Source organism: Podarcis raffonei, chromosome 4 (assembly GCF_027172205.1).
Source record: "Podarcis raffonei isolate rPodRaf1 chromosome 4, rPodRaf1.pri, whole genome shotgun sequence".
NCBI classification, from domain to species: Eukaryota; Metazoa; Chordata; class Lepidosauria; order Squamata; family Lacertidae; genus Podarcis; species Podarcis raffonei.
In genome coordinates, this window is record NC_070605.1 from 101716076 (window position 1) to 101788164 (window position 72089).

The window sequence follows — 72089 nt, forward strand, 5'->3', positions numbered from 1 at the left end:
TGAGCACAAGACCAAAAAAACCCAGCATATTATGGTTGGACCTGCTATTGGTCTTGTCCACTCTATCTGCTGGAGCCTGTCTTCATATGTAAGGGAAGTCCCTAACTCACTGAGGGTTTGAGACCCATCAGCTATCCTCACCTGGTTTAACCGGCTAGTTGAAACTGTTCCTGGGGTGTGGCTGCTGCCGCATGCTGACAGCATCTAGGAGCCACAGGCGAGGGCTGAGTGCATGATGAGCACCAAAGGTGGACAAATTACTCCTCCTCTAATACCCCCCACACCCCTTGAGCATTCAAGTGAGAGGGAAATGGCATAGCTGGGAGCAGTAATGGCTCAGGTCAGGCGCTGGCCAAGGGTCCAGGACCTCAGGACTGCTGCATCTCAGGACAGACATTACTGCACCACCACCACCTGGATGTGCAGAGGGGTAGGGCCACTGAGAGATGAGCCAGCCCAAAAGGTTCAAGGATGCCCTTTTGTGGTGCTCTAGTTGCTGGGAAAGACAGAAGGAACAAGGCACTATATCCTTTCGCCTCTGGCCACATTACGCCTACCTGGGGCTCTCTTGCTCCACCTGGGAGAAGCTGCTTTGCATAATAATTAGCTGCAAAGCTGTCAGCACAGGATACAGGGCACAAGGTCATGCCAAGATGTAGGCACACATGTGGCACAGAGGCAGTCAGATGCTGGGGAGTAAGCAGCAAAAGCAGCAGGTGCAAGAAGGAAACCAGCATTCAGCTGCTTGACATTTGGGGCCAAGTTAGTTCCTACATGCAGGTTCATTACTTGATGACTGTAGCGTGAAGCAATGACTTGCTTAGGTGAATGATCCATCATGAATGGAACAGCACAGACAGAACATTCAATTCACTTCAAACACCAGTTCTTGCATGCATCTGCCCACTGATGATCAAGTATAACCAGTAAGAGCATAGTCTTGTTGGGGGTCTTGTCATCTGGGCAGCCCAGGACCTCCATACACACTGCCAAGGCTTGTGCCCCAGGGAGGTCACTTTGGTGCTGCTAGTGCAGAAATGTGACTTCACCCCTGGAGTAGCACTCCATTGTCCCTTGAGCTAGATGGATGCCAACAGAATGTTCACAAGGGATCTGAGTTTCCACCCAACAAGGAGCTCCAGCCCGTCTCTCTGTGGTTGTGACTACACACTGACCTTGCATTTTCATGTATACACTAAAACATCTTAAATGCACACCTGAAACTGTAGTGACTTATGTGGTACACATAGGTGACCCAAAGACAATGTCAAAAAAATAATATTTTGGTGTGCAAATAGGTAAATTGCATAGTAACTGCATAGCTTATCTTACAGGTAAATTGGGATATTACATACACATTCAGACTAATTACACATGATTACACCAGTATTCCTATTATTCATCTAGGCATGACTTAATTGCCTCTGTACAATTTCTATAGACTTTCATTGCTCTTGCCCCAAACATTCACAATAAGCCTGTCATTCGGAGGATTTATCTAAATCCATGCCACATATTTAATGAGCCTTGCAGTTTCTTTTGTTATTCTTTGAAACCTTCTGATTATCATACATTGTGTGGCTGTGGCAAGTGGGAGCTAGATGTATTTTTAAAGGGAGATTAATTAAAATAAGTAACTGCTTGGACACTTGTTCACACAAACATCTATGAGCACTGTTGCTGTTTCATTGTGGTACAATCCAGTACTGCTACAGCAGTGTGAATACCAGAACCACTGGGGCAGGGCCAGTAATATGGGTCTTTCCTCTACATATTATTTCCTGTGTCAGCACTCAAGCCCATGTGTAGACTTTAACTGGTAACTTGTAGGGAGGGATTGAGCCTGCACACCAACACTCAATGGACAGAAGTGCAACAAAAGCAGGCATGGCAACGAATAAGTTGCTCTACAGTAATAGCCCAGAGTTTCCTGAGAAGAGAGTTTGATTGTTAAACCACTCTGGGAATTATTGCTCTCTGAGAGGAACGGGGTCTTCTCAGGACACTCAACACTCTTAAACTCCGGTTCTCAGGATTCTTTGGGGGAAACCATGGCTGTTTAAAGTGATATGATGCTCCTTTAAATGGACAGTGCATTGGGGGAGAGACACAATCACACAACATACACACATTCTCACACAGTGCACACATGCACACAATTGACACAGACAAAATGTACACCATAGCTGTCAACGTTTCCCCCTTTTTAAGGGAAATTCCCTTATTCCGAATAGGATTCCTTGCAAGAAAAGGGAAAAGTTGACAGCACACATATACACACACATACTAGTTAGCCCCATTTTAGGGGGCGCAGGTGGCACTGTGGTCTAAACCACTGAGCCTCTTGGGCTTGTCGATCGTAAGGTCAGCAGTTCGAGTTCACACAATGGGGTGAGCTCCCGTTGCTCTGTCCCAGCTCCTGCCAACCTAGCAGTTCAAAAGCTTACCAGTGCAAGTAGATAAATAGGTACCACTGCAGTGGGAAGCTAAACGGTGTTTCCATGCGCTCTGGCACTCATCGTGGTGTTATGTGCACCAGAAGCGGTTTAGTGAGCATGACTACCACCATCCACCAACAGTCCCACCTTCTACGAATAGGTCTAATCCAGCACACCAGGGGCCTTCTAGATGTTCTAGGCTACAATTCCTATCATCCTTGAACTGTGGGTGGTCTAAAGAATCTGGAAGATGTCAGGTTGGGGAAAGCTGGTCTAATATTTAGACTCTAATCTAATACTTCTCAGGCAGCAGCACTCAGGCCACCTGCCACCTGATTCTGTAAAGTACCAGAGGTTGAAAAAACATTAAGCCTTTGTAACCATCACTACATCTTGTAATAGCAAACTCTCCTTGTATGAAGAAGTGAGTGCTTGCTTTTGAGTCTCTACCTATGATCAGTTTCATTGAGTGACCTACAAATAAGATTATTTGGAAAAGAGTCCAAGTACTAAACTGCTTTCTTACCAAATCTCACGGACGCCTGAAAGCCAGCTATAGTGTCAAAAGCATCCTGCAAAATCTTGATTGAAACAAATCCATTTTCCCCCTCCTGCATAGTATTTGCTGTGAATAAATGCAGCCCACAGTGAGGACACTAATAAAACTCAAGGTGAGGGGAAAATTCAATCCCAGGGTGAGACCAAGGTCAAAAACATGGCTCAGCATCCTTCCATTTATTTAGGGAGAGATGATTCAACGTAGACAGGCTTTTTTAAAAAAACCAAACACATTGAAAACCTGGGAGATTTTATACCTACCTTCCTATCTATTACTTCCAGGCATTTTCTTAAGAATTTGCACACACACACACACACACACACACACACACACACACCACTAAATGTTCAATACTTTTTAAATCTCATATGATGTTCTGCAACACTATATTAAATAAAAAAGAAGCCCTGTGTTGTTACATAACAATGCTTTGTATTGTTTAGTTGTATTTTTCATAAAAACAAAAAATGTTCCACATTACTGCAGTCAGCATACGAAAGCCTTGCAAAACATTTCAATAGTATGACATCCAGTAATACCTCCGCCAGTGATTACATCCATGCTGTGCACTGCAGGAAAGAGATTCCTTACTAAAGAAAGTTACAGCACAATCCTAAGTATGTCTACTCAGAAGGACACTCCCTACCTCAACAGGCTGCCCACGTCATTCCTTACTGCATTGCTCTCACCCAAAAAGGAGATGCATCACACAAAAAGATTATACAGATGTGCATAAAATTTGCATGTGATAATTTATTTCTACAGATTTAATTTATAAATAATTGTAACAATTAAAATGGGGAAAAAACCAATATATTTCACCATAGTGGGGATCAGGCATTACTGGCTGACCTACCGTATGTCCTGCTGCATCTACTGTCCTACTGGTGCTTCTCAGGATTGATGGGCAAAGTCAAGGTCTCTGATGCCCCTTCTTCTAATTATTTAAATTTAGACTGAACTTAAGACTGGGTAGCCCTTCCAATAGCGGATGCCCTCAAATATTTTATTCTTCAAAGAGGGGATTCACCTCTGAAAAGTAACAAACATGGCCACCCCACCAACAGGGGAAACAATGTTCCCCATCTTAAATTTGTGCAGCTAGTTATTCTTGCCTAAGTGTAGAACCTTGCATTTGCCCCTATTGAAATTCATTTTCTTGGTTTGGGCCCAGTTCTCCCAATTATCTGTTGAGGTAATTTTGAATCACCATCTTGTGGTGGAGGAGTCTCTTGAGAAAACCCAAAACTGAACTGAAATACCTCAAGTTACTTAGTCTTCATAATTGAGGGTGATTTGCACATCTGAAAAGGGTGTGTGATTAAATGTGAATTCAACCTTTATTCAGGTACACAGCACCCTGGGTTTGTTTCATTTAATTTGCACAAGGGTGTAGGATGCTTCTCAATATCAGTTGCTGGAAACCACAGGAGGGGAGTGCTGTAATAATAATAATAATAATAATAATAATAATAATAATAACAATAACAACAACAACAACAACAACAACAACAACAACAACTAATACCCTGCCCTTCCCAGTTTAAAAACTGGGCTCAGGGCGGCTAACAGCAAATATAAAACATTGATTAAAATGTGACTTAAAAACAGCATAAAATACAACATAAAATGCAGCATCAATATCAATAAAATTCAAAAATTCAGGGGTCTTTTTTTTGGGGGGGAACCCAGTCATTAGATCTCGAATGATGACCAGGGCTAACTGGCCAAGTTGGTCCTACTGGGGCCAGCAAGGAGACCAGGGAAGAATTTAAATGTGGGGTCCCAGAAAGGGTTTCTTCATAGAAGAGGAAAGGGAGAAGGGAATAGAGGATCAGGCTAATTCAAATTGAAGGTCAGGCGGAATAGCTCTGTCTTACAGGTTCCGTGGAAGGAGATCAAGTCCTGCAGGGCCCTAGTCTCATGGGACAGAGCATTCCACCAGGTTGGAGCCGTCACTGAAAAAGCCTTGGACCTGGTGGAGGATAGTCTGGCTTCCTTAGGGCCTGGGACTTTTAAGCTATTATTATTCATGGACCTTAGGGTCTCTGCGGGACATACCAGATAGGCATCTGGTTGACCACTGTGAGAACAGGAGACTAGACTAGATGGGTCACTGTCCTGTTTGAGGAAGCTCTTCCCATTTTCTTATGCATGTGCTCTGATACTGAGCCACTGCCCTTCCCTTAAAACATTGAAGGCCTCTCTCATCCCTATGGACAGGAGCTCCAAAGGGATTCGAACTAGCAAGCACAAGACTAGGAGCACAAAGCAGCTGACCACACGCCACTAAGGAAGCTAAATTAAATGCCATTTAAAATCAATGATGAACATACACAGTTGAATTGGCTATCTGTAAAATTAAAAGAGAAAAAGAGAAACCTCTTCTCCCTTTCACTCCCAGTTTCTCATATTTTCCTTCAAAATGAGGGATGTGAGTAGGAGTTCTTGGATCACAATATATCCACAGAATCTCAAGGGACATAGTCCTACTCCTAAAGTTATTATTATCAACAAAGCTTTGTACAGTCAGCAACTGTTCAAATGTATATTTCCATGTTGCTGTTATGACTTATGTTAAATAATATATGCATAAAAACTGACGGAATCTAATTATCTATCCATGTACTAAACATGCATAAAGGCACGTGCTTCTTCACCCCCAATGAATTATGTATAACTTTTTTTCTTTAAATATACTGGAAAAACAAGCTAGATGTGTTGAATTCTAGTGTATATAGGTTGATCCTATCCAATACAAATCAGTTTTCAGAAATAACACACTATCTATAAAAATAACCAGTCAGCAGCCCCTTGCTGTGAAAGTTATAGGTGATGCATTGTTAAAAGATAACCTATCAAGAAGAGACCGTATCCTATTATTCCAACATACACAAGGTTTAGTATTACTATTGCGGTTTGCAGGTATGAGGGGAGGGGTAGATACAAGGAAAATAATTGCAAATTACATTATTTCACTAGCAAAATAAGGAATGGATGATAAGATACTGCAAACATAAAAATGTAACATAACACCCAATTGTGTGTGCTTTGCAGTGTTAATTTCTCTCCCCTCCCCATATTGAATATAGTCACAACATTACAGACAGCATCCTGTTTTCAATCTCAAAATGTATGAAATGTCTTTATCCCTAAGACAGGCTCGTCAACCAACCAACAACCATGGATACCGAGGCTTCAGGTACTGCTGGTTCAAAACAATTATTGTAAGGTTCAAAGGAGTGGGATAAAAATTACCCATGAATACTGGAGGGTGGTCTTCAAGATGAGGTGGCTGAAAACCTACCTCCTTCCACCCCCATTTTGCCAATAAAAGCAGAGCCTTGCTAGTCCACAGCAACATGGCTGCCTTTCTGGAACAAGCATTGCAAATACTTTGGGGGCAAGGGAGATGAATGTCCTCTTGGCAGCAAGGGGTTTTTTTGGTTTGTATGTAAAGAAGCCTCATTCCGTGCCCAGTAATGAGCTGATGCTGGCCCCAATGCCGTGCCAACCCTTGCCCTGCCCGCTGCAGTCAAGAAATATTCAGCCTGATTTTATCCCATCAGCATTGTACAGTCTGGTTATTTGCTACTTTCATGGGTCACATAATGTGCCTGCCTGGGCAAAGAAAGAACCATTGGCTACCCCATCCCAAATCTTAGTCTTTGTTTGCCCCCCAGCTTGCTGGATATACACTTGACGTACCAGGTCACTGTTTGCACAGGCCTGCTTAAATTGAATACAAATCTCTCTGCCCTTCACAACCTATTTACTTGGGCCTAGCTCTTGCAAAAAGCAGGTGAAAAGGTAAACCTCTTTCTGGACTTTAGAACTTCAGGCTGCAAGGAGGTGAGGGGCTAGGATCCCCTTCCACATGCAAAACCCCACACAAATGAGAAAACAAGCATATGAAGTGCCCTCTTCTGGTATTACCATCAAGCGTGAGGGAAACGAGATGTGGGTGGCACTAAACCACAGAGCCTAGGGCTTGCCGATCGGAAGGTCAGCAGTTCAAATCCCCGTGATGGGGCGAGCTCCCATTGCTTGGTCCCTGCTCCTGCCAACCTAGCAGTTCAAAAGCACGTCAAAGTGCAAGTAGATTAATAGGTACCACTCCGGTGGGAAGGTAAACGGCGTTTCCGTGCACTGCTCTGGCTTTGCCAGAAGCGGCTTAGTCATGCTGGCCACATGACTCGGAAAAACTGTCTGTGGACAAACGCTGGCTCCCTCGGCCAGTAAAGTGAAATGAACACTACAACCCCAGAGTTATTCATGACTGGACTTAACTGTCAGGGGTGCTTTACCTTTTTACCTTTACCTGTGAGGGAAACACATGAGGGGAGGAAGCAGGGGTGAGCATGCTAGCACCATCTCCTTTGTCTTGTTTTCTATGATTCACAACTCACTGAGGGCAATTGTGTGAAGCCGGGAGCTTTCACAGATCCAAAAGGTTCCCCCACCTCACACAATTTCGCTCCATGAGTTAAGGGTGATGGGAATGATGGTGGAAGGCAGCAGAGACAATAGGGTGCTCATCCTCGCCCCCCACCATATTTTCCTTACACTTGATGATAATGGCTGGATAGGGCGGGGTGGGGGAAGCCAAGCTAGAACCCTCCTCCATGACATGCCAGTTTTCTTTGTGCAAAGATTTATTTAAAGAGGAATGTTCAGCCACATGAACTTCCGTCTGAATCTGGAGCACTGACGTTCAGGAACAGTTGTTTTTGTGTGTGAGAGAGAAAGGGAAAACTTGGCTTTTAACATAAAGCTGAAATAGGGGGTTTTGAAAGCTACAAGTTAGCATTCAGAGTTTCAAGTTTGCTCCCGTAGTATCTAATTAAATATTTGTACTTTTTCCTCAACCAAAATTAGTTTGTTATGTGGGCACACACATCTTATCCCCTCCCTTTCTTATTCTTCTAATTCTGTAATTAGTTATAATCCTCTTTGCCCACCTAATTTGTCCAAATTTTACTTTCAGGCTTCCTGTAGAGAAGTTACATTTGTATCTAATTGTCATTTGAAGGGCAATACTAACTCCCACACATTCTCTTTCCAGCCTTTTCAGAGGAGGCAAATAATTAGTGAAGGATCACACCAGGAGGAGGTGGGAAATATCAAATCATGGAGAAAACCAAAAGCAGGGCCAGCCAATGTGCTGCTCTCCAGATGCTATTGGATTTCACCAGGCAGCATGGCCAATGGTCAGGAATGATGGGACTTGTTCACATCAATGGTAGGGAAGCTGATAAAAGTGATAAAACCCCTTCAAGGTCAGAATGGCTACAGAAACTAGTTGAATATGCAGAATTAGCCAAGTTAACTGAAAGAATGGAAGATAAGTTCAAACAAGTATTTATTACAAAATGGGAACTTCTTAAAGCCTATCTTAAAAACAACTGTGGAAGTCTAAACTCGGTTGCTGCTTTTGAATAACCTCTGTAGTTGTACCAAGTAAGAAATAAAGATACAGGAGAAATGATATTTTACTGTAAAATGAATAGATAGGTTTATGCAAAAAGTTAGTAAACTAGAAATGAAGATGGAGAAGACGGGAAGTCAATGAATTACAAGAAGATTTACTGTCAGTTATATAAATTTATCTTTTTTGGTTAATGGTGTAATTTGTAACAAATGACGTAAATACCTTCTTTTTTTGCATTTTGTTGGTGCGTAAGCACAAATAAAGCAAACAACAACAACAACTGTAGGGAAGCAACTTGTCTATCCCAAGTAACTGTGCATTTCTACAACCTCTGCAAATGGAGGGCATGTAGTGAGAAAGCAAAGTGCCAAGCCTTGGATTTTGAGTGTTCTTGGCTAGCTTTTTAGCTTGAGAGATGTGTAAATCCTGCCCCTTCATATATATATAGCTATAGCTATAAATATAAATATTTACACCTTTCAACACTGGGACATTGTACCTTTTGGATAGCTGCCTAGAAAAAAAATGGTTATGAAATTTTCAGAAAGTGGACCTGAGTCATGCACATCACATGCATAATCTTCCAAACTCCATGTTGTACTTTCTATTCAAAAGCATATTTAGTCTTTACATGTCACTGCATCTTGGTACTGGTGGCTAGGAAAAATAGGTATATAAAAGGAGATTTCCTGGATGCCAAGATCCAGGTTTGGGGCAAGTACTCTTTGGTGAGAGAACTCCAGCAGAGATTTAAAATCACAAAATATGCAGCAAAGTAAAGCATGGAAATATAGGCTCTTAGACTTTTAAAATGATCCCTTCTAAGTTCCTTCCAAAACTCCCCACTTACTGCAGCATAGAAAAAGACCACATCTTTGGTAAATTAAAAATTGATTTACTTATAGAATCTCCAAAGGTCAGATTCATGCACTTTCCCATACAGCAGTCAGGGAAGGTCGCACAGGCATTAAAACTTGGCTTAGTTACAATGGTGAAATTTCCTCAATTATTGTTATGGGAACATAGTAATGGCTTGTAAGAGCCATGCAGTCTGAGCTTGGAGCAACCAGCTCAAACCTCTTTGCATGCTAAACTTCTCAGATAGGAGAACAAAAGGCTTGACCACCTTCTTCCCAGGGTGACTATTTAGCTGAGCCTGGCAGGTCAGCTTACTCTATAGCAATAACCCCTTCGTGCACTAATTAGACTTCAGCATGTTGGTTATATGAGGCTGATTCTCCCGCAGGTTGCAAAATCATTGGTTTCAATTGTGCATCACAGCCCTCATGCTAAAAGGTGGAGAGAAGTGTAAATTAACATACATCTGAATCAATATTGCACATCAGATATTGGACAACTGGCTTCATTCTGTACTGTTTGTACACTGACCCTGCAAACCCAGGAAGGTGTTCCAGGAGCCATAGGAAGTTTCATATCACTCTACCCACCTTGCTCCTGAGTGTGGAGAGAAAAGCCTGACCTTGGATGAGGAGATCTGACCTCTGCAGCTTTTGCCCACTGATGTCAGAGCTTATATCAATTACGGCACAAAAGAGGCATGTTGGGCAGCAGGTCTCTAACACTCATGCCTAGAATTGGGGGAAACGGACAACAGCCCTGGAGCTGATATATGTGATTTTCCTGCCATCAGAAACAGCAAGAGGGAAAGGAAACATTTTCCTTTTTTAAAAAACAAAATGAAAACCTGAGCAGCTCCTTTATTCTCACTGATCAGACAATAGCATCTACAAGCTTGCAGCCTGTGCAGGACACACACCTGTTTAGTTTTAAAAGTGGGCATTGAAAGATATGGCTATCTGTGAGATTGCTACATTACCTATACAACTATCTATCTCCCTTTTTAATTGTAGCTACTTGTCATTAAAGCTGCCTTAACTTTATGATGTCCCACCAAAGGCAAAACATCCAAGGTATTTCAAGGAAAGCCTAACCATTTTTTTCTATAGTACTAGTTGTCACTGTATTTAATTGAAAGCAAAATGAGGTGTACATTTAGGGGGTCCCTTCCTAGGTGAAACATGTAAGGAAATTCTGAACGAAGCACAAAGAGTTTTAATTAGAGATGCTGCGATAATCCAACATGTTTGATTTCCAAAGCAAATATTAGAAGTCCACTGGTGGGACAATTATCCCAACCCCACATTCTATTTGAATTTCTGTGTAAATGTAAATATGCACTAATTGCAATCTTGTTTAATCTTCCCAGTTTCTGATGCATTTGAGATTTGTTTCATTGCTGCTTCTAATTCAGAGGCAGAGATTCTGAGCTGTTCCAGAAGTCATGTTTTATAATCCTTCCAATCTTTCTAGAGAAGGGGGGGGGAGAATCCTGTCATGCTGTTATGTATTTATTCATAATATTATTTATCTCCAAATGTCTTAGACTACTTTGTCACTTTATAAAGTAACAACATGAGTCTGGAAATGATACCAAGGAATGACATTAATGGAATAATACTGAGAATTAGACAGACGGTAAATAATAGAGTCTTTATCTTTACACACACACACACACACACACACACACGTGTTGACTGATTGCTTCAGATTGGAAAGCAAAGCAGAAGTATTTGAATTTCTCACCCTGACAGAAGCTGCAGCAGGCAGAATTAACATTTTACACTGTTCCCACCCCTCAAAAAAATAGATAGTACAGTTAAGAAGAACAACACAATGTGTTATGAAGCCCTGGAACATCTTACATGCAGTTTGAACACAAAATATTCTTACATCATTTAAAGTTTGATTACACTCTAAGTGCTGACAAGGTACTGCATTTATGAATAATGCAAAGGAGCTGAAAGAATGCGCTTTTTATATTCCATTCTAGCCTCTGGTTTTTTTTCCCCCCAAGCCAAAATGATTTAACAATCTAAAATGCATGTCATTGATGGAATATGATTAGAAATACATTGTGCTCTTGACAGATAACAATTATTCCTGGGTGAATATGGAGCTGAAGTCACTGCAGCTACAAAAGCTAAATGTCAGGTAGCTCAGAAGATGAAGACGGTAATCGTTTTGGTAATATATGTAATCACAGCTCTTGGAGAACAATGTTTTGCTATTAATACAAATAATTAGACAGGGACATTAAAATATAGCACTGTAACATTTCTGTTGATCAGTTTAGTAAGCATCAGTATGAAAGAAGAATCTACTTTAGATATTTAAGGGAAAATGGGGAAAAGAAAGATGCATGAAGTTAAATTAATTCAGAAGGCAATGTTTCTAGAACATTTGAACCTTCTCCCCCAATCACAATAGCTCTGGATTAAAGTTTCGTGACAACTCTGATATTTGTCTGAAATCCTTTCAACGGTGAATCTTGACTTATGAAGAGCCTAACATCTAACCCTTGGGTTGAAAATCTTTTAATCATTTTAAATCATTTGAAAGTCTGCATTGTGGGCAGTTACTTTAGAATTATGGAGCTGAGCTCCAGAGAATACACAAATCTCATACTGACAAGTTACCACATGTTGGGTTCATTGCAAACAATTAAGCCTTTTCATTGCAAAATATTTATGTGCTAAGGGATTATTTGTTTCAAGTAACTTCAACAGTTCCATTAGCTCAGTGTATAATACCACTTTGCTTTTTAAGTGTTTGAAAATCAAATGGTGTTTAAACCTAAGTACTGTGAGGCTACTAAAATACTACTTTTTGAAGTCAACAGAATTTTGGAGAGCCTAAGGGCTGGTGGAGACATCCATGTGCCTTTCTAGTTGTCTACAGTGGTGACTTGCATGTGCAAATTCCACCAGAGTTCTAACATGCAGCAAACATTCCATATTGTCATGAGCCCTGTGGAGATGTTATGGAGAGGATGGTCAGATCCTGAGGAGAATTGGGAGGAGTTCAATGAGCTGGATGACACTGGAGAAAGTCCTAGCAGGTTGGGGAAAGTGTCTGCAGAGCCCCAAGAAGTGTCTGGGCCTGGGAAAGGGGGCAGTAACCTGAGTAATGAAGTGCTGGACCTTATTGAGGGACCAAGCAGAGTGGCCAGATGGGCGGGATATAAATAATAACATTATTATTAGTGGCAGAGAAGTGTTCCACCCCTGTGACATCAGACACCTCTAGTCAGAGTTGCCTCTGGTGCCTCCTCTTGCTAGTGCAGAGTCCTCTCCTTTGGGAAAAGTGACAGAGAATAAATAGGAGGCTGGGTTGGTACCTCTGTCTCCCAGAGCATGGAGATGCCAACATTGGCAAACACAGACCTCACAAGCCCCACCTGCTGCTTGCTGAGCTAAGTACTGTGCCCTCCCTATCCTTCAAACAGAAAGGACAAGGGGTATGTCGTTTCTTGTGCCTAGCAATGTACCTAATCCTCTTGCACACCTGTTGTGTGCTGTAACCTGTGCCTTGCCTATGTGCCTCTCTGCTTTACACATGAAATACTTTGGCCAAAACTGAGCTGTGAGGGCCAGGATACATATCTTTTAATGTCAATATAAATACAATGTCTGTGGGGTCAAGTCAGTTCCACATTCAACATGCAGTTGCAAATACTCAACCGATGTTGTTGTTGTTTAGTCAATTAGTCGTGTCTGACTCTTTGTGACCCCATGGACCAGAGCACGCCAGGCACTCCAGCCTTTCACTACCTCCTGGAATTTCATCAAATTCATGTTGGTCGCTTCTATAACACTGTCCAATCATCTCGTCCTCTGTTGTCCCTTCTCCTTGTGCCCTCAATCTTACCCAACATTAGAGGTTTTTTCCAGAGAGTCTTCTCTTCTCATGAGGTGGCCAAAGGATTGGAGCCTCAGCTTCAGGATCTGTCCTTCCAGTGAGCACTCAGGGTTGATTTCCTTCAGAATGGATAGGTTTGATCTTTTTGCAGTCCATGGGACTCTCAAGAGTCTCCTCCAGCACCAGAATTCAAAAGCATCAATTCTCCGGCGATCAGCCTTCTTTGTGGTCCAGCTCTCACTTCCATACCGATGCGCTTGTACAAACAAGCATATACATATGAATGGTGTGTATACAGTACTTATGGTGTATATACCTGTTGCAGGTGGGCCTTAAACCCTCAGAGAGTTAGGGACTTCACCTGCATGCAAAGACAGGCGCCAGTGGATTGAGTGTTTCTGCACATGCTGTAAAGGGAACTGAGGAGCACATGAGGCTTGTCAACCTGGGAAGGTAGCCCATCTAGGAGCAGCAGTACCCCCAGAGGCATACTCCATTGTCTCTCGAGAAAGACAGGTGCCAACAATGCAGCACCTGCTACTTGCATGACCATGATGACCATTTTAGTCCTATGGATTGCTTCTCATGAAAAGAAGCATAATGATAGATCTGAGCACTTTTTTAATATGGATCAGAAGAGGAAGAAACCAACAGGTCTCTCTAAAACAAAAATGTCATGCAGCCTTTACATTGCAAGCCAACCGGACTATTTAGGTAAATTCTAAAGAAACCTTGGACTATGAAATTATTGCTCGTTATGTGAACATGGAAAATCCATCCGTACTGTAATTTTTATAAAAAAAAATTTTTCCTTCCAGTAGCACCTTAAAGACCAACTAAGTTAGTTCTTGGTATGAGCTTTCGTGTGCATGCACACTTCTTCAGATACACTGTGCCTCTGAAGTATCTGAAGAAGTGTGCATGCACACGAAAGTTCATACCAAGAACTAACTTAGTTGGTCTTTAAGGTGCTACTGGAAGGAAAAAAAAATTTTTGTTTTGACTATGGCAGACCAACACGGCTACCTATCTGTAACTGTAATTTTTATGTAAATGGCAATGATAAAGTATCATTTCGCCCTCTCTAAGCCTATTCATTGTCCTTGCTTGATTACCTTTGTAAGATTGTTCTCTTTTCGGATAAAACTGAAGTGCCAGGAGCCCTGAATTCATCGCTTTGTCATCAACATTTTATTAATCATAGAATCATAGAATCATAGAATCATAGAGTTGGAAGAGACCACAAGGGCCATCGAGTCCAACCCCCTGCCAAGCAGGAAACACCATCAGAGCACTCCTGACATATGGTTGTCAAGCCTCTGCTTAAAGACCTCCAAAGAAGGAGACTCCACCACACTCCTTGCCAGCAAATTCCACTGTCGAACAGCTCTTACTGTCAGGAAGTTCTTCCTAATGTTTAGGTGGAATCTTCTTTCTTGTAGTTTGGATCCATTGCTCCGTGTCCGCTTCTCTGGAGCAGCAGAAAATAACCTTTCTCCCTCCTCTATGTGACATCCTTTTATATATTTGAACATGGCTATCATATCACCCCTAATGATTGCTTTATTAATTTATATTCAGATACTCCCACATATATCACTCCAGAGACAATAAGATTATCTGATTTATCCATGGAAGTAAAAAGAGGTGTCTGTAGATGGAGGAAGTGTGCATTCTACTAAGAACATACAAACAGGGGCAAGTGGAAGAAGAGATGGATGTTGCTGGCCGCCTTCTTAGAAACATACTATTCTGTAATTTACAGGTGGCCACCATTTCATGGGGGGGGGGTTCTGTTCCCGGACCCCATGTGTGTCAGCACAGCAGGTTTAAGCATCCCCCTCCCCTCTATGTCCCTCCACCCTCTTCCAGGTCCAAAAGGACTCATGAGTCTGTGGGCCTGGACAGTCTTGTTTTTTAATTATTATTTTATTAGTAGTAGTATATTATGCAGTGCTTAGAAAATTGTAGCTGCTTTATAGGCAGCAGTCGTAGTAAATACCACCACTGCAGAGTGCTAACACACAGCTGCAACTGCATGAAGGAGGTGTATATTTGCACACTTCCTTCCATCAAGCAAGTCATGGCTCACAGCGGAAAACAAACCAATGTTATGACCTGTCAGTCACTCACTGACAAGGCTTGTCATAATAAATAAAAGTTTACAAAAGCAGCAGTCTAAATTTGATACAAGAAGGAAGAGACAGTGGCATTATATCAAGCCAAACTTCTTCTTTTTTTTAATCATTGTAGGAGTCAACTCTATGTGAATAAACAAATGATTAACTTTCCACCTTGTAATGTTTTCCATCATTTGGATGCTTCATCATTTGCATTACCGCAAACATGTAATTTTTTCCTGTTTTTTCTTTGCATATGTGAAGCTTAGGTTTCCGGTAGAGTTCCAGGACCCAGGAGAGTTGATTAGCCCAGGTCCATTAGAAGCAGGCATGTGATCTAAAACAGATGGAGGCTGAAGCCCATAGCAGAAGGGTCAGAGGCAGGTGCATATTCAAAACCAGGCAGAGATCAAGGGCCTCTCCACCCTTACCTTCTATGGTGGTATAGTTGCTGCTTGATCTGATGTCTTCAAGAGTGAATTTGTAGCTGCTTGTCTGCATCTTTTCTCACATGTTGCTCTTATTAGAGAGTGAGTGTAGGGTTTTCCTATCCTCACTAATAGTGGGTTGTGTCCAAACTGAGAAAAGTTGCAGGGCTGTAGTCATACCCCTAATGTTTCTCCAGCCAGGAAACATTGCAGTTATGAGCATTCACACGAGGATTGTCCTCTTGATTCTTTTTAGTTATTTATGTAATGTCTAGTATTGTGGAATATTGATCTTGTGCAAGCATAGGAGATTAGAAGATGAACTACATGTTGGCCCGATATATGGTGAACCTGGTTACCGTGATGAAATTTTGTCTGCAGTTAATGATGTTGGAGAGAGAGGTTTGGAAGAGAGATATTTACTCTTTCATAGCAGAGTTAAGCACAATGGAGATGGCTCAAAGTGCATTAAATCATGGTTAGATTTACATCTGCCCTCATCTACCTTTAAACAAACATTCTCCACAAAAATACTTAGGTTAGAATAAATCACAGAGACTTAGTTTTGTAAATAAGTGAATGTATTACTCATAGTTTCCAGAAGTTAAAACAAACAAGTATCCATCTGCTGGCAGTAAAACAAAGATGAAAAAAGGTTCCAAATGACTTAAAAAGAAAAGTACTTAGGTTCTTTACAAAAAGGATTGTGCAATATTTAGGTAAGCAAATATGCAAGCTTTCCTTTTGGAGAGATTCAGATCACTTGGTTTTTCTTGCAGCTGGGAGATTATTCCACATTGAGCTGGCAAACTGACAGCTCACACTGGTCCCATCTCCAATCTGGAAGCCGCGTTCTGCAGCTTATTCATTAAGTGACACTGAGCATATACCAGGGTCAACATCTGGATTTTGCTCAAGACAAACATGGCCTGCAATTCAACAACGTTTGTTCACTTTTGCAAAACTTCACTTTTATTGGACAAATCCCTCCACCAAAAAAATCCTATGACACTGCAGAATATCTAATTAAATATTTGATTATAAAACTTTGACTGAAGCTCATTCTTCTCTTTAAAAATAATTACCTCCCTCTGAGTAATGCATTATCGCCTCAGGCCACTGCTCTGATGAAATTAATCAGATAAGCCACCTGTGTGACACTGAAATTGACACTGGGGTGATTCATCATTACTGGTCATCATTAAGCTTGATGCTCTTTTCATAGATTGCTCAAAAAATGACAGAATTCAGAAATAACGAAGCATCTTCTTAAGGGACAGGAATGTGCAACAAAAGCCCATAGTGTCTAGATCAGAGGCAACTTCACAGGAAAGGCAATCTGTGACTATGACCATACTATTCACACACTTTGAGCAAGGTATTATGAGTCACTGTCCATTCTGAAACAGTTTCATCTCACCTTTCTTTCCATTGACACCTGTTTTTGTCCTCTGTTCATGCATACTGATCTCCATCTCCTTAGCTGTGTTGTTCAGGCATTTGCCGCAACATGCAAAAGGTTAAATTGGAGTGGGATAAGATCCCCGAGGTGCTCTTCAGAACTTTGCATGATTAGCATGAAGGTCTAAAAAGTGGGGGGTCAATGCATTCAACTGAACATGCTTAGAAAACTTGTCAGAAACAAGAATTCTAGTTTATCAGGATTTCCAATGGCAGGGAAATTGCTTTAAAACACTCTTCTGGTGTGAGCAGAAGTGATGGCGCTTGTGTGCACACACTTGTTCCCAATTTAACCCTCCGTGTGTTCAGGCAAACTCCTGAAAACAACTCTTGTCTCTTGCACCTCTTCCCTTCATTCCTATTCTGCTGTATCTGATTACTAGGCCAGTGGTATTTAGCAGAAATGCAGTGGTTCTGTGACATCAGTAACTTTGATTAATCCCACCATTGGCTCAGTATTTTTGTACATGGAAATACATCAAACACAGGTGATGATTGGTCTACTGGCTGCTGCTGTTGCAGCTGCTATTAGCCGCCCTGAGCCCAGCTTCGGCTGGGGAGGGCAGGATATAAATAAAATTTATTATTATTATTATTATTATTCATGCTTCTTATTGGACAGGGCATTTGGAGGGTGTGTCTCCCAGGTGAAAGGTTCCAGGTTCCCCAATTAAAACTCATAGCTGTAATTGGTTTATTTATATACCACATTTTCCATAGAGACATTTGTACTCAAAACAGTTAACCCAGTCGTTCTCAAAGGCTGTAGCACGCCATCCTGGTGTGGAAGGAGAGGATGACAATTGTGATGGGAAAATTTAAGGGCAATCAAAGAAACATTTAAAAATAGTATAGTACTATTTTTATTTTTATTTTTTAGCTAGAGCATTGGCTGATCTTCTAGTTAGCCCCAACATATTGTTGTGAACAGGGATTTTCAACTTTGACAAATATGGAAGATCAGAAAAGAGAGAGGCTTCTTTGTGTTGATGAGATTAGAGTTTGTTTGTCTCAAATTAGACCCAGTATAAATGAAATTACATAGCAAAAGTAAGCTCACACCTCTCATTGAATGTGTGTACATATTTAAGGTACATACGTAAGAGGCTTATTATAATTATATTTTGCGAATGATTCATGTTCTTAGTTAACTGCATTGTTGTGTAGTTTCTGGATGTCTCATGACCATATTATAAAGTAGTTGTGTTCTATGTTATAAATCAAGCAGTGCTAGTTGTTGTTGTTGTTGTTGTTGTTTTGCTTTCCAGTGTATTTCTTAACAACAAAAAAGTCGGTATGGCACAAGCAAATTTTTGTTCTGAGAGTGGGACTCAGAGAAATAAGTTTGAGAACCACTGAGTTAACCGAAAATAAACAAAATAGTTCAATAACCATTATGCATAATAGAAATTATCACTATGACGTAGTCCTAACAATTCAATAATTAACTATTCATTTAAAGTTCATCAAAGGAAGACTAAGTGAGGCTAAAACTCTTTTAAAATTGCTATGTCAGCAGTTGCCTCATGGTGGCTCATTGGGGAGGAAAGCAGGCTATGAAAGGTGGGAGCAGCCACCCCCAAATTTCAAGCATAATCTCTCTCTCTCTTTCCTTAGTAGATCACTTCCTCCCCCTCTCCAGTTTTCTAGCAGAATCTCTCTTCCTTACCCAACCTTGCACAGGTAAAGCAGATCAGGAAGAGTAGGATGGGAAGGTAGCTGGCCGGCAGGCGGGTGGAACTGTGTGCAAACAGCTAGAACATTATTATAAAAGTTGAATCACACTGTGATGCCTAGTGCCTTGCATTTTAACCCTGTAGTGCCGATTTATTGTTTTGTGCTTTCTGTTATTGCATTTCACGCCACAAAAGATATGACCTTCAATAGTCCTATGGCAAAGCAATCTTCCTGGTTCACCTCCAGAGTGATTCATTATATAGGTTCCAGTGTGAAGGAGCAGGGCGGGACTTACAAAGCCTTACAGTCTCAAAAATAAATAAATATGTGATGATGGGCATATACAGTGAAAGAAGTAGATAAGAAATCAATACGCTTGTGTTCTACGTACACATCACAGTCTCAAGGTGGTGTAATAATTATTCCCCTCCCAGGGGAACTCTAGAAACTCCAGGTATCTGTGAGGGGTTCAAGAGATGTGCAACTGAAAGTTCTTCGGATTCTCATCCTGGGAGATGAGGAAGTGTAGCCATGCAAGATGAATCAAACCTTTAGTGAAGTTTGTGGACTTGATATGCCCCAAGGTCAAGGCTGTGTGGCCTGCATAAATCATGTGAATTGAATAGATTGCATAATTTGTACTGTTGTAAATAATTTATTCAAAAGTTTTTACTATTTTTCATATTTGATTCTGACTTAATCATAGAGTAGGTCAAGGAGTGAAGCAAAGTTATTCCAGTTTCAGTCGCTGAAAATGGCTTCTGAGATTTCATTGCATGAGTACTTTCAATCACAAGCATTAAAAACCTTTTTTAAAACAAAAAACCCAAAAAAACTGAGATGCATAAGAAGTTCAACCCTGCGCTCAATGTTATTCTAAACGTTCCCTTGCCTTTATTTCTGCAGAACTGCAACAGTCCTGACTTTAGGGCAGTCTACGCTTTTCAAAAGAAACTTTGAGGGCAAATTTATGGTCAAGAAGATAAAAAGTTTATGTATTTCACTTCCGTTGTCCTAACCACTATCTCACGCCAATGATTAAACATGGTATCTCATTTGAATATACTGTTATCTACTTTCTCATAATGCTAACTTGGGCATACTATGATTCTTTCTCCTCTTTAAGTCACAGCCACATTTCATATTCTCTTATGGTATGAATCATTTGGCTATTATCCAACTTACAGGGCTGCATGTGGCTCTGTAAACAATGTTTATTGGACTCTTTGGGTGAAGAAAAGCCTCCAGTAGCACTAGTATAAAATAATAAGTAATCAAATGGGATGCCTGAGTCATAAGTCATACTGTATCATCTCTTAAAATAACCGTGTGGTAAAAGATAATTGCTAAGGTGTTCTGGAGCTACTGAGCTCAACTCTGACATACGGATAGGGTCATGTTGGCAGCAGGAACACCTTTAGATACAGCAGTTACAGAGTGCATAATTATTTCTGATTTCCATTGCTTGTTAACTGCACTTTTCTCTCTATGGCACTCCTTTTAAAATTAGCAATACAGAGAAGAAGCGGAGAGACATCGTATTATGTAATAAACCCAGAGGACTAAAGATGATCCTAAAAGCCAACTCTGCAGATATTCTTTAAAATACCCAGGAGTCAAAACTCTGTAGGAGGGTTTTCTCCCCTCTAATATTTCCCTATTTTTTTAAAAAAAAGGTCATAAAAGGTCATGTGCAAAGTATTTGGGAGCAGTACGGCAGAGTAATAATAAGCCTAATAAATGCACTGTGTAAAAGAAGAAGAAGAAAACAGGCTTTTGTTTGAATAGGGGAAGAAGTTTACGATCAAGTTAAAAATTATTCTCTCTTGCAGGAATATTTGGCATTGTCAAAAATGATATTTGCAACAACAATAAAAAGTGCATTCATTTACATTAACTCCCTTGCTCTTAATTTCACTTGGCATCCTTTGCCCCAAGTGGCATCCTTTATTCAAAATCAGATGGGCCATATAATATAGTAGTGTCATCCTCCTTACTGCATGATCCATGGTAGGCAGGATCTGACCTAGGAAGAATAAAGAAGTAGTAACCAAAAGCACCAAGCAGGATTAAAATAAGTTGAATGTTCTTGGAAGTACAAGAGTTAGGGAAAAATATTTGTTTCTCCGAATGACTATTTTCCACACCAAAGTATAAAATATGCAGTGCAGACCTAAAATACAGGGTTCTAAATCTAAATTGACTCATTTTGTTATCTTCTCCAGGTTATATCTCATTGTGCTTTATGTTGAACCTTGAGAATAATCATGATGATAGTCTATTACAGTGAAGTTGAAAGAGATCCACTGGTTCAAATAAGAAAAGCCTTGCTGGATGAGACCAAGGTCTGATGGGTGAGGTATAAATAATAAATAATAAAATCCTCCTCCTCATCGTCTAGCACAGCATTCTGTTTCTGACACTGGTCAAGCAGATATCTGCAAATGCTCACAAGCAGCAGAAGGCAACAACCCTCTTGAATTTGCCCTCTGTGGATTTTGATTGCATTTTGCAAAAAGAAAAAAGAAGAAGATACCAGTATTGATAAGGAAATTCAAGAACAAGTTTGGGATTAGATATTTTGAACAACATGGAATATGGGACCAGAGTGCAGAAGAGTACACAGAGCATGACTTCAGCAAAACTGGAAGGGTAGAAGCTTTCTTGTGGCAGAGGACGTAGCAAACTGCAGTAAAGCCCGAAGTACTGAAGGTAAAGTCCACATTCATCTGTCCATGTTTATCTGTAAGATCATTCTTTCTTGCCTCATGCCCTTGTGGGTAAAATTTTGGGGGCTGTGGGGTCAGAGGTGGCCAGAGGGCAAATGGATGTGGCCAGAGTCAAAAGTGGGCAGAGTGACAGACTTAACAGTAGTCTACAACCAGTCATGCAAAAATCACATATTACTGCACAGCCATGCTCAAGAGATGTTCACAGTTCAAAGGCACTTTCCAGTCAGGTAAAAGCACTTGAGGACAATGTGAAGCAGAACTGGTGCATGGCACTGGCGCCAACTCCAGGGGGCCCTGACTGCCTGGGCACGCACAAAAAAATTGTTGTGGGTGCTTAGCACCCACTCTGTGGGGCCTTGGCCATGACGTCTGCGTCCCATCCAAGGCCATGGGGGGCCTTGGAAGTGGCGCCCTAGGCCTCACAGAGCCTCCAATGCCGCTTTTATGTGTCTATTATTGCTCTAGGTGACATTAAAGGGTGGGGAGCCAACCAGAACTGTATATTGTATCCTAATAACATGGTCAAAAGTAGAGCAGCTGAGCTTTCCAAAGGTTTTTAATTTCACCAACCAGTTTTTTGGTGGGAAAACTGTCAGAGGGGTTGAGCACACTTCCTACCACTGACCTGACATTATCCATAAGCTTTGTATCCCAACCACAATATCTTTTGTGGCTTGATACAGCTACTTCATGGGACGTGAGTGGCACTGTGGTCTAAACCACAGAGCCTAGGGCTTGCCAGCAGAAGCTCAGCGGTTCGAATCCCCACAACGCGGTGACCTCCCGTTGCTCGATCCCTGCTCCTGCCAACCTAGCAGTTCGAAAGCACATCAAAGTGCAAGTAGATAAATAGGTACCACTCTGGCGGGAAGGTAAACGGCGTTTCCGTGCGCTGCTCTGGTTCACCAGAAGAGGCTTAGTCATGCTGGCCACATGACCCGGAAGCTGTCTGCAGACAAACACTGGCTCCCTCGGCCTATAGAGTGAGAAGAGTGCACAATCCCAGAGTCGTCCGTGACTGGACGTTACGGTCAGGGGTATATTTCCCTTACAGCTACTTCAGACCCACGGGCTTGTTCTTTTACCCCAGTGTGATTTTCAGCTTAAAAAACAACAAGCAAACTTATAAACAGACCACTCAATCACATAATGAACAAATTTTACTGCTCCCTTCATTTTCAAATGTATTTGTCTGTGCACCCTGGGAAGAGCGCTATCCTTCTCAAAAGCTACGTCCATCTTGGGTTCATGGAATGATTTGGACACTTCTGTAGACATTGGCCTCATTACCAGAAAATAAATAATATGCCTGCAAGTCTCCTTTGAAAAGACCAATTTACTGTTCACTCCTAGAATAGCTTTGCTCTTCCAATATGCCATTTTGCTCATTAAATGTGTTATCATTCATACAATATTTCTTTTACTACCCTGATTAAAAGCACAGTCATTTCTCATGTAAGTCACCATAAATTTCTCCCCCTACCATTTGGTGGGATTTTGGGTTTTCCCGTGTTCCCTTTACATGTTTTTTTTTAAAGAAAAGAATGCAGACTAGTTAATTTATCCCCTCCCCTGTTCTTTTTATTCTCCTGCCTTGCATTTTTATTCATTTTGACCAGTCTCCCTCCAGACACAGGTTCCAGTTTTACATTTTTATTACTGGATTAAAAAAATTCTTAGGCACTCATCCTCTTTCATTCATGTGCGTTGCTTCTGCAGTACAACCCTCCTTGCTAAAAGCACAGGGCCAGAAGATGATCAGCTCAACAAAGCTTAATTGAATAACTGAAGAATGAAATTTACCACAAACTTTCCTAGACCTTTTTGAAGTTTTGGGATTGCATTCAGAGATGCCCCTCTCCACTCGCTCTCAGACTTATGCTATCTAGGCACGAGACATGTGGAAGTGTGGATGAGGCCTCATTTCATAAGGACAAGATCACTTTAAAAAAAATGAACTAGAGCACAATCCAGACAAAGTTAAGATTCTAACAATATCTATACCTATATACCGGTATGTTTCCTCACTGGGCAGCAATGATCTGGGTCTGCAGAAAGGAAAGGCTCTGAGTGTGCAAGCCATGTTGGATTTTCAAGTTATCTGGCAATGTTGGCCGGCAGTTTCTTTAGTTTGGTCTGAAATATTGCTGAGAAGAGCTCAGCAGGTTTCTTGGGATACCAGGGGGATATAAATAGGGCAAGGAAAAGTGTCAACTGGGAAGTTTGGCTTGCAGTTCAGAGCAAGTGAGCTCAAGTAATCCGCCATGAAGGTATTTTGGTGGATGGGGTTGAATGGTATAGACCAGATGGAATCCATGTGACGAATGTCAGCAACGACATCTTCCTCCCAACCTGCAGAGGGGGCTGCAAGAGTACCTTGTGGGGGTGGAGAAACAGGCCTAAACAAAGGTTTGCCCCCTTTTAGTGGCAGTTTAGGTGCAGGAAAAGAAATAGTTTGGTTTAGCTTGGTGATGCTCTTTAGGCACCTTTCAGGAGATGGGTCAGCCCCGAGGCTCACATCTCAGACTCTGTGGTTCAGGGGTGAGATAGGGGTCTTCTTGAGGCTAAACTCCCTCTTCCACCTGAGGTTCTGCGGTCCTGGGGGGTAGTGAAGAGGCAAGGCCTCCCTTCTCACCTTCACGGTGTGGTCCAGGAATTGGGGCAGGCTAGGGAGCCATGCCGCAATTCCTTAGGCAAGGGCAGGTCGCCAAGTGGCTACAGTTATCCAGTTAAATTAGTTCCTGCCCCATAGTCATCCCCCTCTGCTGGTTTTAAGGTGGGGTCTAAATAAAAGTGGCCCAGTTCAGCCCCAGCTTATGTGTCTGCCTCTTTATTTGCCTATCAGGGTGCAACAGGATGAAAATAACTTATTCTATATCTCTATTTTAGTTTCTAAAAGTTAATAAAAGGGGATCAAGACCTTTCAAAGCATACACTATGTTACTTATCTTCTCTCATTTGTGTGTGCTATTTTTAAAGTAAACACCATTTTTAGAAGTTGTACTGTATCTCTTTTTAATTCCAATCTTATTGAGTGAAAAACAATTCACCACAACAAACAGAAGCATGCTAAAGAAGAAATCTGACCTGGTTGATCTGGAACAAACAGTATAAATATTAAATGTCTACTAAAAATCAGATTTTGGAATTGTATAAGCATGTCTCATGTTAGCCAGCTTCCTGTAGAATAATGCAAAATGATGAGTCATTGCATTTAAGTTCATTTAATTATTTGCATTTTTAAAACATATGTAGAGAAATATCCAAAGATATCTTTTATAATTAAAAGTACAGCAGTACATGAGTTGCACATGGCCCTTCCTCCATTTTCTGTTCACTTTTATGAACACACAAAAGAAGTCCTGGCTTCATCCCTTCATGTCAGTTCCAGTGGGATTTAATTTAGCTAATTATAACCAACTGCTGACAACGATATACTTAGAGTTGCCACTAAAATTTCTCCTAAACCAAATTGGATATTCCTTATTCCTGTGGTGAAACACCTGAGAAACATTAAGGGAATCCAAAATTATATTTTTGTTAAACATTTAAAATAATGTACAGTGGTACCTCGGGTTAAGTACTTAATTCGTTCCATAATGCTTGTTTACAAAGCCATTGTACTACCAACCTTACTATATGCTTGTGAAACATGGACCACTTATAAATGCCATCTCCAACTCCTCAGAAGAATCCATCAACAGTGTCTCCCAAAATTTTTGCACATCACTTGTGAAGACAGGTGAACTAATACCAGTGTATTAGTTCCACTAGATCACCAGTGCTGAAGCAATGATTCTTCAAAATCAACTTCGTTGGACTGGCCATGTTGTGAGGATGCCTGATGATCGTCTTCCAAAGCAACTACTCTATTCCCAACTTAAAAATGGAAAGCGTAATTGCTGGTGGTCAACAAAAGAGGTTTAAAGACTCTCTCAAGGCAAATCTAAAAAAATGTTGTATAAACACTGGCCTCCGAGCGCTCCAGTTGGAGAACAGCCTTTACCAAAGGTGTCATGGGCTTTGAAGACACTCAAACTCAGGACACAAGGGAGAAACGTGTGAAGAGGAAGGCATGCTTGACAAATCTGCACCGTGATCAACTCCCGCCTGGAAACCAATGTCCCCACTGTGGAAGGACATGTGGATCCAGAATTGGCCTCCACAGTCACTTACGGACTCATTGTTAAAACCGTGTTTATGGAAGACAATCTTACTTGGTTATGAGTGATCGCAAAAGAAGAAGAAGAAGAAGAAGAAGAAGAAGAAGAAGAAGAAGAAGAAGAAGAAGAATCCAAAGACTTTTTCTTATTATGCAATGCCTCATTACAATGGGGGACACGGGTGGCGCTGTGGGTAAAAGCCTCAGCGCCTAGGGCTTGCCAATCGAAAGGTCGGCGGTTCGAATCCCCGTGGCGGGGTGCGCTCCCATTGCTCGGTCCCAGCGCCTGCCAACCTAGCAGTTCGAAAGCACCCCCGGGTGCAAGTAGATAAATAGGGACCGCTTACTAGTGGGAAGGTAAACGGCGTTGCTGCTCACCAAAGCAGCAATGTCACGCTGGCCACGTGACCCGGAAGTGTCTCCGGACAGCGCTGGCCCTCGGCCTCTTAAGTGAGATGGGCGCACAACCCCAGAGTCTGTCAAGACTGGCCCGTACGGGCAGGGGTACCTTTACCTTTACCTTTACATTACAATGGACTCATTTAATGAAGCAGTTACGAAGGCAGGCAGGCAGGAACTTTCAACTGGGAAGCTACTCTTTAATGGGGAGTTTTTTCCCCAGCAGCAACAAATGCAGCATCTCTGAACTCTTAATCTCTCACGTTCATTCAGTGGCTTTTAATGGTTGTTTGGGATTTTCATTCTGACTGCCTTGATGGTACATAATGCTAGCAAATTACAGCCAACACTAAAAATTCCGGATGGCGGACAAGTCATTTGAATCTTTCTTTACAATCAAGAAGGCGAGAAGAATTCAACACCAGAAATGGGGGGATAAAACAAAATGTCGTTTTACAATTATCATATAGAACAAGTGTATATTCAGGAGTATTTGTAGATTTAGAAAAAATAGTTAACTTTTTTCTCTCATGTTTGTTAAAAAGAAATTTTTATTCTCTCTGTACTACTCATGTGCCATCAGGATTGGCCCCACAGTAAGACATTGGGCTTCTTGTACCATGTAGCAGACTGGGAAGAGTGACAAAATGAGTGTCATAGAATCATAGAATTATAGAGATGGAAGGGATCTTGAGGGTCATCTAGTCCAACCCCCTTTATCAAAAAGATAAAGAGACCAGAAGTTATATGAAAAACCATGTAAATAATGCATGTATACACACAAAACTGCAGGTTGTGTGCTGTTGTGTAGTAGTAGTAGTAGTAATAATAATAATAGTAGTAATAATAATAATAATAATAATAATAATAATAATAATAATAATATATTATTTATACCCCGCCCATCTGGCTGGGTTTCCCCAGCCATTCTGGGCGGCTTCCAACAGAATATTAAAATACAATAGTCTATTAAACATTAAAAGCTTCCCTAAACAGGGCTGCCTTCAAATGTCTTCTAAAAGTCTGGTAGTTGTTTTTCTCTGACATCTGGTGGGAGAGCGTTCCACAGGGCGGGTGCCACTACCGAAAAGGCCCTCTGCCTGGCTCCCTGTAACTTGGCTTCTCGCAGAGAGGGAACCGCCAGAAGACCCTCGGCACTGGACCTCAGTGTCTGGGCAGAACTATGGGGGTGGAGGCGCTCCTTCAGGTATACTGGACCGAGGCCATTTAGGGCTTTAAAGGTCAGCACCAACACTTTGAATTGCGCTCAGAAACGTACTGGGAGCCAGTGTAGGTCTTTCAAGACCGGTGTTATGTGGTCTCGGCGGCCGCCCCCAGTCACCAGTCTAGCTGCCGCATTCTGAATTAGTTGTAGTTTCCAGGTCACTTTCAAAGGTAGCCCCATATGGAGCGCATTGCAGTAGTCCAAGCGGGATATAACTAGAGCATGCACCATTCTGGCGAGGCAGTCCGCAGGCAGGTAGGGTCTCAGCCTGCGTACCAGGTGGAGCTGGTAGACAGCTGCCCTGGACACAGAACTGACCTGCACCTCCATGGACAGCTGTGAGTCCAAAATGACTCCCAGGGTGGGCACCTGGTCCTTCAGGGGCACAGTTACCCCATTCAGGACCAGGGAGTCCTTCACACCTGCCCGCCTCCTGTCCCTCAAAAACAGTACTTCTGTCTTGTCAGGATTCAACCTCAATCTGTTAGCCGTCATCCATCCTCCAGCCACCTCCAGACACTCACACAGGGCCTTCACCACCTTCACTGGTTCTGATTTGAAAGAGAGGTAGAGCTGGGTGTCATCTGCATACTGATGGACACCCAGCCCAAACCCCCGATGATCTCTCACAGCGGCTGCATTGGTAATGCAATGAATGGAGAAACAGGGGGCTTTTAAAAGGGTCACACCAGTTTCACAGAGAAGTAAATAAACAAAGATGCCCCCCCCCAATGCCAAGCATTGTTTTGCATAACTACAGGGTTGAGCCAGGTAGGTGTCTGGGTAGATGTAGTTCCAGACTGCAACTTGGGAGTTCCTTGAAGCTGCCTACATGTTGCTCCTAGAACAGGCAGAAATTCTGAACAATCAAATGACTGGAGACATATTTCTCCATAATAACTCAATGACAATGTTAACAGCATACTGATAAAAGAAGTCACTAGGTAGTTTTTGACAAGTCCACCCCCCAAAAAAAGTACCCTAGACCTCAAAGACATGCTAATTTGGAAATCAAAGAGATAAGTGAATAGCTTTAGTAAGAGGCCAGAATTTAATGGGAACTGGTGCACAACAGGTGAAAATCATGAATTCAATTACTTTGATGGAGAGGCTGCTTTCTTCAATGGGTCCTGCTTTATTCGTAACAGCCTGGTGCTGATCTGTTAACACGACAGATAAAGAAGCCAGCTTTCCTGATATATTACCCTTCCAGAGGTTCATATCGAAATGGGTTGTTAAAAGGTACTTGAATATCATTAAATCGACATCACTTTGGCAAAATATTGTTTTGCTGCCCTATACCAAAACAACTCTTCTGTATCAAAACGTTCCTTTCTAATGAAAAGTGTGGCTGTTTCCCCACATTTTTATGGCCACTGGATCATAACTTGATATAATCCGTCTTGGTGTAAATCCACTCTGCCTCTCAAATAAGAGTGTTACACTGAATAAAAAATTGCATTGGGTCAGGTTTTCCCATGAAGAGTTTTAAAAACGATGCTAAAAAAAAATTATACAGAACTCTGCTGTTTAGGCAGTCCTTTAATGAACCCAGATGATTGATAGGGTTTTCTATAAGCAAACAGCTATACAGAAACAGTAAAACGGAAAAGAGGATTCATAGAATAACATTATGCTAATCCCAGGAAACTAATTCTGGTGATGTACTACTGCTACTACCTACATTCTATTCAGCCCCCGAAACAAGAAAATGCACTGCAGAGACAATTCAAAAATTTACTGTCACCTCGTCCAAGTTTACAGTGAATCAATGCTGGATGAGTTACTTGGGGCACCCTCAAAGTTCATGAGTTTCAAAAATTGTGGGGTTGGGGGTTGGGGAGGAGAACATGGTCATTTTATTGCCTTTTAATGCAATCTTGTGCATGTTTGTTCAGGGGCGCATTCCTCTGTATTCAATGGCCTTACTGACTGCCTAGGATTTCAACCTAATGGCGCAGTCCCATACATGTCTCCTTAGAAATAACTGAATGCAGTGGGGCCAAGTTTGACGGAAATGTGGAGGCGGAGCTTTAAGTTGGTACTCAAGAACAGTAATAATATTATTACATATAATTTGTTCAATATGTTTCCGACAGGTATCTTCCTCAAGGTCCTTATGAGTTGAAGAGGCAGGCATATTCATGTGCTAGCTTCCTTGGAGCATACTCTCAATTTCATGCTCTCTGTCTCCAAGCTGCAGAGACCATCTGCAGAATATTTATAGACATATAGAAACCTAATCTCAATGGGAAAAACTCAGCAAAAGACATATAACATGCCTTCATTGGTGTCTATGAAGTAGATGTGCATTACTGTCCACACTTGCAACTAGCCTCTGGGGTCTTGAACCAGGCTGTGATGCAGCTAGGAGAAGACCTTGTGCTCCTAGGGAGGGTTATATCCAGTCACGTGAGCTGCAGGTGGTGCACACTGTTCATGGTTGAATCAAGCCTGTGGCCTTGAGAGAGAACTTACTGGATGAAGCCATGCCTGGTGGCTTTCCAAAGCTCTCACCCAAGTGGAACTGAGGCCAGATGTGCTGGGACCACGTGGGGTAATGTGGCCAGATTATGCCAATCCAACCAGTTTCTTTCCTCACCCCCTTTCCCATTACCAGTCCTGATTTCTTTTGCACAGGAGACTCGATATCCCAGCAGAGACACTGGGATGTCTCCTGCTACTTCATTTTATGGCATGGAGGGTGAGCTCTTATGCAAGTTGGTCCCTGAACAGAAGGGAAGGCTTTTTCCTAGTCTTGGTGTTTGTGTCTGTACAAGTGGTTTACTGTTGCTCTCCTTGAGCTCTGAGTGAAATATTTTCCCAGCACCTTGACCCACATTGAGCAGGGCAGATGTGAACGCAACTTTACAGCTACAACATCTGCCTCCACTAATGGGTGCTAACAACAGCATTTGAATTTCAAATTCAGCCTTACTCTATATGCGAGAGATATTTCAAATCAGCCCATCTGGGTTGAAGTGTAACCTGCCATTCTTCTGCGGAATAAAGCCTCCTGTTTTACACTGAACTTTTAAACTGCTCTTCTGCTTGGTGTCCCCCGCCCCGTTTCATTTCTTGCTGCACAGCAGAGCCTTGTGATTGATGCAACCAGTAGTGACATATCACAACAGAATGTGTTCGCTCCAAGGGAAACAGAAACAAAAGCTGCCTGTCAGAAGCACATGATCAAAGTACCCAGTGCTTCCTAGAGTTTTGTTCCATGAAAATAAATAGGGGGGAAATATAGACTCAGGAGCCTCCATTTACATAAGCTAGCAGAGGAAAACGCTCCTCCATTTGAACGGTGCCTGTTCTCTATAGCCTTGAGTCACAGAAAAGGAATTGCACATGCGGTACTTTGCTGTACATCATATGGGACATACAAAGCACTAAGTAGTTAATTATGAATGATTCATGTTCTTTCCTGTCTGTATGTGATGCCTGCTGCTGCTTTTTGTTGGCTTAGAAGCTAAGTAAAGAAAACCCAAAAGCACCACTCTTTAAGTGAAAATGTCAAGGACAATATGCTAGAAATTACAGGAAGAACAAGCAACTTCTATTTTTAATGGAACGGAGAAGTCAGTGCCATGTCTGGAAAGTTTGGGCTGCTTTTACATTATCAGAATGGCATGGCTGCCGCTCCCTCAGAGTTGTTCCAGTAACTGGCCCAGTAGCAAAAGGGGCTTTATTTTGACTGGCCTATTGGGCAATATGTGTTTCCTTCCATGTAATGTGTTGCTTTACGTCAACATTGAGATAATGAAATATAATCTGGTATGTATGTTTAATACACAATTCTAGGACTCTCACATCCAGATCCTTCTTTCCATAGAATCGTATAATTGTAGAGATGGAAGGTAGCCTGAGCATCATCTAGTCCAACCCTCTGCAATGCAGGAATCTCAGCTAGATCATACATGATAGAAGGCCTTCCAACCTCTGCTTACAAACCTCCAGAGGAGGAGAGTCCACAGCCTCCCAAGGGAGTCCATTCCACTGTCAAGCAGAAAGTTCATCCTGATGTTTAGTTGGAATCTCTTTTCTTGTAACTGGAAGCCGTTGGTTCGGGTCCTACCCTCCAGAGTAGGAGAAAACAAGCTTGTTCCATCTTCCATCTGACAGCCCTTGAGATATTTGTAGGTGGCTATCATATCTCCTCTCTGTCTCCTCTTTAGCAGACTAAACATACCACATTCATTCCACTGTTTTTCATAAGGCTTGGTGACTAGACCCCTGATCATCTTGGTCGCCCTCCTCTGCACATGTTCCAGCTTGTCAACATCCTTCTTAAATTGTGGTACCCAGAACTGGACACATTACTCCAGGTGTAGGTTGGCCAGGGTAGGGGAGACCATTTTGTGCTTCACTTCAGGTACCAAAATGTCTTCGGCTGACCCTGCCACCAACCAACATGACAATGACAACAAAGTTTGTAGTAGTTTGTTCTCTGAGCTGCCCTGAGACTTCCGGGTATAGGGCGCTATGTAAATTCAATAAAAAATAAATAAATACAATAATAGTAGTACATTTTGTTCTCTTGAAAGAGCCTCCTCCTATAGCAAAACCATCCAGGCATCTTCCATGACTCTGCATTCACACTGTCTCTGCTAACTGAATCCAGAATGGCCGACTTCTGGTTTTCAGCCCATGTCCTCATGTTCTGCTGGTGGCAGAAGTGGTGGCAGCGGCTGGCCAGGCATTGCTGCCACGGCAACAGTAAGCAGGCCTCAGAGGCCTCTCGACAGCCTTGGAGAAGGAGGTGGAGAGAGCCGGCAAAGGTAAGGTGGCGGTCAGCAGGAGGAGCGGCATTGGGGGGGGGGCTTTGTCCCAGATTGTGGGTAGAAAAAGTTGGAGTATATGGCATTGTGGTGTGATATCTAATGTGAGATCTTTCAAGTGCTGTGGTTTGTTTGTGCAGGAGTCATTTACGTGTGGAGCGTGGAGCAATTGTGTAGCTAGAAAAACACCAGTGATCTTCCTACTCTATCCTCAAAGAGCGTTTCGTGTTTAACACCTTCCTGGTTCCTTCCTGTGATATATACAGTACACTCATACCTTATTGGGGCATCGTGGGACAAACCACGGGGAAAAGCCCATCATTGCCTTCCCATAGCATAAGGACTGACTCTGCATCATTAAAACGTCCCAGGGGGAAGACGTTCTGCCAGCAGAGTACTGCTGCCTGCCACCCTGCTCTATGCCCCCGTTCTCAGGTTTGCATTTGTGAATAGACAGAACTGTTCTCCGGTGCAGTGGGAGAGGTTGACAGGTAGCTAATCCAAAATATTTTGCTTCCTGCCCTGCTGCATTGTGTTAAAGTGTTGATAAAGCTAATAATGTGTGATTTAATACCTTGCCAGTAATGGGGTCAGTCGGAGTGCTTCTTATCCTGTTTGCCCACAGGTGAATTTGGGGAGATATAAAAAAGGTGAGTGGCTGGCCTGGAAGAAATTAGATAGAAGCGAATGTAGTTTACCTTGTAGGGCTATGTATATCAAAAGCCTTTGGATGAAGTTTAACCCTTTTCTCCTAGTCACAGTCACTTCCTGTTTTGCAAACAAACACTGATAACCAGTCCTCACCTGGGGGCCGTCAGAAACAGGGCTGATGTCACAACACCACCAGAATCTCATAACCCCAAAGGACTGTGTCGCTTAACACTACTAACCCTCCCTCCTTTTGCTTCCCTGATGGGTACTGGCAGAAATATGCTCGGTTTATTTATTTATAATCCTACTGCTACCATACAACTTTCTAAAAAGACCTTAGGGCAGCTTACAACAAAATCAATAAAATGTACAATTACACAATAACATACTACTATTTTTTTTTTAATTGGGGCATGCTGTTGTTGTTTGCAATCACTAAGCAATTAGTCCCACACTTAATCCTCCCGTGGGGCAAACTTTGTAGCCCTAGGAAGACCATGAGCCCTAGAAGACCATAATTGCTGGCCATCTCCTTTTGCCATGTCCAGACATGTGAAAGTTTCCATCTACCTCCAGCTCTCATTAAGTATGATGGGGATATATCAAATTAGGCATTATGTGGAGAGAGGATGATTTTTTTCTTCTTCTCCAATAATGCAAGAACCACGGGTCACCCAATAAAGATGAGTGTTTGTTCTGGACAGACAAAAGGAAGTAATTCTTCACACAGCACTTAGTTGAGTTCTGGACTTGGCTTCCATAAGATGTAGGGATGACTACCAACCTGTACAACTCTAAAAGGGGATTAGAGAAATTCATGACTGTCAGGGAACTGCCATCGGAGCTAGAGGAGGAGGCAAGGCTCCCGAGCGATGCTGGAGAGGGGCCCAGCAGAGGGAGAGGCAGCCCATCTGCTGGGGAAGGCAATCAGCGTAACACCAGGGGTGAAGGGGGGCGGATGGGGGAATCGGTGGAAAGGCTCCAGGACTCCTCGCAGGAGACCAGCGGGGAGAGCACAGATCCTCCGCCGCCCACGCCCAAACTGCGCATAAGACTTTCGCGCAGGGAGAGTAGGAGGAGACTTGGCGTCAAAGAACTTCTGTGTTGGAAGAAGTTCAAGAAACGCCCACTGACAGATTCTGCTAGTGACTGAGCAGCCACGGAGCTAATGGCTGTCCAGACAAGAAAGGTTTAACCAGGCAACCAAGCCCAGAGTTGCAGTAACTTACGCACGAGCAACCCCTATAACCATTACAATGACAAATGAAGCTATCGGTGTCCAATCACCTTGATGGCTGTAAACCATACCCTCCAAGTGTCCCAATTGTCCAGGGACAGTCCCAGAATTACAGAAGCCACCCCGGTTTCTAATTTGATCCCAGTATGTCCCAGGCTGGATCTACACACAGGAAAAAACCCCTGCTAGAAATAAGTCAGAAATGAAATCATTATAACAAAACAAAAAAACAAAAACAACTCTATATAAAATCTCATAGACAAAGTTTTGGGCTCTATAGTAGCATCTGGTGTCACATGTTTATAACAGTTATAGTGTTGTAACATGAGTAATGTAGCTGAGTTCCTGGTTCTCCTTTATTCTCCTCTCCACATCTTAGAGAAGAATTAAAAGTAATGTGTGTGAATGCATGTGTGGAGGTGCAAAACCAGAGTCCTGTTTATACAGTGGTACCTCGCAAGACGAATGCCTCGCAAGACGAAAAACTCGCAAGACGAAAGAGTTTTCCGTTTTTTGAGTCGCTTCGCAAGACGAATTTCCCTATGGGCTTGCTGCGCAAGACGAAAACGTCTTGCGAGTTCTTGCGAGTTTGTTTCCTTTTTCTTAAAGCCGCTAAGTTAATAGCGAGTTTGTTTCCTTTTTCTTAATTGCGAATTTGTTTCCTTTTTCTTAAAGCCGCTTTTTCTTAAAGCCGCTAAGTACCGTTAATAGCCGTTAATAGCCGTGCTTCACAAGATGAAAAATCCGCAAGACGAAGAAACTCGCAGAACGAATTAATTTTGTCTTGCGAGGCACCACTGTACTCGAAATAATATTCCTGCACCAAGTTAAGGAAATGATGAAGCTGGCATACAAAGCCCTTCCTATAAGGAAAAGGTCACCAATCCGCTTTAAATTCTTTCATTGCAATGCTTCAGCAGCCAGCCATTTCTTAAGAAACACGTGGAGTGTTGATTCCTTTCTTGTAAATGGAACTTACACCATCTACTGAGAAGTAATCCCACTGTATTCAATGGAGCTTACTCCCAGGTAACTGGGTACAGACTGGGCAGCCTTTCACTGCAATCCTAAGCATTTTTGCTCAGAACTAAATCCCACTGAGTTCAATAGGATTTACTGTCTTGTATGTTCCTGATTAGGGATGTGGGCGGGCTGTGGTCTAAACCACAGAGCCTAGAGCTTGCCAATCAGAAGGTCGGCAGTTCGAATCCCCACGACAGGGTGAGCTCCTGTTGCTCATTCCCTGCTCCTGCCAACTGAGCAGTTCGATAGCACATCAAAATGCAACTTGATAAATAGGTACCGCTCTGGCGGGAAGGTAAACGACGTTTCCGTGCGCTGCTCTGGTTTCGCTAGAAGCGGCTTAGTCATGCTGGCCACGGACAAACGCCAGCTCCCTTGGCCTATAGAGCGAGATGAATGCCGCAGCCCCAGAGTCATCCGCAACTGGACCTAATGGTCAGGGGTACCTTTACCTTTATGTTCCTGATTATTCTCACTGTTTCCATTATTATTAACTACTACTACTATATCCTGCCTCTTTCCACTGACAGGGACTCAATGCAGCTTACCGTGAACATTTTATTTCTTTACATTTATTTATCTGCGGAAGGTGTACACAATCCCTTCTGTCATACATATTTTCCCCCTTTACAACACTTCTGCAATGGAGGTTCAGTGGAGAGGTTGTAATTGGCTCAAGGTAATTGATGTAGATGTGCATATGATGCAAATACTTGTGGCAAGATGAAACACAGGAGAAGCTTTCTGTTGTAGAATAGGAAGTCCCTATTTTCATCTGAGAAATATTGGATGATATGCATATATACTGTCTCCGGTATTGGAATACAGTGGTACCTCGGGTTAAGTACTTAATTCGTTCTGGAGGTCCGTACTTAACCTGAAACTGTTCTTAACCTGAAGCACCACTTTAGCTAATGGGGCCTCCTGCTGCTGCCGCGCCGCCAGAGCACGATTTCTGTTCTCATCCTGAAGCAAAGTTCTTAACCTGAAGCACTATTTCTGGGTTAGCGGAGTCTGTAACCTGAAGCGTATGTAACCTGAAGCGTATGTAACCCGAGGTACCACTGTACCAGTTTCTCAAGCATATACTTGGGAAGAATGCGGTTCTGCTAAGACCCTGCTTGTGGGCTCCCTATAGTCTGGTTGGCTACTGTGAGAAAAAATGTCTGCACTAGATGGACCTTTTATATAATCCAGGAGGAATTGTCTTTTGTTCTTACAGGTTTGGTGATGGCAGGGGGCACAGTAACATGGTTCCCCCCACGCCACCCTGGTCCAGCCCCCAAGCACATATTAAATTAATCTATAAACTAGGCGCGGAAGGCAGTGGAAGACAGGAGTGCCTGGCGTGCTCTGGTCCATGGAAGAGTCGGACACGACTAAATGACTAAACAGATAGATCCGGCATTCCAAAGTTATCAGCATATAGATACAGCAAAAAGATTAGAGTCATAAATATATTAATGACATTAGACAAGTAAATGTCTAATGATAAATATATAAAAAATATTAGACAAATAAATGTCTAACGGAAATAAATAAACTGAATATCACTTGCGGCCATGAAAGTAATTGCTGTACCTGCAGCTGACAGCATTCACCTGGTAAGAGAGATGTAATGTTTGTTCACACCATGAGCCAAATTATGCAAAATAAAATAAAATAAAATATATTATGGTGAACCATGAATGTGAAGGAAGCACAGGTAGGGAAACATAATGCATTTTGGTGCTAATGCAAATAATGCTTGAAAGTGTGTCATTAGCCAGCAGATCTGAATAACGTTGTACACTTCTGCTGTCTTCTGTAGCTAATTTAGCAAAGGGGAGAATTTCTAAAGCTACAGTCCCTAATTGGCATCTCTTGCACACAAATCAGATATGCAGCATTGGACACAGTTTGCATGCTGTTGTTGTGTGGAGCTTTTGAAAATTTGAATTAGAATGTGAGGCAGGGGGCCTGGCCCAGGCAGCCAGTTGCGTCTGAGTTTGGATTAGACAGAGAGAAATCCACGGTGTAATTGTTTTGAATTTACCTACTAGTAGGAATAAGAGAGACACGTTTATGAAGTTTGCTGCCGAAATCATTCACCTCTCAGCATTCAGACCATGCGAAGCCCAGTCCCCAGTCTAGCTTTCCATCCAATTCTGCATTCGGATCATGTTATGGTAACTCTCCTTTCTGGGGATGGAAGACTCTGTCCGTTTTGGTTCTCTCAGTTTCTCCTTTTTCCAGTAAATTCAGTTCTCTACATTTCTGCAGCTATTTTCAATTTTTTAAAAAATCCTCATGGAAATTCCATTGAACCTATAAAGCTTTCCTACTTCTGGTTCCCCATCATAGTCTTTTACCCGCATGTTTCTAGACAACAAGAAATGCCGTGTTGTAAGAGAGTGTCTAAGGCCCAAGAATTCATGCCAAGCCACTCCAAGAAACTTTGGCATCCAACTCTACATTCAGACTCTTGAACAACCAAGAAAGAGTTTCTTCCCTTTCTGAAACTGGCTAATTAGCAGTTATGTTTGAATGTTGGTTAATGTAGCAAAAAATATATCAAAATATCAAGTTATAGGGGAGGAGTTAGAGGGAAAAGAGGAAAAATTCTATTTATTGATGTTGAAAATGATGATGATTCAAACAAATGCTTACTGGTCATCTTTGATGGTTTTCACCAAAACACTCTATGGTACAACCTATGCTAAGGGCTCACTAACCCATGTAAGACCATGATAAATCACCACAGCATCAAATTATGATTTACAGGTGTGAGCATGCAATTGGTCCAAGAAGAATTTTCATGTCTCCTCCATCACCGCCAGTGCAAGGATTTGCAGAGGAATCCATTTACACACATTCAACTGGTAGCCATTTGAGCTTGGATGTGCTTCTCTTTCTCTTTCTCACAATTATGTTTGAAACAACCCCCAGTGTAGAGAATTCAGGTGGTGCATGCATTGTTATTACATTTATGTCACATCTTTCTTCAAAGGAGCTCAAGATAGTGTATGTAGTTCTCCTCCCCATTTTATCCTCACAACTGTGTGAAGTGTGTTAGACTGTGAGACGGTGCCTAGTCCACGTTCACTCAGGGAACTACATAGGTGAGTGGGGATTTGAACACTGGTTTTCAAACTACCCCAATACCTAATGCCAGTGAATCCCTGGCACACTGGCTGCATTCCTGCTCTGTGCAGCAGTGTTGCACGGCTCAACAGATCTCAAGTGAGCATATCCAACACTACCAACAATGGGAGTATTTCACTACTGCAATTCTGTTATGCTAATTGCTAGTCTAAACTTTATGCCACCATTACATGCAGATAAATTATTTAAAGCAAATAACTCAGATCCGTGTGAGCTGACACTTCAGATTGCTCCAGGAAAGATATTTACTAAAATTAATTTATACTTTCTGAATCAGAAGAACCAATCAGAAAGTATCTTTGTACAAAGCTGTTTTAAAATATTCATATTTATTTTGCGCAAAGTCTACAGTTCAGGCTTTGTGTGACTTTTTTCTGCTTGGATAAAAAGTCTCCAAATGGTACGATCAAAGGAGAAAGATAATTAAAAAAGACAATGCTGATGTTTTATTTAAGCACTTTTCTCTGCTCTTTTCACATCATACAAACCAGCTTAACTGTTTGGATGCCAGAGTGCATTTTCTCTTTTGTCTAAGGCTATTAGATGTCTTAGAAGTTCATCACTGTGTGCATTGGCTTGGACATACTATCCAAAGCAATAATTTAAAACACAAATACAAACAGAGTGAATAATTAAAATAGTCAGCATGTATATTATCAACAACAATGAAAACAAGCAAAGATACGTCCATCCCTACAGCTTCAGAATGGAAAAAGTTATGAATATTCACAATCCTCTATGCTCTTTTTTCTAGATCCATTTCAGTTGGGGTTTAGGCCTGCTTTTGACACAGAAACTGCTATGGTCACCCTGTATTATGACCTCTGTTGGGAGAGAAGGGAAATGTTAATTCTCCTCAACCTCTCAGTGCTTTCAGTACCATCAACCATGGTATCCTCCTGGAGAGGCTGTCCGAGTTACAAGTGGGTGGTTTTGGTCCTTCTTGGATGGTCGTTTCCAGAGGGTGATGCTTCAGGAGTGGTCTTCAGCTCCGTGGAGCCTTCAATGTGGGGTTCCTGGCCCAACCACACAGGCTACCAATTAGTTTCCTGGCCCAATTCAAAAAGTCTTAAGTGGCTCAGGACCGCAGTACCTCAAGGACCGCCTCTCCCTATATGAACAAACCTGGATACTGCAAACGTCATCTGAGGACCTTCTTCATGAGCCTCCTCCATGAGAGGACTGGAGGGTGGCCACATGAGAACAGGCCTTTTCTGCTGTAGCTCCCCATTTGTGGAATACTTTCCCCAGGGAGGCTCACCTGGTACTCTCATTACATATCTTCAGATGCCAGGAAAAACATTCCCAGGCATTTGGCTGATTAAACAATCTATGGCCTTTTAAACTAGTGGGGAGGGGAGTTATTGTTTTTGTTTGTTACTATGATATGCATAAACGAAGATCATGGCCACTGGTCCCATCACCTCCTGGCAAATAGAAGGGGAAGAAATGGAGGCAGTGAGAAATTTAACTTTCTTGGGCTCCATAATCACTGCAGATAGTGACAACAGTCACAAAATTAAAAGACGCCTGCTTCTTGGGAGAAAAGCAATGACAAACCTAGACAGCATCTTAAAAAGCAGAGACATCACCTTGCCAACAAAGGTCCGTATAGTTAAAGCTATGGTTTTCCCAGTAGTGATGTATGGAAGTGAGAGCTGGACCATAAAGAAGGCTGATCGCCAAAGAATTGATGCTTTTGAATTATGGTGCTGGAGGAGACTCTTGAGAGTCCCATGGACTGCAAGAAGATGAAACCTATCCATTCTTAAAGAAATCAGCCCTGAGTGCTCACTGGAAGGACAGATCCTGAAGCTGAGGCTCCAATACTTTGGCCACCTCATGAGAAGAGAAGACTTCCTGGAAAAGAACCCTGATGTTGGGAAAGATGGAGGGCACAAGGAGAAGGGGACGACAGAGGACAAGATGGTTGGACAGTGTTCTTGAAGCTACCAGTGTGAGTTTGACCAAACTGCGGGAGGCAGTGGAAGACAGAAGTGCCTGGCGTGCTCTGGTCCATGGGGTCACGAAGAGTCGGACACGACTAAACGACTAAACAACAACAAACATGATATGCATGTTTGCACTTTTATATTGTAAACCACCCTGTGATCCTCAGACGAAGGGCAGTATAGAAATTTAATAATAATAATTTATATGGAACAAGCTCCATTGAATTCATTATAACTTACATTGAGTAGACATGAATGGCCCAGTCTACACATTTACTTTGGCTCCCTGGAGACTAAGTGCAGCAGCAGTTCCTTGCCACAATTGTATGAAGAAAGTCTCAACCACTGGATTGTCCTTATTGTGAACATTTTCATATCCCCATCAGATGGTGTTGTTTGCACAGTTCATCAGCTGAAAGGTTCTGCATTTGTATTGGGTTTTATTTTAATATTTATTTATTTTTATCACTCATTGTTTGGCACCCTGAGCTCCTTGGGGAGGAAGGGGTGGTGGTGGAATAAAAACTAAATGACTAACTAAATTCCGCAAACTCTCCCCAGACATAGCTCCCCACTATGGGCACCCGCAGAAAAGTGGAAATTCATTTGCCACCAAAGCAGAAACATCAAAAAGCATATGGACATCGAAGAGCAGCGTGGTGGCATATTTTACATACATACAAAGCATATGTGGTGCCAGAAGTATAGCCAGATCTTGTTAGGTACAGATTACGCTGGCAACAGCAAAAACATCTGAACAGTTTGTGGCTGTTTGCTAAAGGCTGTTGACAACCTAGACCACAATGAAGTGCTGGGAGTGCATCTGTGCTTTAGAACGAATGACTGTGGCAGCTTTCATATTCATTCCATTGCATTTCTACAGTCGCACCAAGAGAGACCAAATGCAGGCATATTCTCGCCCTCTGCTTGGTCCTAGCCATCAGCCAGAGGGTCAACAGCTGGTGGAAGGCGCAGGGAGAAATCTGCCTCAACTGTCAGCTGTCCTGTCGAGATGCAAGGGAAAGCGCAATCTGCCCCCAAGCACCACCTCTGTACCCTAGCAAAAACACCAGCAGGCAAGCAGATCAACCCCAGGCGAGCTGTTTTGTTTTATTCATCCATTCTTTGTATTTGGTTGTGTTCGGATGTTTTAATATGGCTTATTGCAGGTTGCCCTGGGCCCTTTGCAGGAGGAAATTGGCAAATGTAATAAAGAAAATAAATGCCCATTTAGTGGGGCGAACCACATATCCTTACTCGGACATTTACAAACCGTTCTCCATTCTCTACCTTTCTCCCTCTACTCCCCTTTTTGTGTGTGTCTTTTAGACAGCAGGGCTTTGGGCTGTGGAATTGTGGCTTTATTTACAGTAATGTACTGCAGCCAGTTACTCTAGAAATAATAACAACAGACAATAGTTTTTAGGAGAGACAAAAGTGATATGACAGAGGCACAGTTACCTTTGATCGCCTCCGGTCAAACAGGTTTTCCAGGCTTCTGAAGCTGTACAAAAATCTGCAAATTGTGTTTCTCAGAGACAATAGTAATGCAACTATATATACCACAGCATGCATGTCTCTTGCCTTCCACTTTCTGAAATAAATGTTTTCTGTCTCCAGTCTTGGCTGTCTTTAGCCTATAAAGATCAGACATATTTGATTCAACTTTATTGAGGATTTAGGCTAAAAGTAGCGGGGGACGGGGGGAGAGTGGTAAGTCTGAAATTGAAGGCTTCAAAGAACAAGTCTCACTGGCCGAGTTCATACAAATAATTACATTTCAGACTGAAGACTTTAGGTATGGTAACATGTTTGTTTTAAATTATGGCCACAAGTGAAAAGGGATAACCAATTCGCATATGATAGACAGATCAATTCCTAGCTTACCTTCCATCTTTGGATAACAGCCCAATATTTCAAGAATCAATAAACCAGATGACTAATCATGTGTGTCATAAAGCGGTTTCAAACATTCCGCTAATTATGCTTTAACTATTGCACTGCACTTCCTTCAAAGCATCCAGTTTCTCATCTTTGCATAGTCATCTGTTCCACTGTACAGTGGTACCTCGGGTTAAGAACTTAATTCGTTCTGGAGGTCCATTCTTAACCTGAAACTGTTCTTAACCTGAAGAACCACTTTAGCTAATGGGGCCTCCCGCTTCTGTCGCGCTGCCGGAGCACGATTTCTGTTCTCATCCTGAAGCAAAGTTCTTAACCCGAGGTAATATTTCTGGGTTAATGGAGTTTGTAACCTGAAGCATATGTAACCCGAGGTGCCACTGTATTGGTCTGCTCTGCTCACCTTTGTTGCTTGGCACGAATGACTTTGTCTTCCTCAATGTGTTCATTTTTAAAATGTCTGCCTTTACTGGGAGGAATGAAGAGGCAGACACCAGCAATTGGGATTATAGACACCACAATTTTTGTGAAGGAACATGGGGTGACATCCTTGCATTAAGTAAGACCAGTGTGAAAGGGGTGGTTATAAGCCCTTCTATACAGATGCCCAGGGAGACTTGCCAGTGGCATGGAGACCCAGCCACACAGTGATTCCTCCAGGTTTGAATCAGGCTGGGACTGGAAATTAAAGGTGAACATAGGCAAAGTGTTGTATATTGAGTCAAAGGATTTTATATCTGTATTATTATTGTCTGTATTTGCATTAGGGTAAAGTAACTGCCTTTTGGTTCCAGAGGGTACAGCTACTATTGGTTCATTTAAGCTGCTGTATTTGGATCCTCTGTCTTATTGGTTTCCTCCAAAAGGCAGGACTGTGATTGCCTGATATTGTTCCCTCCAAAATGTATCCTTTCTAGCTAGTTCCCTGTCCCTATAAATGTAGCTCTCCCCTCCTCAGTTCTCAGTCTTGTTTGCTTTAATAAAGAAGTGTTACTACAGAACTGTCTCCAGCATATTATGTCAAGAGAGCTGAAATCACAAACCCCACGTCACAACAACTGGCGACGAGGATGGGATCCGGAATGCTGAGGAGCGGTTAAACGCAGCCCTGCCTCAGAGTCCGGATTGTAGCTAAGAACAAGACTCACTGGCCAGCTGAGAAGACGACCCTGCCCACAGGACAATGGAGAGTCCAAGGGTATTGGAGCCCTTCCAGCCATCAGAGCCCCACACGTGGGAAGACTACGTCGAACGCTCTTTTCCTCCACACTGATAGCAACAGATTATAGCAGCAGCAGCCTCTTCTTCCTGCCTAGTGCTTGCAACACAACCATCTATGCATCTGCATCTCTGTGGGCCCTAACGTTCATAGTTTGACCCTAATTTCTGAGATCTCTACATGGAATAGGACTTCCCCTTCCGTTCCTCTCCCCATAAGGCCCCCAAAACTTGCCCCAGAGAACCTTGCAACACTCTGGAGAAGGTTTTGAGGGTATGCAGAGGAGAGGAGAGGAGGGAGAATTTCCATTATTCTGGTGAAAGTCTGATACAGCAGTGGGTCAGCAATGTCGGATGGAATCCTGTCTGAGAGGCCCCTTGGTATTCTGGGGAGCTGTGGGCTGTGAAATAAGCCAGGCAAAGTAGCACAAGTCTCACTCTGAAGCTGACCAAACACTGACTAGGGCACATAATTATGCCTACCATGTGGCAGTGTGGGCCTTGCTTTGCATCTTCTAGTAGGTGGCCACTGGAGTTATTTTGGGTGGTTCGAAGGTTACTCACTGCCACTGGTGGTGGTGGGGACCTCTGGAGCTGCTATCACCAACTAACTAGCTACACACTTTGAGGATAAAGTCGCTCACCTTTTGAGTGATCTTGACTCTGCACTTGTTGCAAAGTACTCAGTGGCAGAATTGAGGACGTGTTGTGGGATCTGTTTCTGCTTTGAAGTCAGCTGATGTGTCCAAGGTGCTGGTGTCCATACATACTCTCTTGACTGTCCTTCTTGGCTTACTTAATCTATCAGAGGGGGTCTGAGCAGCTGGCTCCAGAGCTTGGTGAAGGCTTCACAGTGTAAGGGGAGGGTGCCTGCTGCCTTAAAAGGGAAAATAGTGTGACAGGTCCTAGAGAAACAGACCCTGGACTCCTTAAGTTGGCACAACTATTGACCAGTTGTCAATACCTGCTTCTCGGAGAAGGTGGTGGAGAGGGTTCTGGTGAGGCAGCTGCAAGCATTATTGGAGCACAAGGTTATTTAGATACATTCCAATCTGGGTTCAGGCCTGGTGGGGCAGAGGGAGTGTGATTTTGCTCCTGCTTCTTGATCTGTCTCTGGCTTTTGATATGATTGGCCATGGTATCCTTCTGGGTCTGATCCAGGGAAAACAGATTGGGGGGACATTGTGTTACAGTTGTTCTAATCCTACCTTCGGTTCTGAATCCAGAGAGTAGCATTTGGAGATTGCTGGTTGCACACTTGTGGCAGTGATCGAAATCTTTTCCATGTCTGCTATATTGCTGATTTTAATTATTCTTTGCCTGTTTTAAAGAGTTGTTTTTACTGGTTTTATTGCTTTATTTTTTTTTGTAAACTGCTTTGAGGTTGTTGTTTTTTTACAATCAAGCAGTATATACATTATATGAAATAAGCACACATTCATAAAATATTGGGACCAATATTTATGATTATTGTATGTTTTTGTCATTTTTAATTATGACTTTGATCTTGGTATAATCTCCTTTTTGTAGAGGTGATATTTTAAAATAGTGACTCATGTGCATACATCTAAAAATACAGTGTTTTTAGAGTAATTTTCAAATGTTCTACAGTTGAAACATATATTTCAGCTGATTGGTCACATGTAGTTGCTTGACATTAAAATGATGCCTTCACAAAAGAAAGCCCATGTATTCTTGCTAATTTACTTGACAGATAAAAATTGCCTTCATACTAGAAATAATCTGGATATTTCTTTAAGAATGAGCAGTAGAATAAGTACAGTAATTTTCCCCTAATCCACATTAGAAAAGAACATCATGTAATGTATAACAGGAAAAATAATCAACACCTGTTATGCAGTAGAATCACCATTATGCAACCTGTACATGTCTTAAGTTATCACATATTTTCCCCTAAGTTTGGAGCGAGTTTACAGGATTCTGTTCTAGCAAAATGTGTGAACCTGGAAAAGCTGGAGCCTGAACCTGAGACCTAAATGCTCTAAAAATGAGCTGTGGCCCTTCTGCGTACAGATTAATTGTAAGCAGTGAGCTCCACACAATTAACAAGAAGTAGGACATGCTGCAAGTTCCACAAATGCACCCTGACATGTTTGGCAGCTTCTCTGTCCGCCACTTCTCTGAGATCCATGCACTGAGCATGAATGTCCACTACATGCACAGGCATCCATGAAAAATGGAACACTTACAAGTGAAACAATCCAGACTGATACACGGATTGGAACAGCCATTGGATTTTCCCTATCTCCAAATTTCACAATGCAGTTCTTGCCTCAAGAAATGCATTAAAATGCATATTTTAAGATAAGATGCAGTTACAAATGCATAAAGGTAAAGTTAAGTCCTGACAGTTAAGTCCAGTCGTGGACGATTCTGGGGTTGTGGTGCTCATCTCGCTTTACTGGCCAAGGGAGCCGACGTTTGTCTGCAGACAGTTTTTCCAGGTCATGTGGCCATCATGACTAAGCCGCTTTTGGCGAAACCAGAGCAGCACACGGAAACGCTGTTTTATCTTCCCACCGGAGCAGTACCTATTTATCTACTTGCACTTCATGCTTTTGAACTGCTAGGTTGGCGGGAGCAGGGACCAAGTAACGGGAGCTCACCCTGTTGCGGGGATTCGAACCGCCGACCTTCTGATCGGCAAGCCCTAGGCTCTGTGGTTTAGACCACAGTGCCACCCATGTCCCCTAATGCATACATTGGGATTAAAATTATTTTGTGATTATCGAAAATACTATCTAAATATGGATTTTCACGCAGAATTTTTTTTAAGAAAGAAAAACACACACCATAGAATCAGTGTGAATATGGGACTGAACATAAGTAACATGGTCCAGAAATAGGCTTCTCCCTCCACCTGATGCTGGTCTATGACTGTAATAAAGATTTGTTGTTATCCCTCTACGCCTAGCTTCCAGCTCACACCAGAAGACAATGCAAGCAGAGCTCTATCCGCAAAGGCTTCTTCTTTTTGGACTCCGCATGGGTAGCAAGTGTGAGAAAACAACACATCAGCCCTGCTTCCCTTTACACACACAGTACCTCTTTAAATGGTTAACATATGAAGAGAGCTAGAATCAGTGATACTAATGGCAAATGGTCCTGGCACTGAAAAATCATTGGAAATAACGTCCCCATTTTGCCTCCCATTAATGGGACAGTGAAATGTGTGGAGTGGAGATTTTGGCTCTACTTTAGTAAGAAACAAAATCCTCTGAACAGTGAGTGCATAGACACTGGGATAAATGACAAACAATAGGCTTATTTTTTAATTATTATAGAATGATTTTCTGTTAATGATCACACAAGTAAATAAGATACTAGGCTGTCCTGATTTATCCCTTTCCCAGCCATGTATCTCAGCACACCATTTCTGACTACAAGTCTGTCGCTTCATTATGAATGTGGCCTTGTGTGCTACTTTTAATGTGTTACACTGGGACATCAGAAGCAACATCAAGGTACTGCCAATACAGCATCAGAATAGTAAGGAGAATTAATTCTTTATACAATCTCTATGGAAACAACATTAAAGCAAAAGCATTTTGTCCCCCATTTTAGCTAGTGCACTTATTTTGGAATTCCTTTTCTGACATCCTTTTAAATCCATACGATGCTTTCAACAGCAATGTGCCCATTGCTATTAGAGTTATTTGTTCAGTCTCCAGCTAGCTAAGCAGATCTTGAATTATCTCACATGAACTATACCATCAAGGACATAGCATGGGCTTTATCCCCAGGTGCTACCCCTGTTCAAAAGACATCATTTGGTGTTTCCCCAGCTCATTTCTGTGACAGTTACCCTTGTTTAACTTGTGTAAAACACTACCAAAAGTACAGGTTTAGTTTGTCCTATGATCAGTTCTCAAGTTTTGCCTGAATGTAAAAAATTATAGAGTTTAAGTTATAAAGAGTCATGTGGCATTGCCAGGTCATCCTCCTCCAGAAACGTGTGCCATACTGTATTGGCCCGAATATAAGCTGCACCTTTCAAATTGGGTGTGTGTGTGAAAAAAATAAAAAAATACCCAAATATAAGCCACTCCATTCCGCACTGCTCCTGGCTGAATACTGGGGGGGGGGGCACTACGCTGCATTGCTGCTGGCCTTTCCCCTTCCTCGCTCTCTCCCTTCCTGGCCTTGGGGGAGAGGACAGGGGATTACGCATGGAGTGGGTGCCGCTTTGCTGCGCTCCTGCCACTGTTTCCCCACGCTCCTGGTTGCATACTGTAAGGTCTCGAGTATAAGCCGCACTTTAACTTTTCATGGTCAGAATTGGGGGGGGGGGAGTGCTGCTTATATTCAGGCCAATACAGTAATTCTATTTTTCCTTTTTCTTTTTTACCCAACGTTTTGTTATACCCTCTCCCAATCTACATTTTTTCCTCCCTGTGCCTCTGTCTCTTTCTATCTCTCTCACTTAATGCCTATGTACTGTCTTTCCCAATAATGCTTAGAGCTAATGGTCCACACAGATGTCTGAAACCCTCCTAAGGTACTGAAATTCAAATTTCCTACATGCCTTCCTCAAGTGACACATTCCAAATGACCTTGAATTTTTCCATGGCAAAATCTGGTGACAGCTCTAGAGGAACTACACTGCCATAAGTGGTTACAACCGGCAACCATAACTGGTGCGATAGCTCATAAATTGTTCCAAAGCAACATACATCCTGATGCAATAGCATATTTGATGCTACTGAGCCAGCCACAGACTGATGACTTTAGACGTTTGAAGAGTGCAGATATTCTGCACTGAGACAATAGCTGAATTGCTCTCAGAATAAATTAAACTGATCTGGTAGTGTTTACTGTTGCTGGTTAATAGTTTAACTCATGAATGTGGAAGAGAGATGGGTACAGGACAAGGAGAGGCTAGCCTTAGCCCAGGGCCAGACTGGGAGGCCCTTGGCATGGTGCCAATGAAACCCCCCATCTGGGGAGGATCTAGCCCTCCTTGTGTAAGGTTACCAGATGTCCCCGTTTCCCGGGGACAGTCCCTGGATTTACAAACCAGTCCCCATACAAAATCCATTGAAGTTGAAAAGTATCCCCAGATTCATTGAAAAAAATCTGGTAACCTTATCCTTGTGACCACAACAATCTACAGCCACCACTTGTTTTCTCTTGAGACCAGCACTGCTTTGGCAGCCATACTACTTACTGCCTTCACCAAGAACCCAGACATGCTTCTGTGGTGGACAGTGGTGGAATTTTTGAATGGAAGGTAAGCTAACTTCCATTTGTGGTGATCACCCAGTTACTCAATATGCAATGCATTGGCATGCAGATTTTGAAACTGATAGAATTCATAGTTCTATAGCCAACAAGTTCCATAGATCTATGGGCCACACCATTACATGCTGGCAAACTTAAAATGGCAGACAGCCAAGGTGGATGGGGGCTGAGCTCGGCTCCTGTTCAAAAGCTGCATTATCACCTACTGTAGAAAAGCAGCCTGAATGGAGTTTGGAATAGGGGTAAATTACACCAGCATAAATTACCCTACCATAAATCATGTTGGCTTCCGATAGTTTGGATCGCTTTGCCCATGTATGTTATATATCACAACTATTATACAGGACAAAGGAAGCTTGTTTCAGCCAGAACAGGCCTATTAATCTGAGCTGCACAAAGGCTGGCAAATACAGATGCAATAAAGAAAACATGTTTATAATATTTGTGATGTAATATAAACAATAAAACAAACCTGGACAATGAAATGGGGGGATTGTTATTGTCTACTACTATTCTTTTCCTTTGCTGCTCTTTGAATCTACTTGCCCTAGATCTCCTGGCCATGACATTTCAAGCCTGTTACATGTATGCCAGGGATAATGTGAACGGCTTTTGTATCTGGACACTCTGAGAAATCACAAGCCAAATGGGATTTCTAACTACAGTTTACAAGCCAGAGGAGGGATGAAGGAAACTAAGGAGCACCACTGGAGCCACAATAGCAAGGGACACACTCTTACACAACCTCAGGCGTGTGTTTGAGGACCTCACTGAATCATAGTCCCCAATGGGATTTTTGGAAGACATCATGTCATTTTCTATCCCACTTCAAATTATGCTCTGTTGAACCAGATCTTTGGATCTAGTTCTGGTTTACGTCCAAATTACTGTCACATCAGTAACGCACTGGGATGCTCGGCTTTTCTGTCTAACATTGTGGGGCCAAGGCTGGCAAATCAAGTAAGCATTAGCATATAGACCTTCTGGCAGGGAAGCTTTCCACTTAGCACTGGGCATTCTGATGGATTTCTCAACTCTGAGCTGCCATCCGTCTCATTATCCCATTTGTCTTCGTTAGGCTAAATTGGCAGTTATGTCTTCATGGCAAATGTTTGTTTTTTGCAAATGAGCAGTGAGCAAGGAGCAAGAGACCTAAGAGGAGCCATTTCTCCCCCCTACAATTTAATCTGAGGACAGGAGAGCAAGTGGTCAATACAGCTGAGCAGAACTCAAGGTGCTCAAGGTACCCCAACCTTCTTTCCTTTCAACCAGTTACTATGCTGCTACTAAGCCTATTAGAAACTTCCGCAGGACATAAATTGATGCTACTAGAGGATTTACAGTTATCTGATGGTGTAATCTTTTTTTTAAGGACTTTTGGCTTTTTTGGGTGAATATGGGCAATAATCAAATTTGGGGATGCCTCCTTAAACAACAAATCTGAGGATTTGCAAGGAAACACAGATAAGTTGGGGCTAAATTTAGTAACATTTCTTTTGGATGGATGCATCAGATTTTGCCTAAAATGAAATTCAAAGTGAATTTGGACAGTTAGTAAGAAATCTAGCTGAATTTCTCATAGAGCTTCCACACATCCTTTGTGTTACTTCTGGAATTCCACATAAGGAAGAATCAAATCAAGATAAGCACTGTACTGATGGAACTTCTAAGTACTTGGTAAACTGGAGCGAGTGTAACACTGTTTTTGTCTTGCGGTAAAAGTATTTTGGAGTGCCTATTTCCTTTGACCTGATCCAGTTGCATAGTCATCATGATCTGTATGTACCCCCTCCATGCAACAGTAGCAACAAGAACAAGCAGGCAAGAAGGTTATCCGTCTTATTAAATAGCATCATAGATGTTGCACTCTGGGCCACAAAGTGACAATGACAGAATCGTTCAGTTAATCAGTGTGGAAGGTCATTGCACAAAAGAGAGCTATAAATGCAACACAATATGCTATTCTGCTTTGTGTAGTTTGCACTGCAATTTCTCTTCCATTCAGTGACACTTCTAAGAACCATTTTAACTCCTAAGAGCTATTGCCAGGTATTGGTAATGCTCTTCCCTACTGACTCATTTCTTCCAAATGGTCACATTTCAGCTTAGGCTCAGGATAATTAGGGATGAGCAAACAGCCACCTTCTTTCTCAGAGTGATCCCTCTAAGAGCCCCCAAGACCCTTCACCAAAAATTTAAATTTGGCCATAGCTGGAAACAATCTCTCCCATGACTCTCTTTGTGAGTTTCAAAATGTAGGACTAAAATGTTAAAGGAAGGAATTAAATCTAACATTTCAAGGTTGTGAGCCCAGTTGCTCAGCATAAGCTGACTTGATTTTACAAAAGTCTATATTTAAATTGCACATACGTTGTACATACTTTTTACATAAAATATGTACCTGTTAATGCTTATCAATGCATTTTATAAACATACTTTACATAAAATGTATTTTTGTGCTCCAAAATGTGTTGCAGGTGCTGCTCTTCAGCTGAAAACTTGTCTTCTGAACTGAAAACTTGAGCAGCCTTGCCTGGATATACTCCATTCATTTTCGGCTGTGGTGTTGTCGTTTGATATTCCCAATTCCTTTGTATTTTGCGTGATTACTGAGTCTTTGAAGTCTGCCCTGGATGAAGGAACTGTTGAAAAGTTGCTTCGGTTGTGCTTATCTACAGTTGTCTCTTATCTACAAATGTGAGCCAAATATATTGGTAAAGGGCAGCAGGAAACAATGGAGCATGCCCTTCTTCACTGCCAGTATTCGAGCCAGGTTTATCCAGCCCATCCTATATAAGTTCCTGGGAGTTCAGCACAACACAACATCTCCCTATTACTACAGGACGAAAGCCCAGAAGTCACATATTCAGTCGCCAGATTTAGCGCTGCCATGATAGATATTCGTCGAAGGATGGTCTATGCTACAAATCAGTCCTAAATTGAAGGCTCATTTTGTTAGATCCACACTTCTTAAGCCCCACCCTATATAGCTGTTTCAACTGGTCTTTTTAATTTTTTTCTTATCATTTTTTACTCATCCATTATTTATGCTTAATCAAGTATTCTATGTATATGTTTTAATTTACGTTTGGTTCCTGCTCCCATTTATTTAACAATTATCTGCTTAGATTCATACTATGCTATTTATTGAGATGTTTTGCTTCTGCTGGCCTGTGACCATAATAAAGTAAATTCAATTCAATTCAATTCTATATTGGTAAAGAGAAATTAACAGGTGTTGGGCTACAAGAGTGATATCGGGTGGCCCTTGTATCTCCTCAACACCTCAGCCAGGTTGCTGGGGCTGCCATGTCTTAATTCTGATAATGGGAATATGACAACAGGAGGTCACTTTCAGTGAAAGATCAGCAGATGGGGGGCCTATGTGGTGGCCCTCAGCCAAGGGAAACTCATATTCCTACAAGTGCTAAAAAGCACAGGCCTAACTGCTTACTTCGCTTGGGATGCCTGAAATAACTATCCTCTGCCAGTGACCTCCAGCTGCTGAACTCCATGACATAAAAATGAACTACTCAAAAATATCCAGAGGCATACAATCCCTTCAGCTTTACTCACCCACCCTTCCCCACAAGTACATTCAGAATATTAAGGTCAAATTGTTGTTTTAGCATCAGCATTTTAAAAAGTAGATTTTGGCTCTTGACGTGACATGAAATGCTAGGCGTATTTAAAACGGAGGGAATTAGAACCTCTGCCCTCAAATATTTCTCCTGGAGGTTACGGGCACACAAGCCATATTTATCAAAACTCTATCCTTATGTTTGTCCTCTTCTCTCTGGATTGTATAAAACACACATATTTTCCCCACTTTCTTTCATGTGTTCATCTTTTTTTCCCTTTTCCTTTTTAAGGAGAGCTTAGAAATACTACAAGGCTGGTACTTTCCCAGTGGCCTTTTGAAGCACTTAATCACTATACAAATCTTTTTTCTCATCATTCAAGTGTTAAGTTGTTGTTGTTTTGGATGTCACTCAGCATTTGAAAAGTAGTTTGTCTAATTGTGCTCCTCCGTACCCCGTCACCAGTCACTGGCGCAGTTACGACATCCCAAGCCACCCTCCCCATCCACCTTATTAAAGAAATGTGTGGAAGAGTGGAGCCAGCTCTGCTTCATTCCTCCACCCGACCCCTCTCTTTTATTATAAGGATTTACATTACCAGAGAACATGGCAATGCTGTTATAAATAAACCAACGTTGTGTGTGACTCATGCTGAAGGACAATAAAACATCTGCATCAGACTCTGAAAGTCACCTTCCCCGAGCATTAAGTTACCATTTCAATTCTCATTTTATTTTGGGTGGATTGTTACAGCCAAAGACTTTGTTATTCTATATCCCTTTCATCCTTTCCCTTCCTTTCACTATGAACTCCCAGTGCACTGGCAGCAATCAGAGGGAGCTCAGATGGAGACTAATGATTCCTCAAGTACGATTGCCCTGATGAAGTCCCAGACATTTTCAATGACTTCCACGCCTGCCGAGGCCAGTTGACTCCGAGGTTGTGACTGTTCCTGCCATTCCTGCGGCTCTGACATGGCAGGCAATGGAAGGAACAATTACAAGGTACTTATTACAGCCTAGTCCTGAGCAAGGTATTTACTTATTGCATGGTAAATGCAGGACTGAGGCCCCATTAAACATTTCCTGACCTCCAACCTGGGTAATTTCCTGGTGAATGTCAATTTGACAGGCAAACTGTATGACCTCAGACTTGAACAACAAATGTGCAATGAACATCTTTCAACTGTAAAATAAATAAATAAATAAGTCCCTAGATTTCACAACTCCACATGTGCCAAATGTTTCCCATTTGCACTAGTATGTTTAATAATAAAAACGGTCCAAGAGAAAAGGTGCAAAGAAAAAAAGGTGCAATTTAATAGAGAGCTGTAAGCGTTGCAAAATGTCCATATAATTTTATTGCATATAGCAGCTGATCCTCAGATATTTATACACAGATTTAAATTCAGACAAAGAACAGGAAGAATCCCCCTGAGTATTTTTGGTAATCTTACACAAGCTCTTTATTCTTTCTCCCAGAAGTCCTTCGACATTTTGCCTGAGCAGGAACGTGCAAATTGCCCTTGAAATTCCCTCCTAAGTGAAACCTTGCAGCAACTCACCACCCACCGCCTCTCTTGAAGCCACTCAGATGTTTTGCACAATCAAGAAGTTCCACATCATCTTTATGATTTCACTTCAGGCAAAATCTGGCCCACAATCAAGAATGTGGGAACCTGCCTTATACCAGTCCTGACCACTGGTCTATTGATCTCAGTGTTGTCCACACCGAAAGGCAGCAGCAGGTCTCCAGGGTTTCAGGCAAGAGAGTCTGTGGGGGCAATGATGAGATCAATGCAATAACTGGATTAAAGTAGGCTTCTTAAAACTATTACTATATCAAAACTTGTCTATAAATTTCAGAAGAACTGCAACAACATTTCAGACCAACAATGCTGTCCTTATGCCTCTGGGGCTGGGCTAGCTTTTCCACCAGTTGACTCCAGGGGACATCTCACAGCACTGAGCCAAACCTCCCTCCTTCTCATACTGCCCCCCAGCCCCATGACCTTGAAGCAATGGTAGCTCAGCTAGCTGCCCTAAGCAATCCTACCTGTTCTCAGGTCACATGTCCCTTCTGTCTGAACTCTGTCAGGCATGTCCTCTGCTACTGGTCCACCTGCCAAGTTGTGAAGAAAGAAATAATAAATAGCCAAATTCAATCCAAGGTATGTGCATCAGTGTTGGATTTATGTATAAGCTAAACAAGCTATAGCTTAGGGCTCCACTCTCTTGGGGGCCCCCCAAAAAATTAAAGGGAAAGAACTGAATGTACATTTCCAAAATATCAGATAAAAAACAAATAAAATAAAACCTACATACAGCAACAGTGTTTTGTTTTGTGTCCTATGATGGGACGCGGGTGGCGCTGTGGGTTAAACCACAGAGCCTAGGACTTGCTGATCAGAAGGTCGGCGGTTCAAATCCCCGTGATGGGGTGAGCTCCCGTTGCTCGGTCCCTGTTCCTGCCAACCTAGCAGTTCAAAAGCACGCAAAAGTGCAAGTAGATAAATAGGTACCGCTCTGGCGGAAAGGTAAACGGCGTTTCCATGCGCTGTTTTGGTTCACCAGAAGCGGCTTAGTCATGCTGGCCACATGACCTGGAAGCTGTACGCCGGCTCCGTCGGCCAATAAAGCGAGATGAGCGCCGCAACCCCAGAGTTGGTCACGACTGGACCTAATGGTGAGGGGTCCCTTTACCTCTTTACCTTTAGGCTCCTATGATGTAAGTAATGGGTCCATAAATTACCATATAGCTTACATTCAACACCAAAAACAGCAACAATTTGTAGAGAGCCAGTGTAGTGTAGTGGTTAAGAGCGGTAGTCTCGTAATCTGGTGAACCGGGTTGGCTTCCTTGCTCCTCCACATGCAGCTGCTGGGTGACCTTGGGCCAGTCACACTTCTCTGAAGTCTCTCAGCCCCCTCACCTCACAGAGTGTTTGTTGTGGGGGAGGAAGGGAAAGGAGATTGTTAGCCGCTTTGAGACTCCTGAAGGGGAGTGAAAGGCGGGATATCAAATCCAAAATCTTCTTCTTGTTGACAAAGCACAGCTGGACATATAAAGGGCCCCATTACCTTCAGTAGCTTAGGGCTTCATCAAACCTAAATCCGGCCCTGATGTGCACCCCTAGCCACGGGAAGGCATAGACAGTGCACCTTACACTGACCAGATACAATTTCCCCCAGCTCCAAATGGTGACTAGCTGTCACTCAGGCAAGAGATCCAATCACAGTGCGTGGCTGTGTGGCTTAAGGAACCTATCTTCTGTAAGGGACACAGACTCTGGACAGAGCCAAATTCAGATATCCCGGCTTCTTGTCCTTTCTCTACCAGTCAGGTCAAGGTTCTTTCCACTCTACTGACATAGCCTCCTATGTTCTAGCCTCAGGCCCAAGGCAGGAGCCTATGCTGCACAAGCAAAAAAGACCCTTCCAGCCTTAGCCGAAGATGCCAGGCCTTGAACCTGAGAACTCTTGCATACATCCTTTCCCAAAGGGGGCTCCTGCAAGTCAGACTAAGTTCAGCATCCCATGCTGATGGAGGTGAATCCCTCTACAGAATGGGTAAAGGTAAAGGGACCCCTGACTATTAGGTCCATTCGTGGCCGACTCTGGGGTTGTGGCGCTCATCTCGCTTTATTGGCCGAGGGAGCCAGTGTACAGCTTCCAGGTCATGTGGCCAGCATGACTAAGCCGCTTCTGGCGAACCAGAGCAGTGCACGGAAATGCCATTTACCTTCCCGCCAGAGCAGTACCTATTTATCTACTTGCACTTTGACGTACTTTCAAACTGCTAGGTAGGCAGGAGCAGGGACTGAGCAACAGGAGCTCACCCCGTCGCAGGGATTCGAACCGCCAACCTTCTGATCGGCAAGTCCTAGGCTCTGTGGTTTAACTCACAGTGCCACCCGTGTCCCGTACAGAATGTGTACCTCCCCATGAAAGGCTTTGCAAGACTTGTTAAAGTTTTCTTTTGGAGTTCTCTTCATGGCATGGTCAAGGTGGAATTTCAGTGGCAGCCTTATAACAGAGTCCTTTTGCTTCTCAGACCAAGAGCACAACTGACCACAAGGGAATGTGTGCCAACACCATTAAAATTAAGGGAAAGGTATTGATATGGATCAGGCCTTTTGCCTGGGGATAATCAATGAGCCAGCACACACCAAACAGGTTGCCATTCAAGATGAATGAATGTTAGCATCAGTGGGTAAAACATATTTCTAGTGGCATCAATTTGTTCTACACCCTCCTTAAAGACTTCCAAGTCATGCAGATTTCAAAATGTAAATGGATCAAAAGAGATGGAAGTTCAAATGAATGCAGCTCTAAGATTTTTTTTTAACAAGTCCTGACAAGTAAGAAAACAAGTGCTTTATGCATATTAAAATGCGGGGATCTCCCCCCCCACCCCGATTGAATATAAGAAGCTTTCTAAATTAACCATCTGTGACTTTGATCCACAAAGCCTAAGGCCGTACTGAATAGAAGTATCCTCATCCTTAAACTTGATTGGATGTGTTATATTTTGAGCATATTTTGATATGATCATTAGTATTTATATAAGCTGTTTGACAAACTGAACATAAAAGACAAAAAGTTTTAATATGGCAGCTAAATACTACAAATACATGGGTAAAACTTTTGAAAAATGTAATAGAATCAGCAACAGCTTATGAGCTTGGACAGGTGAGTGGTCTCTTCATTTCCCAGCAGATTCTCTCAGCCATCTAAAGGAGCACTAACTACTGAGTAAGGGGACAGAAGAGTGCAATAGACGCTGACCACACAGTGCACTTGCCCAAGTCAGTTATGCAGCCATCAGGAGTGGTCCTTAGAACGGCTGCCATTGCTGGTTTCCCCAGCACTCAGGTTTCTGTGCTGTAGCCATTGTCAAACCAGCCCAGGCCTGCATAGCATGCAAACTACCCAGCTAAATGAAGCACACTTTCCACACATGGCAAGTCACCAGGACCATAGCAAATCTGGTTTTGCTGCTTGGTTGGCACAACAGTCCAGCGCATCCCCCCCCCCCAAGGGCCAACCAGATGCTTTTGAGAATCTCATAAGAAAAAGATGGCGGCAACAGCCCTCTCCCTGCTGTTGCTCCCTAACAACTGATATTTAGAGGTATGCTAGCAACTGCCATTCAGAAGTTGTCGAATACCTGGCAGAGACTTTCTGTTCTTCATCAGGCAATGGTATATATATATATATATATAGTTGTTTCTCAATTTGATCCTTGAAGGTGATCCGGAAACTACAACTAATCCAGAATGCGGCAGCTAGACTGGTGACTGGGAGCGGCCGCCAAGACCACATAACACCGGTCTTGAAAGACCTGCACCCAGTACGTTTCTGAGCACAATTCAAAGTGTTGCTGCTGACCTTTAAAGCCCTAAATGGCCTCGGTCCAGTATACTTGAAGGAGCGTCTCCACCTTCATCATTCTGCCCGGACACTGAGGTCCAGTGCCGAGGGCCTTCTGGTGGTTCCCTCTCTGTGAGAAGCCAAGTTACAGGGAACCAGGCAGAGGGCCTTCTCAGTAGTGGCACCCGCCCTGTGGAACGCCCTCCCACCAGATGTCAAAGAGAAAAATAACTACCAAACTTTTAGAAGACATCTGAAGGCAGCCTTGTTTAGGGAAGCTTTTAATGTTTAATAGGTTATTGTATTTTAGTGTTCTGTTGGAAGCCGCCCAGAGTGGCTGGGGAAACCCAGCCAGATGGGCGGGGTATAAATAATAAATTATTATTATTATTATTATTATTATTATTATTATAGAGACAATACTTAAGCAGGATAAAGGATGGTATGCACTTATCATTTAGACTGCTGTGTTCCGGCTTATTTTTAATTTTGTCAAAATTTGCAATATGCATGTTGCAACTTTATAATTCTTTCTCAAGTGATAAGACTTTTGGCTTATACATTTTGACTGGTGAGTGATGTATTTTGGCAAGTTATTAAGAATGACTAAGCTTAAGTGCATGTAACTGAAATTAATCCTGCTGGCACCCCCTCCTCCACTTTTACGTTTCTTCTGCTATTATCCCTGTGTCAAATTTTAGATTGTAAAATTCTTGAGGTGAGGACCTTGGACTCTGTAAATGGCGGGTTGGGGAATAAAACCTAGAAGAAAATGCCATTGTTGAACTCTTCCCATTAATCTAATTTGGTGGAGGAATCATTCACAAATAAGAAAAACCCAACTTTTCAGCATTTATTTTATAATACCCTATACAATTACTAGTGCTGTAATGGATATTGCAAATCTGGATAAACAGACACCAACAGTAGTTATGAGAGATGCTGGCATCATCCTGCCATCTTCAAAAGTAAAGCAGCCCATACTGTCTATGGCATTTTATTTTATTGTAAATTAATGCAATTCAGTTTCTGGTTTGTTTCCCCCCTAAATTGCACCATGCTTTGACTTGTATGCAGTTACAACTGACTAGCTCCTTGCTATATTTTAATAATACTCCAAGTGTATTTTGAGGGTGTGAAACCGACAAAGGAATCAATCCCAGCAATTTAATTAAGCAACATGTAATACAAAGATGCCTTCTCTCTCTTGAACTCCGACTTAAGGCTGAAAGGTTTCATGCCATGACATCACCTTTCCCTTTCTCAATAACCTAGCTGCACGGTGAATCCATCATCAGTGCAATATGAACAATTTTAACATTTTCTCACATTGGTAAGGGCAGTTTTTAAAGTGCCTTTCTACACTGCCATTATGACTGCACAGCAGATTAAGGTCAGTTTCAACTACTCATCACAGAACTACTTAATCTGAATGTGCACCATATATACCAATTGTTCCTAGTAAATGGGGTCCTCCTCGCAGAGGGCCCGTGTTGCGGTGAGATCATCAGGACTGTCCTTGTTGTTGTGTGGGTGGGAGCGATTGGATAGCCACAACAACCCGATTGGAGGTCCCTCGGTTGCTGGCCAATAGGGAACTTTTGTGATTAACCGAGGGACCTTTATATACCGCTGCACGTTGCGTCAAGCTTCCTCTTAGCACCTTGTGCATCGGATCACCCACCCACCCTCCCTATATTTAGGGTCTTGCTATGACCTTGGTATGCCGTCATGGGTCGTCTGCTGTTGGGGCAGGGGCCCGGTAGGAATTTTCCCATTTGGCTGATTGGCTGGTGCCACTTGGGTTTCGCCTGCTGTGTTGCAAATTGTCACAACTTTGTAAGGTTTGGCGGTTAGGCATTGGTTAAAGGTGGTCTGGAGGGGAGGTCGAAGAACCTGGCCCCTCCAATGCAAAAGGTATTCCGTTGAAGGAATCCAGGGACTCGCCATGCTTTTGTCGACCCCTTTCAGGGGGTAGGGCCACGCAAGAGTCCCTGGGAGCATTTTGGGGTGAGCTTGAGTCATGTGACTGTACCAGTGCTCCCCCACAGTGTTTACCTGTACTGACGATATGGTGGGGCCCAGTCGTCAGTGCTGCCCTGCTGAGGTCAGGCGCAGCTAATTGTGTGAGAAATCTGGAGCACTGTTGGCGCATGTGCAGGGGTGGTGTTAGCCATGCATTCTCACAGTCATGTTCTGCAGTAATTATTGGGTGCTAGAGTGGACTGCACCACTTCAGGCAGCAAGTGCAGTTGCCATTTTAGAAAGTATGGGAACATTCAAAATGCATTCCTCCTCTTGCACTCTGAAGTGGTACAGTCTATTTGACCACTTCAGAACTCTCCTACCTCATTCAACTGCATGTTTGTATACCCAGCCCGACTCATTTTCAGAAACCACTCCTGCAACTAACGTAGCACACAAATTCTGAGAATCTTTTTCACCCTGTGAAGAAGTAGAATGGGCCAAATATTTCAATCCTGTCCAACCAACGCATCCTGAATTCTCACTCTTAGTACATAGAAAGATTCATTTAATCCTCTCAGTGCTGGCTTCACCACAGAGGTTTTTCCCCTGCATATATTTAGTATAGCTACCAAGCACAAGAGAGATAGCAAGTACACATACCGAAGAGGAATTGGATTAAAATGTCCTGCTTTAAAATGAAAGGCAGCCCAGTGTTAAGCTATGATGCAGACTCCAGTATGTTGAGATGCAACATGCATGTAGAAGTAAAGGCTGGGATGGAGCTTGTGGCCCAAGCAGGGGGACAAAGCCTTATATTTGCACATTTAACACACATTTAAAATACATGGCTTCTCCCAAAGGATTCTAAAAGGATCTAATTTGTTAAGGGAGCTGGGAATTGTAGTTCTGTGAAGGGCAAGTTACAGTTCCCAAGATTCATTTAAAGCCATGTGTTTCAAATGTGTGTCTAATGTGCTTTAAATATTTGGCATGGCTGTGGCTATGGAGGTATCCTGGGACTGACTCCAATAACATAGGAAGCAGACATATTATTTGTCCATGTAGCCCAGTATTATCAAATCTGACTGAGTGCAGCTCTCTTGGGCATCAGGCAAAGGCCTACTTTTTCCTTTTGACTGCAGCTGCTGGCAAAGGAGCCTGGAACTTTCTGAATGCAAAGCATGTGCTTTGCCTCTGGGAATCCCTCCAGAATCTCCTGGGTCTCAGAATCAAGAAGATTCTGGATGACGGCATTTGTTGCCTGCTTTCAAATACTTGCAACTCACTCTGTTTAGCAGAAGTCAAGGGAGATGGGGACTTGGAACCTGGTGCTCAGGAGGACTCCCAGTTCCAGTCCTGTGTCACCAAACACAAACCTAGTGATAGCACAAACCTGCAAGAAAAGACCACCTTATGGCAAGGTAGTGATCTGAATCCTGAAAACATAATATCTCTTGATGAATGATGTCATATACTAAAGGTTGCCATATTTCAAAAAGTGAAATATGCCCAAAGTTTTCGAGCTGTTGCTTTTTCCAAAATTTCAAAAAAGAAGTTTTGAGCTTTTTAAAAAGAAATTCACCAAATCTACACTGCCAACATGGGTTGCCATACGTCCGGGTTTTCCCAGACGTTACAGCAATTTCTGCCCAAACACTGTTTCTGACAGCCGAATCCTGGCTATGTCCGGTGGCACTGTGACTGGGACCGCAATAAGCCAAACCACAGTTTAGCAGAAATATACTGGCTTCCAGGGAGAAGATTGTAGGTATTTTGCTCCTCCCTGGTTAAAACTAGGATTCATCGCCGTTTACCCACGTGCCACAGTTTTGCACTCAGTTAAAACTACAGTTGTTGGCCAACGTAGTTTCAATTCAACAACAATTGTTGCTCGATACAGAAATTCAATTTGTGGTGGCTTCACATTGTCAGACTTCGCATGACTCTGCACCATCTATTGCAGCACGATTTACAATCGATATAGACTGATATGTCCAGGCTGCAGTCTTTTGCACACTTTCTGGGAGTATGACCATCAAATTCATGAGAAGACACGCGTAGGATTGTGCTGCATTTGGTTCTGTGGCTGTGACTAGGCCCTAAACACAGGAGAAAAGGCTATGATTAATTTGAACCAGGGCAGTGGCTTTCACAAAGTTAGTATGACTTCTTAAAAAAATAAGAACAACTTTTTATTATAATTAAGGTAATCCTAGAAATTTTTATGTCTAGCACAATCCTACAAAAGCTTTGGCCTAATTACTTTAAATAGCTTCCTCATAGCAATGTAAGGATTTCAATTTTACACCTATTGGATTATAAAGTAACCAGAGCAGACTGTGTGGGTGTGATTACATTCTCTACCTGGGTATTAAACCATTTTAATACCGGCTTAATCACTTCTTTAAACATATTAGATACACCTTCAAGCCACTCCGATGACTCCACCCATTTTGCTATGATAAAATTTGAGGTTCAAAATTAAAAATTGCTTAGGGGAGAATGCCATAAAAGCAACATGAAGCAGTAACTCGATGCTTTCACCTCCAAAGAAGAAGATATAGAACTTATAGGTACTTTAGACTTATATCCTGATGGCTTTAAATGGGTGTTGTGTTGTTGATATAATGTTGCATGGTAAGTGGATCTTGAAACTTATGGCATTTTCTTATGTTTTATGGCTTAGCTGTTAAATGAAAGAGGGGGGAAACTCCAGTGGGTGGTCCCATCCCTAGGTGTACAAAAAGCAGTCAAGTTCCTTGTTTGGTTTTTTTGTTTTTGTTTTTTTTAATCAGTTTCTGAACAAAGTTCATCAGAAGAACGTGAAAGAGCTTTGGGTGGGCTTATCATAGCATAAAACCAATATAAGAAAAGAGAGGTATATGGATACATATGTGCCAGCTTGTACCAAAAACTTGTTGGACAACATGCACCATTAATTAGATTTTTGTATATCTATACGCAGAGAGATTGAAAAAGTCTGCCAAGATTTTAAAAAACACAGATCGAAAAAGTGTATATATATATATATATATATATATATATATATGTATATATATATATATATTCACAATACAAACGCATAAACACACACACACACACACACACCACCACCACCACCACCACCACCACCACCACCCAGTTTTCAGTAAGGATACGTGTTATGGGTGAATATAGCATGGTTGTGCCTTCCTCATTTCTGTAGCTGGTAGGGCGTTTCGGAGTAGTATTTTCACAAGACCAGTTTTCTTGTGAGAAGAAACCACAAAACCTCCACAGGTTTTCAGAATGACAGAGTTTACAATGGTTAGTATGAGGTAGGTCACAGGGATGGTTGCCTTGGGCACAAAATTGTTAGGGGACGCAAAATTTCAGCACCCGGTGCTGCCTCAGTAGAGCTGCATGCTTATGTTGCTGGGCTCTGCTGAAAACGGCTTTTGCATGCAAACCAGGAAGTGACAACAGAATGACTCTTATTTTCTTATCTCTGCGGCTGCAATCTCCTGAGTGACGTGGACACTGTTAGGCAGCTGAATGCATACTCTGTCCATTTCCCTCCCTCCCATGTGCCCCCGGGCTCTGGTAACCCTTGCTACACCACTGCCTATTTACAAAAACATACGGTGAGCAGTAAAAAGCAGGCAGACATCCAAACAAGCTGTGCAAACAGGACTGATCCCCACATAAGCAACATTCTTGCAGCTCCCAATGGCTGCTTTTTGACAGCAGCTTTAAAAAAGATGCAATGTTTTCACTGGCCACATTCAAAACGATTTCCTTCACCAGTACAAGCAGGTGGGGTGTGGCACAAATTCCATTGTTGATTGGGGAAGCTATTAACAGCAGTTCAGCAACCACTTATTGATCAAACTGCACAAAGGAAATATGGCTCTTGTTTCCCCTTCCATAGCAGAACAGAAGGGTTACGATACCAAAGCTTAATTTTCTGGTCTAAAATGTCCCAACACATAGCCAAATGTGCACTGCCTGAAATAACATATTTCATTTGGGATAATAAACCAGCTACAACTAATTTAGATATTGCACAAAATCTAACAGGAGAAGGAGGGCTCCCTGTTCCAAACATCAAACTGAATTACTATGTGAGTGTAACAGGCTGGCTAATAGACTAGGTTAACCACTCAAATCCTCCAATTTGGAGGAAAACACAATATTATAGCAATGTTGCATTCCAAGTTGTGCTTTAGGTATTTTTTTAAAGGCTGCTTGGTTAATATTGGAAATATTCTGAATAATTTTATCATCATCAGCTGTCTACTGTATGCTTGGGATTACATATTTATGCCTGATAAATATCCTGCAGCTTTTGTGATATTAACCCTGACTGCAATTTAAATTTAAAAGAAATGACTTAAAGCTGGAATTTCTAAACATGCTTACCAGGAAGTAATCTCCACGGAACATAATGGGGCTTATTTCAGAATAAACACACATAGGATTCTGCTGTAACACTAACACAGAACCTCAGCTCCAAGATTACCAGTTGCAGAGAATTATTATCTACTGTGTGAAGTCATTAGGACTTAGGTTTTCAAAGTGGAAGGCGGACAGCTTGGAGCTGCCCCAAGACATGTTACTGCCTAAGGCAAAGAAGCAAATGGCATCCCCTCCAAATCAATGGAGGAAGAGACTCAATGTTGGCCTGGAGGTAATATCTTTTCCCACCTGTCCAGCCCTAAAAGCCTTGAGAAGGGAGCTGCTGCCACGGGCATTATGTGCATGGGTATTTTAAAGAGCTAAATAGAATTAAAGATTATGGGTCATGGAGGCGGGGAGTGTACGTGTATGAACTTAACAGTGCTTAGTTTAGTTTTTGGCTGCCACTTTGCTTATGTTGCTAATATTGTTTTATAAATTAGAAATGCTATACAGTGAACCTTCTGGATACGAACTTAATTCATTCCTGGGGTCCGTGCACACCCTGAAAAATCCATATCCAGAGGCGCCACTTCTATGCACGAGCACGGTGCAATAGAGCGCTTCTGTGCATGCGCGAGCAGCGAAACCCAGAAAAATACTTCCGGGTTTGCTGCTTTCGCAACCCGAAGTTTACATTACTTGAGAGTAACATAACCTGAGGGTCTACTGTATTAATTTCTTATGGGCTAGTTAGTAGCGAGTGCTTGTCCCCACCCCATGTCCCAAACCTGAGTTCTTGGCTCCTCTGGAAGAATGCAGGACTTGAGGAGTCACCTACAGCATCTTCTCAAGTGAATGAAGGCTTGCTGGCAGAATAAGAATGTAGGGCTGAGCAAAAATGAATCCAAAAAAAGGCACACCTTTACTTTTGACTACAACTGTGACTACAACAGGGTGTTTAAAGAGGAGAAGCCCAGCAATCTGTCTGTAGGTTGAATCGAGCAGAGTTGGTGACACTGGCCCAGAGCCTTTTGAAAAGCAAATGCTTTGGTGCATCCAAGGTCCCCTCCCACCTGGGCTGCAAGAAGAAGTGTGAAGGTGGCGGCAGCAACCACCAGAGAGTAAGAACCCCTGGCAACACTGCAGGGTTGCTCTGTTGGAGTCAGACAATGAAAGGGGTATGGGAGACTCTCCCTTGCGAATACTCCTCCTTCATCACAAGGGATGGCTAACCTGTTTCTAAATGTTGCTGGACTCCCAGCTCCCGTATCATCTCTCCCCATTGGCTATGCTGGCTGATAGTGTCCAGTAGCATCTGGGGAGCACAGGTTAGCTACCTCTGTCCGAGGTGAAACTGATGGCCACTTTAAAGAGGCTCCTAGCTGCAGCACAAACAAATCAGAGATTAGCAAGGAGGTTCAAAGAGCAGGAGCGAGCCATCAACCCGATACGCCCCACTTTAAATGTAATACGACTATAAAGACAGAAGCAGAATCCATAGATGAGATAATCTTCAGAGAGGTATGTGTGTTACTCTGTTGCAGTAAAAAACAACAATGAGTTTTGTGGCACCATAAAGACAAAAAAGAAATTATTTATAGCATAAGCATTCAAGGACTAGCGTTTCCCCTCATCAGATGCAAGCTATATATAGTTTTGCAAAAACTTAAGAAAATCGTAATCCAGTTTGCCAGGGACCAGAGGCAAATATTTCCTAAGTCACAGATGTGACACACAGATGGTATTGCTTTACTCACAAGCAATTATTTCAAAGACACAAGATGAGCTGGCTGTAGGCTGGCTGATCTAATAAAATCAAAGGCATTTCTACCTATCAAAAACACATTGGTGCCAAATGTTACTGTTTTAAAGTAGTCAATATTATTGGCAAAAAGGCAGGTGAAAAACTGTCTTCACTCATGAGTAACAACCCATTCTCTTTTGATAACCAGTTTATCTCTGAATAATATGGGATGGGGGACTACCTTCATGCTATTTTATGAGGTTCCCATGGTGTCTTGCACTATTGTAAGTTGTATGTGGCTTTTTCAAAGTTAAAAAAGAGCAGGGAAAGGTGCGGAGGAACGCTTGGACAATTTGTAAGCAGCAAACCCTCCTAAATCTCAGATCACATATGTTTGGAGAGAAATACGTAAGTAAATAATAATATATCCCCCCCTCCATCACTCACACAGTGATTTTTATTTTATTCTATCAACATCCTGCACAATCTCTCTAGAATCATAATGGAACAGGAAGGCATTGTGCAACCTCCAAAACAGTAAGAATCAGCCCAGGGATTCTGATGGGCTCTTTCACAAGTGGGTCGGCTTATGAGGCCTCCAGCCCTGGTGCTTATCAGGGCAGGTTGGACATCTGCCCTGTGAGCAGATCTATTTGCAAGAAAGCTACCAAGCCAGGGTTGAGCATGTGCAGAACATAAGAACATAGGAGGAGCCTGCAGGATCAGGCCAATGGCCCATCTAGTCCATCATCCTGTACTCACAGTGACCTACCAGATGCCTGTGGGAAACCGTGAACCCCAAATCCTACAACTTTCATGTGAGGCCCTTCTTCGCATACCTCTTCCCTGAGAGGTCTGGAGAGTGAAAACACAAGAGCAGCCTTTTCTGTAGTGGCTCCCCACTTGTGGGACGCTTTCCCCAGAGGGACTCACCGGGCACCTTTGTAACATATCTCTAGGTGCAATCTATGGCTTTTTAAACTGGGAGGTGGAGTATTGATTTGTTTGCCATTATGTCGTGTGCTTTTTGGTTTTGTTTTACTGTACACCGCCCTGTGATACTCAGATGAAGGGTGGGACGTAAACTAAATAAATAAATAAAGCAGGACATAGGCATAAGCACAGTGTTCCCTGCAGTTTCATGGGAGTGCAAAAAATATACTAGTGAGTAAAGAAAAAAAAATTCATTTCTTTAACAAACAAAATGTATGTTTCAAATCCTTATGGCTATGAAGACATTAGCCCTATTCAGACTGTCACACGGTTGAGGGTGGGTGGTGCTAGCACACTAACACAATGAAAAGGACTATGTTTGAATGTGTGGGGCCAATATCCGCTGAAAGCCCAGTAGCCAGAGGGGGTGGCAGAGTTAAGTTTCTGGTACTTGAGCTTGGAAGTTTGAGGGCCCGGCACCGCTCCTTGCGCTTCCACATGACTAGCAAGACTGAAATGAACCGTGCAAAACAGCTTTGAAAATGCAAAATAAATGGTTTTTAAAATAGACTGTATGCAAATTTATTCAATCTACATAATGTATGCAGGTTGCAGAATTTCTGAGAGGGATATGCTTTGAGTAGACACAGCCCCACAAAGTACATGAGAGAGTAAATGCATTTGAACTCAAGAGTACTTAACATGCATAGAGTTGCCCTGTTAATGCAGCAATGTTTTTTGCTTCCTCGTGAGCTGAAAAACACCAAATGCAAACATAGGCATAATTTTAGGAAGACAGGGAGCGAGCATCCCCATATCTCAGACTCCATGTGCTTCTTTCTCCAGAGCACTTGTATCCATTGGCTCAATGCACCATGTGAATATTATTGCAATAAATCATTGAATGGGCCAGGTTTAACTGCTAAAAGGCTCAATATTTTGCTTTCTACCTACCAAAAAACCCAATATTTTACCTTCCCACTGAAATAATCCCTCTTAATATATAGGGCGGGTTATATTGGGATCACAATTTGGTCTGTATCCAAAGCTCCTTGTACAGCCCTATTATAAATTACAAGTCAATAAAATATGCAGGCTAGCCATGGACACCTTGTTCATATTTTGCAAGCTTTAATATCCTGAAGACATCCCCTTCCCCTCCGACGCATGGACATTTTGAGTATTAGCCTCTTATTTAGATTCCGAATTGCTCCCCTCTAGGGGATTCTTTTGACAGACAATAAAGAGAGAGAAGCTAAGGCAGCGTATTAACTGAAACTCTTATTTGCCTAAGGCTGATTTCAGTTTGTTGTTCCACTCAGTTTGTTTCAGTGAAACAGTTCTAACGTGTAAAATTGTTGTTTTGCGGAAGCTCCAGATTTTGACCTCAGAAAACATAAAGTACTGTCTGTCAATTTGTTTTGCTGCTTCTGGATTTGAAAATATAGCTCATGAATAGTAAAGAGACTCTGCGGGGACATGCCTGTGTGTGTGTGTGTGTGTGTGTGTGTGTGTGTGTGTGAAAATGAAGAGGGAAAATGAAGAGCGAAAAAGAGTTGGGGGGATTAAAGCAGTTGTCCTAGGTTTCTTGATGCTTTGCTAGGGTAAATGACAAATTGACTTTGGTTGGGACATGTTTTCTTTAATATTTTACATTGCTGCACAAGTTATAAAAGAAAAAGCATGTTTTCCAGAGGGATTCCATTTTCTCTCCCTATGAATGTAATGCTGCTTTCTTTGCAACAATCGGTATCCAACAACGAAGGATTCACTGCAGTACTTTCAGGGGCAATCTGCTACTCTAGGCCCTCTCTGCCCCTTCTGTGTTTTCAGCCTAACATCTCTTGATCATTGGTGTTGCCCAGTTGCTTATTTGGAATCACTGCCTCAAAACCTCAACACTCTCCAGCCTTCTTCAGGTGCTCATCTGTCACAGACGGGCTGGATGCCAAAGAGTTGTGGGAGGCACCAACTGGGGAACCCCAAAGGAGGCCCCTGGGGAAGGAGGCTCACCAGGAGACTGGTGGTGGGATGACAATGTGTTGTCAGAGGGAGTAGGAAGAGTAGACTGGGAGGAGGAGGGGTACGAAGCGGAAGAGGCAGCAAGGTTGAATGCGCAAGAAGCTGGGGCAGAGAGCAGTCTAGCAGAGTATACACATTTAACATTTTCTGGTCAAGCATGAACCAGTAATTTCCTAGTTTGCATTCCTAGGCATTATATTAGAACAACTCTTCAGGGTAAAACTCCTTAAGTGTTATCAGGGATCTGAACCCAGGACCTCTTGCAATCTACAAGACATCGTTGGACCAGCAAGTCAGAAAACGAACTGAGGTTTGCAATCCTGTGCTTACTTGGGAGTAAGTCCAGCTGAGCACCATGAGACTTACTTCTGAATAGACATGCATAGGATTGTGAATCTGTACTTCTATGAATGGCCTCTTGACAGAGGGGGAGGCAGGGGGTTGGAGGGAGAAGAAACATATGTTGTCTGCTTGCTTAAATTCCTCCCACTACTTTGGTGAAGCATGAGAAGAAAGCTTGTGCTTTGAAGACATTTTTTGTGGGTTTTCATACTCTTTTACTCCCTAATCACACTTCTAATTTATTTTGTAAATTTTCTAGTTATGCAGAGAATATTTCACAAGGCAAAACCCCAGAAACTTTCTAATTAAAGTAGCTTTGCACGACAGAGTTCAATCTTTTTCAAGTGAGATTGCTGTTTTCATTGCCCTCACTTTGATCAACTTGACAACATGATGCGAATTTGGGGGGTAAAATCAATGTTTCTCTTGAAATAAAGGAAAACATTGTATTATTCTGTGCCTTAAGAAAAGACAGAGAAAATTCCAACTGCCTCTATGAGGCTGGGAGGGGTGTTAAACTTGAATTTATTCAATAACAGCCAACTTCTCCCCCTTCCCCCCCAAAAAAAGGTTTTAAAAGAACTTAATTCCTCTAAGCTTTAAATGCTGCACATCTACAGTAGTTAATTAGATCCCAATCATCATTTGTTATTGCTGGAATTTTCCTGTCCGCTCCCTATGGCAGTACATCATACAAATATAAAATAAACACAATGGTCAGAATCCTAAGGCAAGAAATTTTCAAGGATGGAAAATTTTCTGTCTCCTCCTGCCACCAGCTGGCCCCTAAAAGCTCCTGTGTTCAGGAGGGCCCTCTGATTCTTCAGTGTGCGATGGGATGGGGGACGCTGCCAGGAAAGGGGGCGATTTCTGAATGGAAGTGTGGCAGGAGTTCCAGAGAGGCAAAGAGTGAAAGTGTGCTTTTCAGCCCCTGCCCTGGGCATGGAAGGGCTCCATGGACTGGTAGCTTTCTGATCCAGCTTCAAGGATACTGGAAAAGAGTCCATACAATCCTATGCACATTTACTCAGAAGTAGATTCCACTAGACTCAAATGGGTCTTACTCTCTAGGTAATAGTGTATTTAGGATTATAACATTGGTATTGATTCTTTCTAGACATGTGGAGACCCTAAGAATTATGATAAGATTGTATCTAGTCACTGCAATCCTGAAATGACTTATTCAACAGGAGTTCTGCTGAAAGGCAATATATCAAAGGTGTTTAACATTTTGCCATCCTACCCATATTACGCCTGCTGTTAAAAGCCCTGAGATTAAATGAATGGGCTCATAATAGAAGGAAGTGTGGCACAGTCAAGCCTTTATCCTTGAAGATACTTCCTTAAATATTTTTTAAAACACCATTTAACACACTGTTATCAATCTTAAATATTGTTAATAGCATTTTTGCCTTTTCCGATTAAAAAAAAGTAAATTATGGAAGCTTTTGAATCATCCACTCAGCATGCTCAATTATTTTGTAAATAAAAATTTCATTTTAGCATGCAGACATTAAAGCTAGAATTTAATCTCAGATGGATATGCAACTTGATCACGGCTCAGAAGAAAAAATAAATGCTATTGCACATGTTTGATATTAATCTATTTTCCAGCATGTTGCTAGAGTTTATCTAGTCAAAAAAGCCAGTTTGTCAGATTGCTAAATGACATTGTCCAGTGGCTTGTAAGAGCTCCAATTCTGTGTTGAATAAAATTTAACTCTTAAAGCTCAGAGGAATTTTTTTATCTTATTTTACTGCTTAACAGCTCAGATGCATTTGCTGGCATAATTCACACCAGTTTCTATTGCCTAAGGCCTGTAAGAAAATGATGCAGCCAGACTAACATCTACCTATATTGATAATGAATACAAATGAGCTTTCGCCATGTGGGATCCCACAATAATTTGCATGCAGCCATTTGGTAAGCTAATTGTATGTATCTTCCTGCCAAATGGTGAGGGGAATCTTACCATCCTGCCACACATAATTATCAAGCCTAGCCTCCCTTTGTACACATTGCTAGCAGCACCAGAGACAATTCTGCATGCAGTTTGTAACGTGACCGTGTGGGCAGGGCCTTTCTCATCCAACCAGCAGCAGCTCTCCTCGCCTTACCCACAAAGCCTCATTTATTCACACATGTAGCTCTGCAACATGGGATGCTAGCATTTAGAAGCAACATCCATGAAGGCAACCTGAAGATTCTCCCCATTGCTTTGCAAGACGGTGCCAAAAACTCATGCAGACAACCAACAGTTCAGTCCTAAACATGTGTGCTCAGAAATCCCATTAGGTTCAGTGGGGCTTACTCCCCAGTAAATGCACAGAGGATGGCAGCCAAAGCTACTCTGAGATGGAAAAATGCACCCCAAGTACCTTGGTTTGTTTGTTTGAAAAACCCGAGTGGCATAGTGAACTTTTGTGAGGTAAATGATGGGGCAGATAGAAATCTGTAGGGGAGTGTCCATTATTTTTAAGTGGCAAACCACACTTGAAGTTCCTTATCCATTTTTAATTTGATTAAAGAATTGATTCTAAGTTTTGTCTTGAAATGAAAAAAAGAAAAAGAAGAAGATGCTTGGCTTGCAAGAAAATGGTTCTACCATCTAGAATCATAGCATGACAATGTAGCTCTTGTACTCAGGTCCTTAACCTTTCCGTAACGGCTCTACAGGGTCCTCTTCTAATAATAGTGGAATCTTTTAAGTACTTCAAGTACTAATCGAACTTTAGCTCTTAGAGTCAAGGTCCACAGAGGCATGGTGTGTTATAAAACAAATGTCAGGTTCTAAAAGATATTTTTTAATGGAAGGAAGATATGTTTCAGCTAATTCACAAAATACGACAAGGAAACCACTGCTTGGTGCAGTCAAAGCTCAAATTTGAAATTGCTGGGAAGGGGAACAACAGGAATTACAGACTCTGCAAAGTAGACTGGTTGAATTTTCAAGACTATCCGTGACATGTTTGGTCTTGCAACTGGGCGGTTTATCCTTAGCTCTTCTAAGGCTGCATTCTCACATATATGGAACCCATAGTTTTACTCCACACCACTGACAGGCCAAGTGAACAAGACATTTCCACCCATTTGTTGCCCTCTCCTATCTACAATGGTAAGGACTCCAGGCAGTAGGCCTGCACAACTTATGAGCCACCAAAGCTGAACACAGTTCCACCCACTGAGGTCCAAGAAACCTCCCTTTACTGTCTGCCTGTTGGTGAT